The sequence below is a fragment of the Salmo salar genome, chromosome ssa22 (assembly GCF_905237065.1).
Source record: "Salmo salar chromosome ssa22, Ssal_v3.1, whole genome shotgun sequence".
NCBI lineage: Eukaryota > Metazoa > Chordata > Actinopteri > Salmoniformes > Salmonidae > Salmo > Salmo salar.
The window spans coordinates 16,390,222-16,462,310 of record NC_059463.1 but is presented as its reverse complement, the minus strand read 5'-3'; the positions used below and the strand labels follow the sequence as shown (position 1 = coordinate 16,462,310).

At 42.8% G+C, this 72,089-nt stretch overlaps 3 protein-coding genes across 5 annotated transcripts; 2 read left to right on the top strand and 1 right to left on the bottom strand.

Moving 5' to 3' along the window:
- The first annotated feature begins 14,033 nt into the window (after positions 1–14,033).
- Positions 14,034–30,912, top strand: top1a (DNA topoisomerase Ia). The gene is made up of 21 exons (XM_014166480.2): positions 14,034–14,348; positions 14,819–14,843; positions 19,098–19,194; positions 19,486–19,594; positions 19,755–19,792; positions 19,897–19,977; positions 20,206–20,284; positions 20,374–20,468; positions 20,657–20,772; positions 20,878–20,999; positions 21,119–21,241; positions 21,401–21,588; positions 21,770–21,914; positions 27,525–27,668; positions 27,754–27,939; positions 28,092–28,160; positions 28,332–28,446; positions 28,657–28,784; positions 29,043–29,137; positions 29,229–29,378; positions 29,601–30,912. The coding sequence occupies exons 1-21, from the start codon at positions 14,316–14,318 to the stop codon at positions 29,701–29,703; spliced, it is 2,241 nt and encodes a 746-aa protein (XP_014021955.1). The 5' UTR covers positions 14,034–14,315; the 3' UTR covers positions 29,704–30,912.
- A 1,413-nt stretch (positions 30,913–32,325) lies between these two features.
- On the bottom strand, positions 32,326–49,415 carry zhx3a (zinc fingers and homeoboxes 3a). Of its 2 annotated transcripts, none has more exons than XM_014166476.2 (3): positions 49,027–49,415; positions 37,603–40,559; positions 32,326–33,946 (listed from the first exon to the last, which is right to left on the bottom strand). In XM_014166476.2, exons 2-3 carry the CDS (start codon positions 40,353–40,355, stop codon positions 33,913–33,915), a joined length of 2,787 nt encoding a protein of 928 aa, XP_014021951.1. In that variant the 5' UTR covers positions 40,356–40,559; positions 49,027–49,415; the 3' UTR covers positions 32,326–33,912. The 2 variants fall into 2 exon arrangements, with proteins under 2 accessions (XP_014021951.1, XP_014021954.1); XM_014166479.2 differs by lacking the exon at positions 49,027–49,415 and adding an exon at positions 42,830–42,933.
- A 7,845-nt stretch (positions 49,416–57,260) lies between these two features.
- LOC106582888 (protein FAM83D) lies at positions 57,261–63,317 on the top strand. Of its 2 annotated transcripts, none has more exons than XM_014166475.2 (4): positions 57,261–57,699; positions 59,830–59,997; positions 60,258–60,382; positions 60,571–63,317. In XM_014166475.2, the coding sequence occupies exons 1-4, from the start codon at positions 57,427–57,429 to the stop codon at positions 61,586–61,588; spliced, it is 1,584 nt and encodes a 527-aa protein (XP_014021950.1). In that variant the 5' UTR covers positions 57,261–57,426; the 3' UTR covers positions 61,589–63,317. The 2 variants fall into 2 exon arrangements, with proteins under 2 accessions (XP_014021950.1, XP_014021949.1); XM_014166474.2 differs by having other exon boundaries at positions 57,262–57,909.
- Positions 63,318–72,089: the final 8,772 nt, after the last annotated feature.

Genomic DNA, 72,089 nt, shown 5'->3' with positions numbered 1-72,089 from the left:
TATCATTTTTTTCTTATTTTTTTTTACACCTTTGTTTAACGAGGCAAGTCAGTTAAGAACACATTCTTATTTTCAATGACGGCCTAGGAACGGTGGGTTAACTGCCTTGTTCAGGGGCAGAACGATGATTTTTACCTTGTCAGCTCGGGGATTCAATCTTGCAACCTTACGGTTAACTACTCCAACGCTCTAACCACCTGCTTTACATTGCACTCCACGAGGAGCCTCCCTGAAATTAAAAATTCATTTCCAGCAATAATGCCCCTGTATGTCTGTGCAGTGAGCACGTTTGTATATCATTCATTCACTTTGTGTAGCCAGTTAGCGATTATGGCTGCAGTCCAAATTCAAAGTAGACATCCCTCGGCTCTAAACCCTCAGCCCTGGACTGACGTTTTACATCGTCACATACGAGTGTACCTTAAATGTCCCTTGCCCAAGCTAGGAAGAAATTGAACATTTCTTGAACTTGAGCTTTGGCAGCGATTACAGACTCAAGTCTTCTTGGATATGACGCTACAAGCTTGACACACTTGTATTTGGGGGGTTTCTCACATTCTTCTCTACAGATCCTCTCAAGCCCTGTCAGGTTGGATGGGGACCGTCGCTGCACTGCTATTTTCAGGTCTCTCCAGAGATGTTAGATCGGGTTCAAGTCCGGGCTATGGCTGGGCCACTCAAGGACATTCAGAGACTTGTCCCGAAGCCACTCCTGCGTTGTCTTGGCTGTGTGCTTAGGGTTGTTGTCCTGTTGGAAGGTGAACATTCGCCCCAGTCTGAGATCCTGAGCTCTCTGGAGCAGGTATTCATCAAGGATCTCTCTGTACCTTGCTCCATTCATCTTTCCCTCGGTCCTGACTAGTCTCCCAGTCCCTGACGCTGAAAAACATCCCCACAGAATGATGCTGCCACCACCATGCTTCACCGTAGGGATGGTGCAAGGTTTCCTCCAGATGTGATGCTTGGCATTCAGGCCAAAGAGTTCAATCTTGGTTTCATCAGACCAGAGAATCTTGTTTCTCATGGTCTGAGAGTCTTTAGGTGCCTTTGGCAAAATCAAGCAGGCTGTCATGTGCCTTTTAATGAGGAGTGGCTTCCGTCTGGCCACTCTACCATAAAGGCCTGATTGGTGGAGTGCTGCAGAGATGGTTGTCCTTCTGGAAAGTTCTCCCATCTCCACAGAGGAACTCGGGTTCTTGGTCACCTTGCCCTTCTCCCCCGATTGCTCAGTTTGGCCGGGCGGCCAGCTCTAGGAATAGTTTTGGTGGTTCCAAACATCTTCCATTTAAGAATGATGGAGACCATTGTGTTCTTGGGGACCTTCAATGCTGCAGAAATGTTTTGGTACCCTTCCCCAGATCTGTTCCGCCGAACAATCCTGTCTCTGAGCTCTACGGACAATTCCTTCGACCTCATGGATTGGTTTTTGCTCTGAGATGCACTGTCAACTGTGGGACCTTATATAGACATGTGTGCCTTTCCAAGTCATGTCCAATCAATTGAATTTACCACAGATGGACTCCAATCAAGTTGTAGAAACATCAAGGATGATCAATGGAAACAGGGTGCAGCTGAGCTCATTTCGACTCTCATTGCAAAGGGTCTGAATACTTATGTAAATAAGGTATTTCTGTTTTTATTTTTAATACATTTGCAAAAGTTTCTAAAACTTGTTTTCACTTTGTCATTAGTGGGTATTGTGTATAGATTGATGAAAAAGAAATGTATTTAATCAATTTTAGAATAAGGCTGTAACGTAACAAAATGTGGAAAAAGTAAAGGGGTCAGAGTACTTTCCGAATGCACTATAAGTGTGATGTCAGGGAAGAATTTGAAATATTTTGGAAGCTAATATTTCCAAAAACTAACCAAACAAAACCATCATTACTTTTACGAGATGTATTTGAGATATGTGCATTAATATGTTGGCTTCTCCATATTAATGTTGCTTTTAAGTTTTGGAAGATTTTTGTTAGCGGATGTACAATCATCGCAAATTGAATTATGGGGAGTTTCAGGCACCGGAGTGAACATAATTGTACACTCGCAAACTCGATCAAAAACGAGGGCTGAGGGGCTTATGTTGTCAATTTCCCTTGCTTGGCTAATCATTTGGACCAACGACGAAGATGGCTGCGGGCATAATGCAAGGGTAAGTGGAGGAGGGTGTGTCTTTTATGTGTTTGAAACGCAGCCATAGTTCTTCACTCGCTCCCTTGAGCTAAATCGAGGGCCAAGGGGGTAACGTTACTGAATTGGAACTCCCTAAGGGAAAGTGGCTAAAGCGAGGGCTGACGGGGTAAACAATGTTTTTGAACTGCAGCCAATGATAACCATCTTCTGTGTAGACAAAGACATTCCCCAAAACATTCTCAATTAAAAGTTAATTGCAAAGTAGGCTTACCTGGCAGAATTACAGTATATCATGATTATTTACAGTGATGTAAAGTACTTAACGAAAAATACTTTTTAAAGTACTTATATTTCTGACAACTTTTACATTTAGTCTACTATATTCCTGGCAACTCACATTACACACACCTGGCAACCATCATTATGCACACCTGCTCTCCATCGTTATGCACACCTGGACATCATCATCATTACCTTGATTACTTCCCCTTTATTTAGCCCTCAATAGTCTGTCTTCAGGCAGTATTGGTTTTGTTTACGTTCAGTACGCTACTCCTGTTTTGTTTATCTTCATGTTTCTTCTTATTAAACTCACTCTGCACCTGCTTCCTGACTCCCTGCATATACGTTACATAATTCTGCCTCTAGTTAAATGGAAGCAGCAGAAGATAACACCATCTTCCGGACGTTCGAGGAACAGGGTCATTTACTCCACCAACAGCACAACCAGCTGGCTCTACTAGGTACGACCATGAAGGAGGTCATCCATGTTCTCCACCACCAGCGACGTTCTCCATACATCTGACGTTAGGCCTCCTACTACGGGTCGTCACATTGAGCTAGTGCCCCAGCCTACCCAGCCGTCCTCCCAGATCAGCGATGCCCGATTGTCCGTTCCAGAGAAGTATGACGGTACTCCATCGAAATGCCGTGGCTTTCTAATCCAGTGCTCCCTCTATTCCACCTATCAGATGGGCGCCTCCACCACTGAGAGGTTCAAGGTTGCCACAGTCATTTCCCTGCTGACCGGACGGGCGTTGGAGTGGGCTATGGCAGTCTAAGAGGGGAGGAGCCAGGTTCCTATGAGAGGTTCAGGGAGAACTTTGACCATCCTCCTGAGGGCAGAGAGGGAGGTGAGCAACTTTTCCAACTCCAGCAGGGTGCCCGGACCGCTGCGGAGTACGCCCTCACCTTTAGGACTTTGGCAGCCTCCAGTGGATGGAATGAGCCGGAGCTCCGCACTCTATTTCACAGTGGACTGCGCGAGGAGGTCCAGACGGAGTTCGCATGTCGGGATGACAACATATCCTTGGATGCACTCATCGTGATGGATGACCTTCTTCGGGAGCACAGGTGTCCACCTCACCTCCCTCCTTTGGCTGTCCTGAGGCAGAGCCTGAACCCATGGAGGTAAAGGCCACACACCTCTCAAAGCGGCATCCCTGGAGACAGCTGGGGCTCTGTCCCTATTGCGGCAAAGAGGGGCTTCAGGGGTGTCCAGTACGTCCCAACCCGGGGGCCACTAGAGCAGAGGGGTGGCCCCGTGACCTTCAGTCTCTCAGGGTATGCGTGAGTATTCCATTAGCATCGTTTTCCGCCAAACCCTTTCTGGTTCCCATTTCACTGGCTGGTTGTCCCTCAAGTGTGGTCTCTACAGCTCTAGTGAACTCCGGTGCCTCTGGGAACTTGATCGACCAGGCCCTTGCCTCCTCCCTGAACTTAACGTAATACCCGCTCTCCTCTCCTTTTCCTGTCCAAGCCCTGGATACGTGACCATTGGAATCAGGGACAATTATGCACATCACAGCACCATTCACCCTCTCCATGGGACCCAAGCACCAGGAAAGCCTTCCCTTCCTCATCTCCACTGCACCTGTACACAAAGTCATCCTTAACCTCCCGTGGCTCCAACTTCATAACCCCACCATCTCCTGGTCAAGGATGAGAATCACCGCCTTGGGACCAGGATGCCGGAGGAGCTACTTTCCCGCACCCTGTGGTTCCACATTGGTGGAGGGTCCTGTGAGTGCCCTACAGCCAGAGCACATCTATGTCCCCACAAGGGTGCGGGATCAGCTGTTGACCTGGGCACACACACACGTCGCTCGCCGCTGGACACCAGGTATCACCCGGCACCATCCAATCCCTCGCCGATTAATACTGGTGGCCCACCTTGGCGCAAGACGTGTCAACTCATGCACCATATTTATCCAATCCAAATCTCCCCATGCACACCCCAGCAGGGAAATTACTTCCCCTTCCCGTGCCTCAGTGGCCTTGGCCACATCTGTCCGTAGACTTTGTAACTGATCTCGCCCTTTCTGATGGTTTTACCACTATTCTGGTTGTTGTTGACAGGTTCCCTCAATCCTGCCATTTTATTCCTCTCTCTGGTCTACCTACCGCTCTCCAGGTTGCTGAGGCACTATTCCAGCAGGTCTTCCAGCACTATGGCCTTCCAAAAGACATCGTTTCCGACCATGGTCACCAATTCACATTGCAGGTCTGGAAAGCCTTTATGGAGAAGCTGGGGGCCACGGTCAGCCTCACATCTGGGTACCAGCCTCAGTCCAATGGACAGGACCAACCAGGAGCTGGGGAGGTTCCTAAGGAGACACTGCCAGGACCGGCAGGGGGAGTGTGCCTGGTTCCTTCCCTGGGCAGAATACGCCCAGAACTCATTACGTGACTCATCTACCAGGCTGACTCCCTTAGAGTGCATCCTGGGATAACAGCCGGCCCTGATTCCGTGGACTCCGAGACAGACCGAGGCCCCTGCAGTGGGCGAGTGGTTCCGACGTACAGAGGTGTGAAATGCCGCCCACGTGAGGCTCCAGTGCGCTGTGCGCCATTAGAAGGATCACACGGACAGCGCACTGGAGCCAGCCCGGTGAAGGAGTGGCGAAGTGAGTTCTGGGCGCAGTGAGGCTCCCGTGTTCCATTCTGGTGAATTTGTCTGGCTCTCCACCAGGAACCTCCTACCCTGCCGGAAGCTGAGCCCCAGGTTTGTGGGGCCCTTCAAAGTCCTCCGGAGGGTTAATGAGGTAACTTACTGTTTACAACTCCCCACCAATTACCGGAGCTCACCCTATTTTTATGTTTCCCTCCTCAGGCCGGTGGTTCCTGGTCCCCTTGCTGATGCCTTCCCCCACGACACCCCTCCGCCTCCCTTGGACATTGATGGGTCCCCTGCCTATGCTGTCAGATCCCTACTCAACCCCCAACGTCGTGGGGGTTGGCTTCAGTAGCTAGTGGACTGTGAGGGGTACGGCCCAGAGGAGCGCTGTTGGGTTCCGGTGGCCAACATCCTAGACCCCAACATTGGCCCGAGATTTCCATCTCCGCCGTCCAGACCGGCCTCGGGGCCGTCCTCCTGGCCGGCATCATCCTGCGGCTGGAGCCGCGCGTCGTGGTGGGGTACTGTCACACCTACTCCCGTTCCCTTTCTCCAGCGCTCAACATCGCCATTCTACTAACCGCCGGTCCTGGCAACCCACATTAAGCACAGCTGGCAACAATCATTACGCACACTTGCTCCCCATCATTATGCACACCTGGACTTCATCTTTTCTTTGATTACCTCCCCTCAATTTAGCCCGCAGTAGCCTCGGTCTTCAGGCAGTATTGGTTTAATTTAAGTTCAGTACGCTATTCCTGTTTTGCTTATCTTCATATTATTAAACTCACCTGCTTCCTGACTCCCTGCATATACGTCACAAATGCGTTGCCATCCCTACTGCTTCTAATCTGGCAGACTCACTAAACACAAATATTGTGTTTGTAAATGATGTCCGAGTGTTGGAGTGTGCCCCAGTCTGTCCATAAAAATAAAAGGAAATCGTGCCATCTGGTTTGCTTAATAAGGAATTTGATGTATAGCATTTTAGGTTTTTATTTAGTCACATGCACAGGGTTGCAGGTGTAGTTGCAGTGTACATTTAAATATGTGAGCTCCAACAGTGGTGTTTACTTTTAATTAGTGGTGGAAAACATACTCAATTGTCAAACTTGAGTGTAAGTTAAGTACATTTAAAACCAGATACTTTTCATCAAATAGCATTTTACTGTGACTTTTACCACCACTGTTTATTTCTATCAAATCGGGTGGGCTTTTGTTTTGCAAACTCTGTCATGATATATGCAGCTGCCAAAACATTACCAGACCAACACATTCCTCTCTCGCAAAATGCTCTATTAAAAGGGGTATTACACTCATCTAAATGTGTTTCGGTTTTTTTGCCCTAAAAAAAAGGTATTCTGCTGTGATTTAGTCATTGAAATGTGCTCGGAACATCCAGTTGAATTGTTTATCTATGAATAAATGTAATGTTGATAGTGACATTCTTTTTGAAGTGCCCGTACTCAGCTCCTTGTCAAGTCGAGCACTGGTTATGCTTGAATTCTGGCATGGCATAGCTAGTGATGAGGCCAGGGAAGTTGAAAGGGCTGAGGTGCCCTCTTGTGGAGAAAATGTATATCAAGAGAATTCAACTTCTCACACAGTAAAAAAAGTAGTTATGCATGGCAGTGATTGTTCTTTCAAATGTACAATCTTTGGACAGGTAACTTCCAATCTTGATCTTAAGGTTTGTGTTTCTTGATGTTTGTGTGTTGCTTTTTAAATAATTCCATACTACCGAAACGGAATTAATTAAAACATGAGGGGCTAGTAACCAAAAGGTTGCCAGATCGAATCCCCGAGCTGACAAGGTACAAATCTGTCGTTCTGCCCCTGAACAAAGCAGTTAACCCACTGTTCCTAGGCCATCATTGAAAATAAGAATTTGTTCTTAACTGACTTGCCTAGTTAAAAAATAATAATAATTAAAAAAGAGAGTAAACTATTCAGCATTTTAATTTTCACCTGGTACAGCATGTCTGAAGATTTGAACAAGAATGTCCTCTCTAATGAGAGGAAAAGTTGCTGGTACCTCATGTTCCTCCATCAACCAATATAAGCCCCCACCTCATAATTATTATTATCATCATCATCATCATCATCAATAATCCTCTTAATGACATTTAGCCACACTGAACTGAGTGTAAAATGATCCACACACAGAGCAGAATGCTCTACTGGTCACTCTGAGAACTGAGGGGAAATATAGCAGAAACACCTATGTTTCACCCAAGTGTGAATGATCCGCTGATGACTGGTCTCCACAAAAGTGTGTATGATCCATATTATATGCACATGCACCACTAAAATGCCTCTTTTCACAATGTGCTCCAGTGCAGTATTGCCTCGACCAAAGTGCAAATACAGTAATACACTCCAATGTCCCACATTCATTTGGCCTTATCTTACAAGACATCCTCAACTTTGCAAGCCAAAACTATGAGCCCTGGGAGAGGACTAAGTGGGATGCAAGCAGGGAGTTGGGCCTACTGCAATATTCCTGATGGACAATAGAGTGCAGTATATCAACACACTATGAAATGTTCAATAAAAAGAGGCTTATATTATTGACAAACTAACTCAGTTGTGCACTTTGGATATGTGTTTTAGATGTACTACAGTTTCCAGCAGACCTACCAGTTTAATACAATTTGATTGCTCCTGGTAACTGCAGGCTCAAGTTTAGTGCACGCTGTCATGACAGTTAAATCCTATGGACATTTTCTCAGATAGAGGTTGACTGCAGTATTTCCACTGGGGCCAGAACATAGAGAATGACAGAGGCCTCTACTGTCTAAAAGGCTGTTTGAGGGCTTCCACCATTTTAATATAGTCAATTGGGTGGGACTTCCAACTTCATTGGCTGATCCCTCCTGATGACCCGGTTGGATTCATGTTCCACTGGGTCATCAGGAGGGATCAGCTAATCAGGAAGAAGAAAATGGACTACTTTAAAATGGAGATAGCCTCAATGGCACTGCCCATGCTGTCACAGATGCTATAATGGCACGGATACAAAGATGAGTCCTCTATATATCTCTATGGGCCAGAAGCTCATCATGGAACAGCATCAAATGATTAATCAAATCACCATCCCATCTCCTATGAGCTCTACACAGTTGCTCCTGCATCTCAAATTGGCACTCCTAAAGAAAAAGATGTTACAGCTATTTTATATACACAACCGTTCAAAAGTTTGGGGTCACTTAGAAATGTCCTTGTTTTTGAACGAAAAGCTAATTTTTTGTCCATTAAAATAACATAAAATGTATCAGAAATACAGTGTAGACATTGTAAATGTTGTAAATGACTATTATAGCTGGAGAAGGCAGATTTTTTGTGGAATATCTACATAGGTGTACAGAGGCCCATTATCAGCAACCATTACTCCTGTGTTCCAATGGCACGTTGTGTTAGCTAATCCAAGTTGACCATTTTAAAAGGCTAATTGATCATTAGAAAACCCTTTTGCAATTATGTTAGCACAGCTGAAAACTGTTGTCCTTATTAAAGAAGCAATAAAACTGGCCTTCTTGAGACTAGTTGAGTATCTGGAGCGTCAGCATTTGTGGGTTTGAATCCAGGCTCAAAATGGCCAGTCTCAACGTCAACCGAGAAGAGGCGACTCCGGGATGCTGTTCTTCTATGCAGAGTTCCTCTGTCCAGTGTGTGTTCTTTTGCCCATCTAAATCTTATTTTTATTGTCCAGTCTGAGATATGGCTTTTTCTTTGCAACTCTGCCTAGAAGGCCAGCATTCTGGAGTCGCCTCTTCACTTTTGACGTTGAGACTGGTGTTTTGCGGGTACGATTTGATGAAGCTGCCAGTTGAGGACTTGTAAGGCGTCTGTTTCTCAAACTAGACACTCTAATGTACTTGTCCTCTTGCTCAGTTGTGCACCGGGGCCTCCCACTCCTCTCTCTATTCTGGTTAGAGCCAGTTTGCGCTGTTCTGTGAAGGGAGTAGTACACAGCATTGTAGAAGATCTTCAATTTCTTAGCAATTTCTCGCATGGAATAGCCTTCATTTCTCAGAACAAGAATAGACTGACAAGTTTCAGAAGAAAGGTCTTTGTTTCTGGCCATTTTGAGCCTGTAATCGAACCCACAAATGCTGACGCTCCAGATACTCAACTAGTCTAAAGAAGGACAGTTTTATTGCTTCTTTAAATCAGGACAACAGTTTTCAGCTGTGCTAACATAATTGCAAAAGGGTTTTCTAATGGTCAATTAGCCTTTTAAAATGATCAACTTGGATTAGCTAACACAACGTGCCATTGGAACACAGGCGAAATGGTTGCTGATTATGGGACTCTGTACGTCGATGTAGATATTCCATTAAAAAATCTACCATTTCCAGCTACAATAGTCATTTACAACATTAACAATGTCTACACTGTATTTCTGATCAATTTCTTGTTATTTTAATGGACCAAAAAATGTTTGCTTTTCTTTCAAAAACAAGGACATTTCTAAGTGACCCCAAACTTTTGAACGGTAGTGTAGGTAATGCATTGATCTACCATAAAACTTCAATTAACTCTCAAATAGGCACCTGTCCCTTTTAATAGCTGGGCAAAGGCATATATTTCAGCTAATAACCACTTGTTTCAAATAAATTAATTGTTTACAAGGTTAACATGGACACAGCTCTGATATTCCCACAGTCATGTGCATGCAAAATATATTTTTATTCTGTCATCGTTGCTATCCATGGCACCACCAAAAAGAAAACAGGACATCACCGACCGGTACCACTCTCCATGGTGCTGAAGTGCAAAATCTGAGGTAATTTGTACATGTAGGTAGGGGTAAAGTGACTATACATTGATAATAAACAGCGAGTAGCAGCAGTGTCAAAACAAAGGGAGGGGGTGGTCAATGAAAATAGTCCGGGTGGCCATTTGATTCATTGTTCAGCAGTCTTATGGCTTGGGGATAGAAGCTGTTAAGGAGACTTTTCGGCGAAAACTTGGCGCTCCGGGTACCGTTTGTCGTGCGGTAGGAAAGAGAACAGTCTATGACTTGGGTGATTGGAGGCTTTGGCCATTTTTTGTGCCTTCCTCTGACACCGCCTAGTATATAGGTCCTGGAAGGCAGGAAGCTCGGCCCCAGTGATGTACTGGGCCGTACGCACTACCCTCTGTAGCGCCTTACGGTCAGATGCCGAGCAGTTGCCATACCAGGTGGTGATGCAACCGGTCAGGATGCTCTCAATGGTGCAGCTGTAGAACTTTTTGAGGATCTGGGGACCCATGCCAACTCTTTTTATTCTCCTGAGTGGTAAAAGGTGTTGTCGTGCTCTCTTCACGATTGCCTTGATGTTTTTGGACCATGATAGCTTGTTGGTGATGTGGACACCAAGGAACTTGAAACTCTCGACCCGCTCCACTACAGCCCCGGCCCTCCTTTTCCTGTAGTCCACGATCAGATCTTTTGTCTTGCTCACATTGAGGGAGAGGTTGTTGTCCTGGCACCACACTGCCAGGTCTCTGACCTCCTCCCTATGGTCTCTCATTGTTGTCAGTGATCAGGCTACCACTGTTGTGTCAGCAAACTTAATGATGGTGTTGGAGTTGTGCTTGGCCATGCAGTCATGGGTGAACAGGGAGTACAGGAGGGGACTAAGCACGCACTCCTGAGGGGCCCCCGTGTTGAGGATAAGTGTGGCAGATGTGTTGTTACCTACCCTTACCACCTGGGGGCGTCCCTTAAGGATGTCCAGGATCCAGTTGCAGAGGGAGGTGTTTAGTCCCAGTGTCCTTAGCTTAGTCATGAGCTTTGTGGGCACTTTGGTGTTGAACGCTGAGCTGTAGTCAATGAACAGCCTTCTCACATAGGTGTTCCTTTTGTCCACGTGGGAAAGGGCAGTGTGAGTGCGATTGAGATTGCGTCATCTGTGGATTTGTTGGGGCGGTATGCGAATTGCAGTGGGTCTAGGCTTTCAGGGATGATGGAGTTGATGTGAGCCATGACCTAATGATAGAGGCCTCTAGTGGCTAAAAGGCCAGAGCATTCAAAATGTAACATGTACTTTTTGGTGTCAGGGAAAATGTATGGGAGTAAAAAGTACATACGTTCTATAGGAATGTAGTGGAGTAAAAGTAAAAAGTTGTCAAAAATATAAATACTAAGTTAATTAAAGTACAGATACCCCAAAAAACGACTTTAGTAGTTTACACCACTGGATATTCTGTTTTAATGCACAAAGGAACCTGTATCTGATAACATGGCCCTTTGGTGTGTGCAGTGGCAATTTTAGCATGTAAATCTTGGTGAGGCAAACTCAACAACAAAAAATGTAGATGCATTCCATTAAAGACTGGGCTCCCGAGTGGCGCAGCGTTCTAAGGCACTGCATCTCAGTGCTAGGGGCGTCACTACAGACCCTGGTTTGATTCCAGGCTGTACCACAACCGGCTGTTATTGGGAGTCCCATAGGGCGGCGCACAATTGGCCCAGCATCATCTGGGTTAGAGTTTGGCCGGGGTAAGCCGTCATTGTAAATAAGAATTTGTTCTTAACTGACTTGCCTGGTTAAATAAAGGTTAAATAAAAAATACACAAAAAAAGACAACACTAAACAATACATTAATTGCACTATAATGGCGACAAGTGGTGCCCACAAACTGTTAGGGCCTACATAAAGCTGTCCCAACAGCAGAGTTCTCTTTTCAGCACCATGGAGGGAATCCTTACCACCACTACACCTGGCTATCAGCAGAGCCTAGTCTGGCAGCTAAACAATTAATTCAGCCTCGTTTACTGCCTTTTAAAAAAACATAGCTGATATGGCTGACTTGCTTAAACAAATGTGGTTTCTACTGACAATTGAGATGTACAAACTATGGCATAAGGGAACAATGAGCAGATAAGAGGCATTCCGTAATTTCAATTAAGACATTAATGAGCGAGCGACGACGGACAAAGTCAATATAACTATGTGTTCAGCACTTTTGAAATGTACAGTGACAGAATGCAGAACATGGGCCGTTCTTACAGTATTTTCCCTGTATACCAAGTCAGATAAAGGGGGCATATAAGCAGACAATGAAACCTCTTACAATACTCGATTATGATATTTCTCAAAAACAGGTTATAGGCTACATGTGCAGCACCACCGAGTCAGAACAGTAACGTTAGGTGAAATTAAGAGGTGAAAATAGACCCAATTATCAGGGTGAGGCACATGGGCGACTAACAGTTTACTACACAACATACACTTAGTTTTACTTTCTTAGCTACAGTATACATATCTCCCTTGCATATTATGTCATTTATGCAGCAGCATACAATACATTTTTGACTCACCTTGGCTTGTGATGTGCTCACAAACATGAAGGTGGCGCGGCGGTTTGTCATCAAACTCTAGCATTCTCTGGATTTATGGTGGGAACTAGAGAAGAAAAAAAATACACAGCCACTCCATTGAATAGCAGGCTACTGTTACTGATTGCTTTGCACTGCTTGCAGTTAGACACTGATTCCTTCCAAACGACTCATTGTTGAATTTTCCATTTCCAACTTGTGTAATCTTTATGTCCAATGGCTGATGAGCACCAATGTTTCATCTATAATTTCTCTTCATTATTTATCTTCAAATGACAAGGATTAAAAAGGATTTGACAGTAGATTGTCGACTTGATTTATGATGATGACTGCTGGCTAAGACTTTGAAAGTAAGATGTTGACATGATCAGTCCAATCAAAGCAACTGTAGATATAATGTGATTTGATGTCATTCCATCTGTGGCCAATGACCTTGGGCCTTCTTGGATGGGCACTTCTAATATAACTCCATGGCAGAAACCAAGGGGCAAGATTTTTCGAGCTCTAACCTAAGACTAAGACTTGGGGGTGACATACTGTCCCACGAGTGACAGAAAACTGAGCCAATCATGACACAAAATTGAGCCAATCATGACACAAAACTCAGCCAATCATGACACAAAACTCAGCCAATCATGACACAAAACTCTGTATTTTCTGCTGGCTTGCCCCACCACCACAGAAAGCACTGAGCTAGGCTGAAACACCTACATTTTGGAGCTGCCTTACTCAAGAAAGCAAAACAAAGACCATGGTTGCATGCGGCTTTATTAACTCAATCAATTTTTTCTTGTTATATTGTTTGCGAACTTATATGTGACACGTATTAATTCCAAAATAACAAGCAAAACAGGCAAGCCACCAAAATATATATACACTGCTCAAAAAAATAAAGGGAACACTTAAACAACACAATGTAACTCCAAGTCAATCACACTTCTGTGAAATCAAACTGTCCACTTAGGAAGCAACACTGATTGACAATACATTTCACATGCTGTTGTGCAAATGGAATAGACAACAGGTGGAAATTATAGGCAATTAGCAAGACACCCCCAATAAAGGACTGGTTCTGCAGGTGGTGACCACAGACCACTTCTCAGTTCCTATGCTTCCTGGCTGATGTTTTGGTCACTTTTGAATGCTGGCGATGATTTCACTCTAGTGGTAGCATGAGACGGAGTCTACAACCCACACAAGTGGCTCAGGTAGTGCAGCTCAACCAGGATGGCACATCAATGCGAGCTGTGGCAAGAAGGTTTGCTGTGTCTGCCAGCGTAGTGTCCAGAGCATGGAGGCGCTACCAGGAGACAGGCCAGTACATCAGGAGACGTGGAGGAGGCCGTAGGAGGGCAACAACCCAGCAGCAGGACCGCTACCTCCACCTTTGTGCAAGGAGGAACAGGAGAAGCACTGCCAGAGCCCTGCAAAATGACCTCCAGCAGGCCACAAATGTGCATGTGTCTGCTCAAACAGTCAGAAACAGACTCCATGGGGGTGGTATGAGGGCCCGACGTCCACAGGTGGGGGTTGTGCTTACAGCCCAACACCGTGCAGGACGTTTGGCATTTGCCAGCGAACACCAAGATTGGCGCATATATATATATATATATATATAATTTTATTTACCTAAAAATGTGAGGCTCAAAACACCTGCCCTGAATGCCACTGGGTGTGTGCTGTGTGGTACCTGGTTTACAGTAGTATGCCTACCGGTATGCATGTTCTGTGGAAACCAGAGGAAACGACATGGACCGATGAACACTGTTAGAGGGAGGGGCTACAATTGCCCAACGCGTTTCCCCTCCCATTTAAAGGACATGAGCATGCGCACTTTCAAGAACTCAGACAAATCTTTTGCCCAACTGTTCCTTTCTTCATACTGCCCGTATCAATTCGCCGGCGTTTTCTTCCTGTAGGTTTCACACATTGTTTTTAACAGATCAAGAATTGGAAATGAGTGGAGATCATTCTCACAACGATAGCCAGGTAACAGTTGAAATATTTTGCAGTGTCAGTTGTGTAGGACATTAAAACAGCAAGCGGTTTTATTTGCCTCAGCTACACTAACTTAGCTAGCTAACGTTAGCAAGCGACCTAGCTAGATAACTTGGCTAGCTAAGTGCTGTGTACTGTATATAATTGGCTGCAACAAATGGGACAGTAACATTTACGTGTTGTACTTTTTAGTCCTGTTATGTGATTTTCACAATGTTAACGTTATGTCCACACAATTGTAAACTAACTTTCGCTAACTAGGCTAAGGCACTGTGCGCTAGCTCAGCTAATTGCTGTTCAAAGCCATTTAAGACCAGTCACTGGCCAGCCATCACATCAGGGTTGCTAGATAGCTGACGTTACGCTAGCTAGCTGTTAGACAAAGTTCAAAGTTAAATATCTAACTACCTAACAAGCCATCAACTAAGATACCTAATCAATCTTTGTTTTAAAATTTGCAGATCGACTCCGGCTCTCGGGTCAATGGTAAGTGTGATGTGTCAAACTGAAATGTCACAATGATTTTTCTCCTTCGAATTCTGACCTGTTCGCAGACACCGCATAGTTAGCTAGCGATCCGTTTTGCATTTTAATGTGATCTTGCCTGTATGTACTTTGACTATTGCAAAATTAATGGCATCTTGAGGACATTAAAGTTGTCTGAATTTATTTACTTGCTAGCATATGCTAGTTCGCTAGCCAGACAGATAGTTTAGCAAAGGACAGAAATGGCGTCCAGAGACTAAGTCCTCACCCTCACTCACAAGCGCCTATTGTTCAAATGGGTGGCTCTTTAATAGTTTATAGACATTTTATAATCGCGACCTGAACATAGATTCATAAAGAACTGGATGTGTTTTATTGGTATATCAAATTAGATTGTGTTGTTGGCCTTCGTAAAATGCCACATTCCGGGTCTGAAAGTAAGGGTTTGGGGGTTGAGGACTTAGTCTCTGCGCCATTTTCTTTTTCTGACTGTAGAAAACATAGCTGAAGTGCAGATGGCGGTGATATGGAGGCGAAACACGCAGGAGCGTTTGGATCAGACATGATTCACAGTGTTGAAAGTACAATCATCTGATGGCCCAATTTAGCTTAAACAGCATTCTGGTACAGTCTTACCTGAATGTATTATGGATGGCTACTGTTTCTTCATAAAAAGGAACATTTACTTTAGCTAGTTGTAAACCTATGAAGCATTTAAGTAACACCCTTGCCACACTTCTGGTACAAGATAGTGGCAATACATATGCTACTACCATATGTAATTTTTTTAGGACTGAATTCATTGATTTGATAGCTTTGTTGCCATGGCCTGACCCACATGGCTACTGAGATCTAACTAAAACAAGTAAAAACCCAGCAGTGGTATTTAACAAGTATGAATGACCTTTTGGGGGTTTCACAAGCTACACTTCCCCTTGCCACTAAGTAAAAAATGTTTTTTCTGAAAGGTTCTTTACCTGAACAATATCAAACAAGTCATGTCAATATAGGAGAATGTGTTTTCTCATATGACAATGTATTTCCTATGAACAAGAAGGGCTCCACTACTAGGCCTTGGGACATCATGGTTGGCTGCCACAACATCCTACAGCTTTTGACAGACCAATAATATTTCCCAAGGAGTCTTAAGTGTAAGCTTCTATGTCCAGATAGAGGGTGGGGTTTGACATGCAAAGAAGCCATCGCTCTCAATTCGGATATGAAGTTGTTAGAACAGTGCATTGACCCCATTTTCTAATGTGTCATGTCTCATAACAGCCTTTCCTGTTACAGCCTTTTTTTTTTAAATTGAGGATAATTATTATTATTATTTTTTATCTACACACTACCCAATAATGACAAAGCGAAAACAGCTTTTTAGAAATATTAGCAAAGAGAAATTCAATAGATTAGACATGATTTGGAAAGGCACGCCTGTCTATGTAAGGTCCCAGAGTTGACAGTGCATGTCAGAGCAAAAACAATCCATGAGGTCGAAGGAATTGTACATAGAGCTCCGAGACAGGATTGGGTCGAGTCACAGATCTTGAAAAGGCTACCAAAAAATGTAGGCAACATTGAAGGTCCCCAAGAACACAATGGCCTCCATCATTCTTAAATGGAAGGAGATTGGAACCACCAATACTCTTCCTAGAGCTTTCCGCCTGGCCAAACTTAGCAATCGGGGGAGAAAGGCCTTGGCCATGGAGGTGACCAAGAATCCGATGGTCAATCTGAAAGAGGTCCATAGTTCCTCTGTGGAGATGGTTGTCCTTCTGGAAGGTTGTCCCATCTCTGCAGCACCCCACCAATCAGGCCTTTATGGTAGTGGCCAGATGGAAGCCACTCCTCAGTAAAAAGGCACATGACAGCCCGCTTTGAGTTTGCCAAAAGGCACCTAAAGACTCAGACCATGAGACAAGATTCTCTGGCACCATCCCTACGGTGAAGCATGGTGGTGGCAGCATCATGCTGTGGGTTTTTTTTTTTTTTTTTGGCAGGGACTAGGAGACTAGTCAGGATTGTGGCAAAGATGAACAGCGCAAAGTACAGAGATCAATGATGAATACCTGCTCAAGACCTCAGACTTGGGCAAAGGTTCACCTTCCAACAGGACAACAGCCCTAAGCACACAGCCAAGACAACACAGGAGTGGCTTCGGGACAAGTCTCTGAATGTCCTTGAGTGGCCCAGCCAGAGCCCGGACTTGAACCCGATCGAATATCTCTGGAGAGACCCGAAATGAGCTGTGCAGCAACGCTCCCCATCCAACCTGACAGAGCTTAAGAGGATCTGCAGCGAAGAATGGGAGAAACTCCCCAAATACAGGTGTACCACACTTGTGGCATCATACCCAGGAAGACTCGAGGCTATAATCGCTGCCAAAGGTGCTTCAACTAAGTACTGGGTAAAAGGTCTGACTACTTGCGTGATTGTAAATTTTTTCAAAAACGAATATCAAACATTTCTAAACCTGTTTTTGCTTTGTTTATTATGGGGTATTGTGTGTAGATTTGAGGGGGTCATTAAATCAGTTTTAGGATAAGGCTGTAATGTAACAAAATGTGGAATAAGTCCAGGTCTAAGTACTTTCCAAATGCACGGTACAAGATGGATTCATTCCTTGATTTGCACTGATATATTGCATTTAAGCTGTAATGTACCCTCATCCTATTACTAGATATTTGTAAACATCAGTGCAAGCCCTGCAAGTGCATGTCACAATACTGTGATAGAATTTAATTATTTCATAGCTCGTAAGAACTATAGCCTACATTCATACTGCAATCCCTAACTATTTTTGCCTCTGTAGGGTAACTTTGTATCCTATTTGGTTGTAAAAAAAATATTAATCTCATGATCTGACAATCAGAAATGTTTCGTTTATTGGTGTCTGAACCAGTAGCTTGCTGTGGGGTATAGAACCTTGTTACTGAGTCACTTATTTTTAAGCCTCACCTTTTCAAGACGTGCCTTGATGGCAATACATAAAAGTAATTTAACGTATTAAGTTTCTTTGGCTGTCAACTAGAGAAGATTGGAAATTATTGGATTAAGGATAAAATGTGGATGAGCAATGTCAGAGCGGCATAGACTAAGAGAACAGAATACAGTATATACATATGAGATGAGTATTGAAGCTAGACGAGGCCTGTTAACTTGTCTTGCTCCCCCCTTTTCTTCCGTGTTGATACTGTGTCCCAGTAAAAATGTACCTTAGCTGTCACTGCGCACTAGGAGGAGCTGTTTTACCATGTAAGGCATGTCCTCTCCCACGGCACAAATTCATAACTTCATCTGCCCACAGTACTCCCAATCCTCAGTCTGACCTGAATTTGTGAAGGATGTTCTATTGATAGTGTTTGGTCTGTCATAAACAAGGGCCCCAAAATGCAAATATACCTCAAGTTGACTGGATAAGATGGCCCTAATCCAAATGCTACCAGTACCAACCAGTCATTTATTCCAGTTGACACATGCCCACAATCTGAATGGCAGTATTCAAATTCACACCTGGGTGGTGGATGAGGGCTCTGGCCTGAGCTTAGAGCGGGATCGTGCCCATCTTGTCATGCATTCAGACATTACAACACTAGTATCTTCCCATGTCTTTATGCACTTGCGTATTTATTTTCTCATTCAGCCTGTTGGGGACTTTATTTTGAACTACCTGTTTAGTTTTCACCATGGGAATCTTGTCTGAACTTGTTTTGAGTGGTATCGCTTACTCGTTGTTCCTGGTGCGGTAGATGTCTTTTGTTCTTTAGTATTGGCCTGTTTTTGCCTGCCGGGTTTAGAGATGGGTTGGAGAAGGTGGATATTTTTCCTATTCCTTTGGCAATAGAGCTCACCAGCTCGTAGTCCTGAAACCCGGATATTAGTTACCTCTGGTTTGTTCAGCCATTCCTTTGGGGAAAATTCATGGGGGAAGGATATGGTTTGGGATAACCTCTGATCTTATTTCAGGGTTTAACATGGGCTTGGGAGACCTTACACATTTTGTTCTGAGATAGTCAGTTGATGGCCTTTGTGCTTTTTAATTATACAAATGCTTCAAAATTCAGTGACATTTGAGGATTCTCATAGAACAAAGCTAAGGTTTCCTAAGCCTGTGTGGCTTTTATCCCATAACTCCATTTATTTCCCCATATGCTTTATCCAATGAACCATGGTGGAGTTGGTGCCTACAAAAAGACACCATTACTATTGCTCTATGGTCATCATTATTTAGCTGTATTTAATTTTATTTTGCAGATTCTCACAAGCATAAAGATAAGTACAAGGATAAAGAACACAAACACAAGGACCACAAGAAGGACAAGGAGCGTGAGAATTCAAAATATGACAACAGGTATGAGTCGCCACTCTTAAGCAGGGTTGCATAGGTACATGAGTCTGTCTAGTAATGGAAGGGGAAACCTAGTGCGCCACTGGGGCAGTAATTTGACTCAAACATTTGCTTTGACGAGCTCTTTAACGTTGGTGTTTGTAAGGTCATGTGTCTGATGCGCATAGGACAAGAGTCACTTTTTGTTGCTCTAGTCTAGTAAATCCTAAACATTCTCCAGTTAGACCTAAATACCAATAGGGAAATCAACTAACTGATCCTGATGGAATGTTTTTGTAATCTGTCAAATTCCAGTGACCATAAGGACTTCTCTGAAAAGAAGCACAGAGAAAAGGAAAAGGAGAGAATTAAGCACAAAGATGGCAGCACAGACAGACATAGGGAAAAAGACAAGAGGAAGGAGGTGAGGGTGCTAATTGTCCAATAGAGATGGATGCATTGCTACCATTTGTTTAGATGTGCCAATCAGTATGTCAAATTTTTGTCCAGTCTCACCTTCAGTGCAAAACGGAATTTATAGCTCTTAACAATATGCATGTTAACTCTTCGTTGTCATCTTGCAGATCAAGCCGAAGAAGGAAAAAGAGAATGGCTTTTCCAGGTAAGTTTAGTGTATGTATTGTACATTTATGCTGTGTACAATTGCTGGTTACATATCTGATTTCAAATGCATAATAAATCTAAATGTTTGATTTCTATCACCAGCCCTCCTCGCATTAAGTCTGAGCCGGACAATGATGTCTACCACTCTCCCAAGTCCCTGAAGAGAGAGCGTGACCATGATGAGTAAGTAGATCTGTAGATCTTTGGCCCTGTTGTATTTGTACAATGAAGAGTTTTAGTTGCCATGTTTAGACCAACCCCATCTGGTTTGTCCTAATTCTGTTCGGAAATCTAATGTTTGGTCATTGTTGACTTTGCAAGAACTCCCCAGCTTCCTTTTGGTGTAGAGAAGACCAAGATCGTTGAATCTACCATTGCATTCCGGCCTCATAAGGTGTTTTGTTTTTTCAGAACTGAATTCAAACCCAAAAAAATTAAACTTGAAAATGACAAATTGGACAAGAAGGCAAAGAAGAGGAAACAAGACGAGGTATGGGAAATCTTCAGATTAATATTGGCTCTATTTCAATGATCCCTTGAGAGAAAGACTCATGCGTTTCTTCTGTGTTTCTTGTAAAGGACATCAAGCCCAAAAAGACACAAAAAAACAAGAAAGGGGAAGTTGCTGACGGGAAAAAGAAAGCAAAGAAGGAGCCTGAGGAGAAGTGGAAATGGTGCGTTTCATAGTTGCCCGCCAGCTGTGTTACTACAGTCTTGTCGTGAAGGCACACTGACTGAGTTGTGCTTTGTTATGGGATGCACAAATATGGATGTTCTGTGTATCTTTGTTGGACAAAGTAATTTGCACAATCAATCATTTCCTTCTCACCAATCTACATTCTTGTACCCTGTTGGACTACAGGTGGGAAGAGGAGAGGGCAACAGATGGTTCCAAATGGAGTTTTCTGGAACATAAAGGCCCAGTCATGGCAGCACCTTATGAACCTCTTCCCAGCAATGTCAGATTTTTCTATGATGGTAAGATTAATACTCAAGTGCTGCTAATTTTATGACACTTGGTCTATGTGTGTAAATTGCTCAGTGGGATTGGCTGATTTTTAAGAAGTCCGTTAATCTATGTAGGAAAGCAGATGAAGCTCAGCCCAGAAGCTGAGGAGGTGGCCACCTTCTTTGCCAAAATGCTGGACCATGAGTACACTACCAAGGACACCTTCCGGAAAAACTTCTTCAAAGACTGGAGAAAGGTAGGGAATGTTCAAGGCTGTATACTTAGGGTTTGCAAGTTACCTGCTTATTAAAAATCTCATTGGTTTTAATTGTATAGTAATTCATGACTTGTCTAACTTTGTCCCCTCTCCTACAGGAAATGACCTCTGAGGAGAAGTCTAAGATTACAGACCTGAAGAAGTGTAACTTCAATGAGATGGGGGAATACTTCAAGGCTCAGTCTGAGGCCAGAAAGGCCATGACTAAAGATGATAAACTGGTGAGCTAGAACAATACTTTATTTTTTAAACACGACTGTCCAATAGTTCTACCCGAGGCGGCAGAGAATGGTAATGCGTAGTATCTTCAGGCTGGTCCTGGGTGCTACCAACTGTACCCAGATCTAACTGGTTTGACTCTGGTTCTCTGCTTATTGTAGAAAATCAAAGTGGAGAACGAGCGCCTCCTCCAGGAGTATGGCTTCTGCATCATGGATAACCACAAGGAGCGCATCGCTAACTTTCGCATTGAGCCTCCGGGTCTATTCCGTGGCCGAGGAGACCACCCCAAGATGGGCATGCTGAAGCGCCGCATCCGCCCTGAGGACATCATCATCAACTGCAGCAAGTGAGTTAGAGGGTCTTGGTTGCAGGTGGCAATATGAACATAATGAACGAAAAGGCTTTGTTTTCTACAAGCACTTTCCTGTTTTTCTTGATTACTTTGACACATGGACTGCTTGTTTGGACCTGATTTGTACATCTTAAGACTTGCTCTCACTCACCCACTTTGCCTGTCTCTTCCACAGGGGCTCCAAGCACCCCAAGCCTCCCCCTGGCACCAAATGGAAGGAGGTGCGTCATGACAACAAGGTGACCTGGCTGGTGTCGTGGACAGAGAACATCCAAGGTGCTATTAAGTACATCATGCTGAACCCCAGCTCCAGAATCAAGGTAGGTTGACTAGTAGGGGCATCTTCATTATGGCTCATAGTGGATGCAGAGATATCGGGGGTGTATTTTAGTCTTTTAATGAACTCTCACTTGAGATGCCAATGGCCAGACTGCGACCAAAACACTTGCATTTGAGTCTAGGGATGTGGCAAATGGAAACAATTTAACGTTTAACCCTTTAGATCAATATAATTTTAGAATGCTGCTGTAGATTACTGAGAATTAAGAACAAATGTTCTCACATTTCAAACAGGCATAACTTGTAAACTAGAGGTCGACCGATTAATCGGCATGGCTGATTTAATTAGGGCCAATTTAAGTGTTCATAACAATCAGCATTTTTGGATGCCGATTACATTGCAATACGAGGTGACTGTGGCAGGCTGACCACCTGTTATGCGAGTGCAGCAAGGAGCCAAAGTAGGTTGCTAGCTAGCATTAAACTTATCTTTTAAAAAACAATCGTCACTAGTTATTAACTACATGGTTGACGATATTACTAGTTTAACTAGCTTGTCCTGAGTTGCATATAATCAATGTTAATTTATCGAATCACAGCCTACTTTGCAAAAAGGGGGGCGATTTAACAAAAGCGCAATTGTAGCACCAATGTACCTAACCATAAACAAATGCCTTTCTTAAAATAATACACAAGTATATTTTTAAACCTGCATATTTAGTTAAAAGAAATTGATGTTAGCAGGCAATGACACAATTTCCCTAGTTAATCTCTTGCGTTCAGTGTAAGCCGAGTCAGGGTATATGCAGTTTGGCCCGCCTGGCTCGTTGTGAACTGTTTGACGACCATTTCTTCCTAACAAAGACCGAATTTTACATAATTATGACATTGAAGGTTGTGCAATGTAACAGCAATATTTAGACTTTGGGTTGCCACCCATTCAAATACAGAACGGTTCCGTATTTCACTGAAAGAAAACGCTTTGTTTTCGAAAATGATAATTTCCGGATTTTACCATAATGACCAAAGGCTCGTGTTTATTGTATTATAATTTGACTGAGCGGTGGTAGGCAGCAGCAGGCTCGTAAGCATTCATTCAAGCAGTACTTTCCTGCGTTTGCCAGCAGCTCGTCGCAATGCTTGGAGCATAGCGCCTATCAACTCACGAGATTAGGCTGGCAATACTATAGTACCTATAAGGACATTCAATAGTCAAAGGCATATGAAATACAAATGGTATAGAGAAAGTCCTATAAATGTATATAACTACAACCTAAAACTGGGAATATTGAAGACTCATGGTAAAAGGAACCACCAGCTTTCATATGTTCTGAGCAAGGAATGTAAACATTAGCTTTTTTACATGGCACATCTTTCACTTCTCCAACACTGCGTTTTTGCATTCTTTAAACCAAATTCAACATGTTTCATTATTTGAGAATTTATTTTATATATTAAGTTAGTGTTCATTCAGTTGTAATTGTAAATATATAAAAATCGGCCAATTCATTGTTATGGGCTTTTTTTGGTCTTCCAATCGGTATCGGCGTGAAATTATAAATCGGTCGACCTCTATTGTAAACAGTCATGTTTGAGCTAACTTTTAAAGAGTACATCTTTAATGACACCGCATTTATGTAAATAGGAATAATACATCGTCTTCCATTGTCTAGACAGAGTATTTAAATTGTAAATTTGACTAAATGACTCAAAATGTACCTAGTATATTATACTTATATATTATTTACATATAGAAATACAATTATCCAATGTGACCAAACAACAATTCAGAAAGTATTTCAAAACCCACAAAGTAGGCTGATTGACAACAATTCTTTCTTCTGTAACAATGCAAACTACTTAAATGTAGGTAATCTTTTCCAGATTTAGTACAGACCAGGCCTGACAATGTAGAAATGGTGGCCTACTTCAACAATTCAGTGAAATGTAACAAGTATTAGATGGAGGCAGATGAAGATGCAAAACTGTTCAGAGACAAGATTTTCTAGTCCCAATTTCATATCAGTCACTTTTAGTGTTTGCATTTAGCCTACATGTCATGGAACTTCTGGAAGCACAGCCCCATCCTGCAACGTGGCACAGAACACCCAAAGGAGGTTTCTACACATCTCACTCTTTGCCCTGTGTTCACTCCGGATACACACCACAAACACCCTATCTTGCGCCCTTCAAACATCACCTGCTATCAAATTGAGTTACAACTCGGTCCACACACCCTCGTGCCACACTTGGCTCTCCTTTTCCTGCCACTGTAGCCATATCAAACTGAATGCACAAGCTGCATTTAAGGCCTTCAGGGACCAGTGCCTGGGGTTTCTGGGCAGGGGCCTTTTCAGGGTCCCCCACACAATGTATGCATTTGATGGAAATGTTGAGCATCCCCAAAAACACATAATTCCACCATTTTCTGCCTGTGTGTCCAACATTTGGTCAAGATGGTCAACCCTGCCCATTTCTTGTTGTAATCCATTACAAGCTCAGGAACAGATTCCTACCACTTTTTTTAAAACTCCAAAGCCACTGTCACTTTAGGTCCATGCTGTATAGTAAAAGGGTGAATGGGGAGACTTAGGGCAGACGCATGTGTGCTGTCCCTCTCCTTCATCCTCTTGTTCCTCACTCCCTCTTCCTTGCTTCACTTCTCCCTCCTTGCGCCACATCTCTATCCCTCCAATCATCTAACTCCTCCTCCCTGCCTTTTGCTGCTGAGCCCTGACTCTCCATCACTTCCCTCACTTTCACTTAACTAGAGGAACAGAGGGAGAGGAGCAACAAATAAGATACAATTGTGGTCAGGAAAGTAATCTCTTGTCACACTCGCTCCTTCTTCCTTCCTTTTTCTCAACCATACTGTCTTCCTAATAAGGGGTTTCCATAATAACTTGTGATAGTTACTCCTCCCATTCTCACACACATCAACTCTTGCCTGACAGACTAACTACAGAGTTGACCAATGTTAGCTGATTAGTTATGAAACTGGGACCTTTCCTAATGAATTGCATCAGTAGAAACAACAGGACAGTTCTCAATCTCTTCATTCAAAGACTCAATCATGGACACTCTTACTGACAGTTGTGGCTGCTTTGCATGGTGTATTCTCTTCCTTCTTGCCCTTTGTGCTGTTGTCTTTGCCCAATGTTTGTACCATGTTTTGTGCTGCTACCATATTGTGTTGCTGCCTTGCTATGTTGTCTTAGGTCTCTCTATGTAGTGTTGTCTCGTCATGTGTCCTGTAGTTACTTTATTTTAAATCCCAGCCCCGTCCCCGCAGGAGGTCTTTTGGTAGGCCGTCATTGTAAATAAGAATTTAACTGACTTGCCTGGTTAAACTTAAAAGACAAAACAAGCAACTTGTTAGCTGGCTATGTAAACAAATAACCAACACCACGAGCTCCACTGCGCTGACATCCACTGCCCTAACATGACAGCTAAACTGTCAAATAATAGGAAAACGAGGCAAAGTACAGCCTATGAATCTGCACCAAGCAAACATGACAAATCATAACCTAAACCCAACAGAACTGACAAACCCGCCTTCATTTCGGCGGCTAGTTAGCTGGTTGTCTTTATGGCTAGCTCGTGAAAGTGACAGCTGAGGTTGATGCTTTGAGTGCAGCACTAATTTACTGCTACTCAACTTTTCTTGCCTGACAGACTAGCTAGTTAAACAACCAACTAGTTATTTGCAGTTTTTCGCTGTGTGTATAGTCAGCCATTTCCACGACAGCGCAATCATTCGAGCTCAAGGGCTGATGTGCTCGCCTGTATCAATCAAATTATCATGACATGATTTGCTAATCAGAGAGCTAATTCAAGTTTCACAGCATCAAACATCGACAACACATCTGCTTTTTTAAATATTTCACTCACCTCGACAACGCTTTTCGAAGTGCAAGGACGAGTCCGAATCCGTATCACCAACCAACATAGAGATACAGCCTCTTTCAGTGAAGTGTCCGTCTCAGCGCCGTCATTTTTGCGTAATGAATTAAAAAGTTAGTCAAATTACATTGTACCCTGTTTCTGGTTGACCATAAACACGCGAATACCACAGCAAGTTGTTAGCAATTTCATTGTGGGATATTGACAGATTACTACAAAACAAGGCTGTTCGTGGACGCTATAGTAATTTAAGGTCGACTGCCCCTCTGGGTTCTAATTATTACACGGAACCCAAACCGGCTGCGAGCGTGCGCGCCATCGTGCATACTGTAATGAAACAGGCAAGGAGCAGGTCTCGAACCCTCGACCTTCAAGCCCGAAGTCTGTAGTTCTATCGACTGTGCTGCAAAAGCATGCTCAAGCGGCAGAGTCGATATCCGCGCTTATGAACCCAGGGTCGTCACAACATATTTACTTTGTCCCCCTACACCAAACGCGAAAACGAGACGCAGGTTAAAATAGCAAAACAAACTCTGAACCAATGACATTAATTTGGGGACAGGTTTAAAAGCATTAAACATTTCTGGCAATTTAGCTAGTTAGCTTGCACTTGCTAGCTAATTTGTCCTGGGATAAAAACATTTGGTGGTTATTTTACCTGAAATGCACAAGGTCCTCTACTCTGACAATTAATCCACACATAAAGGTCAACCGAATCGTTTCTAGTCATCTCTCCTCCTTCCAGGCTTTTTCATCTTTGAACTTCTATGGTGACTGGCATCTAAACTTTCATAGTATTACCATGACCAGCAAAACAGTTCTTCTTTCAATCACCCATGTAGGTATAACCAATGAGGAGATGGCACGTGGGTACCTGCTTCTATAAACCAATGAGGAGATGGGAGAGGCAGGACTTGCAGTGTGGGTGCAATAATTGAATAACATATATTCCTACATTTATTTTGCGATGTGGTCAGCCTATTAGACTACCATTTCGTTTATCGGTTTTCATTAACTCCCTAACATGCTGACCAGACCGGACACTTCGCGTGTGCCGCAAAATACATTTTGAAATCCATGTTATTCAATTATTGTGCCATGGGCAAAAATGCAGATCGCACTGCAAGTCCTGCCTCTCCCATCTCATTGGTTTATAGAAGCAGGTACCCACGTGCCATCTCCTCATTAGTTATACCCACGTGGGTGATTGAAAGATGGACTGTTTTGCGGTTGTTGTGGTAATACTATGAAAGTGTAGATGGATCACCATAAGTTCAAAGATGAAAAGGCCTGGAAAGAGGAGAGATGACTAGAAACGATTCGGTTGACCTTTTTTTATGTGTGGATTAATTGTCAGAGTAGAGGACTTTGCATTTCAGGTAAAATAACAACTCAATGTTTATATCCCAGGACAAATTAGCTAGCAAGTGCAAGGACCCTGTCTTTCAAAGATAATTTGTAAAAATCCAAATTAAACTCAGTTGACAGTGAGGACTTTGCTTTTTTTGCTGAGTTTAATATATAGTTCTGGTGCGTCCACGGAGCGGAGTGTGCCATTTGCGGTGAATAGATCTACAACAAGTAGCCTGTATTGGCCTAGCGCTGGAATGTTTTTGTAGGACATTGCATTTACTGATAGCCATGTAGGCCAATTGATGAATCAATCTAGCAACAATTCTGTATATAGTTCCTCATTGTGCCCCATCTCTTCCTCGTTCGTGCTGTAATGGTGGTTTGTTGGTTCGCAGGGAGAAAAGGACTGGCAGAAGTATGAGACGGCCCGAAATCTGAAGAAGTGTGTGGAACGGCTGAGGAACCAGTACCGTGAGGACTGGAAGTCCAAGGAGATGAGAATCCGACAGAGAGCCGTGGCACTTTACTTCATCGACAAGGTTAGACTGCTGCTCTTATCTCTCTCTCACACACACAGAGTTCCAAGTTTGGTTGTAACATGCTCCCTGTGGTGCTGTGCCCCAGTTGGCTCTGAGAGCAGGTAACGAGAAGGAGGAAGGGGAGTCGGCGGACACAGTGGGCTGCTGCTCCCTCAGGGTGGAACACATCAACCTGTACCCCGAGAAGGATGGCCAGGATTTTGTGGTAGAGTTTGACTTCCTGGGTAAAGACTCCATCCGCTACTACAACAAAGTCCCAGTGGAGAAGCGGGTAAGGACTTCAAGAAGTTGCTTTTAGTTCAGAACATTTTCTGTCTTTTTTTTCACTGTAGTTGAACTACAATGGTTTCCAGATTCCTGTCCAGAGAATGCTTGCTCCCTGTTATTGTTACGAGTTGTAAATATTCTGTCCATTTTTACTAGGTTTTCAAGAACCTGCAGCTGTTCATGGAGAACAAGCAGCCAGAGGACGACCTCTTTGACCGGCTCAATGTAAGAACGAAACAAGAATTCCGTGAGGAAGGACTTTTAATACACATTATTTGATGTCGCTGGAGTGTGAATGCACTAAGATGCGTGTGGGAATTGGATGTTGTCTCGTAATCCTGCCCCTCTTGTAATCGGTCATATTTTCTCATGGTGGCGTTCTCTCCATCTCTCTAGACCTCCATTCTGAACAAGCACCTCCAGGAGCTGATGGACGGCCTGACGGCTAAAGTGTTCCGTACCTACAACGCCTCCATCACCCTTCAGCAGCAGCTGAAGGAGCTCACCAGCCGTAAGTCATCAAGTCCGTGCGCATACCCGTGGCAGTGGGTCTGAGAATGCACAACCTGCCCAAAACACACTTTTGAATTGGTATGACCCGAGGTGGGAGACATGAGAGCTCCGGAATGTTGTAGATATGTGTGCAGCTGGTCACTTGTAATACGGTGTAAAGTTTATAGCAACTGTCGTAACAATGTCAATTTTCTTCTCCAACTTGTAGCTGATGAGAACCTTCCAGCCAAGATCCTGTCATACAACAGGGCCAACAGAGCCGTGGCCATTCTGTGTAACCATCAGAGGGCCCAACCCAAGACCTTTGAGAAGTCTATGCAGAACCTCCAGACTAAAGTGAGGCACTGGGCGGGCCACACGGCTAGTCTAATGGCGCTTTGCTGATGGCACAAAAAGGAAACCAAAGACTGTTGCTTTTGTTTAGGATGTTTGTGATTTGTTTGTAGGTGTTTGTCAGCTGGATGCATACTTTTCCCTTGGTTATTTTGGGAATACTTGTCTCTGGAATATCAGTCTTTATAGGCACATAATAAGAATCCAGCTGTACATGGCGTTTAGTTTCAAGATTATTAACGTTGATAATAATTCTATCAGATTGATGCAAAGAAGGACCAGCTCTCGGACGCAAAGAGAGACGTGAAGAGCGCCAAGGCTGACCTCAAAGTACGGCGAGATGAGAAGTTCAAAAAGTAAGTATGAAGATTTGATTGGCCTCGGGCATCCACGGGTACGTTTGTGCTGGGATGTAGATGTAGCCGGTTCCCTCCCTTGCTCCCCCAGAGCTGTGGAGACCAAGAAGAAGGCTGTGGAGAGGCTAGAGGAGCAGCTGATGAAGCTAGAGGTGCAGGCGACGGACCGCGAGGAGAACAAGCAGATCGCTCTAGGCACCTCCAAACTCAACTACTTGGACCCGCGCATCTCTGTGGCCTGGTGAGACACGACCGCAACCTTGTTGACGAACATGCACAACGTCTTACGCCCGCTGTTGCTTGCCCCTTGATCCGCACCCACTGTTCTGCTAGTAAATGTTGACGCATGTGGCTGTGTCTTAGATTAGTTAAAAGTAGTGAGTGAGTTGAGGGGTTTGGTGTTGATGGAGTGAACTCCTGCAGTGTTGATCGTTCTAATATCCTTCTGCCATCTCCTTCCTAGGTGTAAGAAGTGGGGTATCCCTATCGAGAAGATCTACAACAAAACTCAGCGTGAGAAGTTTGCCTGGGCTATCGACATGGCGGAGGATGACTATGAATTTTAAATCCTGTTTGCGGTTTTAATTATGCGATTTTTATTTTATTGGATACTTGTTTTTATCTTAACTGATTACACCCGATGGCCAGCCTGACAAGGGAATAGGTGTGCACTCGACAAGCATGGTGAAGAAGGACAGAGCAGGGGTCAGGATGTATAGGCCATTACAGATAGGAGGACGGGGTGGGTTTGTCTTTGAAGGTCTGAGGTCCGATTCGATGGCTGAACTATACCCACACCCAAAGGTGAAACGGTAATCCCAATGATTGGATGAGAACCAGTGGATGAGCTTTTTTGCCTTTTGGTTCTCTTCGTCTTCAGCCACATGCACGACCTGAAGATGCCTGAACTTTGAACTCTGGGGTCCTATATCTACTGTATTCAACAACAAAAAACGACTGCTTCGTGCATTTCTTATTTTATTTAATTTTTTTTACTTGGTCTGTATTTTTAGCCCTCCCATATTAATGGATTCTATATTTTAATAGAAGAGGAAAGTAAAATCATGAAATGAATTCCTTATGTACACCCATGCGCCTTTTGAGAAAATGAAATGTGAGCTCTAGGTATGAGAGTTGTGGGGGGGACCATGAAAGTGTTTGGGTGAGTGATGTTTTAAACTGGACTATGTCGATTGTGTACCATGAATGAGAATGCTTTGACAAGCAAGGGGGAAAATGCTAAACCCATGTCAATATTTACCTAAGCAAGCAGAATGTGAATCACTTGTTTTACAGTATCTATCAGGGACTTATTTTCAATGTGAACCAATCTTATTTTTCTCCCCTTGCGCTGCCAGCATTCTCTGAATCTTTCTGCATAGCCCTGTCTCGCTCTAGTTTTAATTTAATAATTTCTGATTGTTTCCGAGAGGGGGAACAAAACTCCCTTATCTGTTACTTGAAAAAAATTTTAGTGATTTTAATGTATTTTAAGTTCATGGAAAATGTATTTTATTTTGTTAGAAGGGTGTGAGGGATATCAACTTTGCCAAAAATGTTGTTACAATTTTAGGCAGTCATTGTTTTGTTTGTTTTAAAGATTGAGAACGAAAGAAAGTTAACAGGAGTTTCAATGTGAATTATCCATTCATTTTATTCCACTCTTGTCTCAGAGGAAAGTTGGTGTTTGTAGCAGTTAACTTCCTTTTCTGTCATAGCCTCCAATCATGTTTTATGCTCATTGTATGTTGAAAATGAATAAAACTCCAACTCTACACACTGGGTCTATTTTGTGTTATTGTGACACTTGTTGTTATTATTGTGGCCTTGCACCAAAGGGCTTTTTTGAGGGGGGGGGTTGTTTGTCTCAAACTTCCTTGACTTAAGTTGGGTTCGTCACTATGTTCACCCTGCTGACAGTCACTTTTCAACATACATTTCTCATTTAGGTGTACTGTGGTAATGTTTCAAGAGGCTTCCTGTGTTCCCAGAACCCAGTGTAATAACAAGCTCTGTCTACCCTGAGAACAGGAGGCCCCAGGAAGCATCCCCACTGCCTGTTGATTTTGGACAAGTCGTTATAGGAGGGATCAGGCAGGGTTTGGCACTGGCCTGGCTCATGTTTGGACATTAATGCCGTGAATATCTTTATCAATCCTTGACATCTTTTATTGTTAATGAAAAGATTTAGCTTTCAAATTGAGCCTCTGAGAGACTGTGCAGTGACCATGGCTATATTGTGAGACCAGTTAAGTGCAGATGTCAAGCACTGTACAAGTGCTGTACATAAGATTTAGTATAGCATAACTTGAGTGCAGGTGTCCAAGCTGGTCCATTTCCGATTGAGAGTGCTTCCCAGCTGGGATCCATTCAACATGAGCAGTAACTGGCTGACTGGACTGACAATGAACTTGGAAATCCTTTGTAGCCATTCTGACGCATGCTGTTCTTTGCATTATTCAATAAATGTCAAATCAGTAAGGCAAAACTCTGCAGATATTAGGATTGTTATTAATCACAACATAAAGGTATCTAAATGTGTCAATCTTTAAACACACTATTATACATTATTTCACGTCCCTAGCCTTGAGTATGGAAAATCATTCAAAGGACAAGTGAAATGCCATATCGAGTAAGCTAGTGATTATCATTAGATCAAGCTGTTCATATTGACATGGGCATACACAAGCATTTTTGTACATAATGGCTCTGATTACAACTTGCCAATACAGTAAACTGGCAAGAATGATTAGAAAAGAAATCTCCTGCCATCGAAGCAAGAGCTCAGTTTCTGACACCAATTGATCATTCTTGTAGGGCGTTGGTATAGTTAGAACTTTGAGAAAGTGTATCAACTGTCCTCTACCAGTAGATGACACTGTTTAAAAGGAAAACTTGCTAATTCTTACGTGATCTAGATTAATGCGCCCCTACAAATATCGAGTAAACTCTTTAATTCAATCCCACTTCTGACACCAGTGTAATGAAACCGGCAGGGAGCGCGTCTCAAACCCTCAACCTGGCCCGTAGCCCAGCACGCCATTGACTGTGCCACAAAAGCATGCTCGAGTGGCAGAGTTGATATCCGCGCTTATAAACACGGGGTCGCTACAAACATATGTCATGTTCTATAATCAATCTATTGGTGTGATAGCTTTTCATGTGGCAGTAAAAACATGTAAACAATCTTCCTCAGTGAGTATTTATTCTGGAAAGTGTAGAAAGGATGATACAACAGTGCTTTATGATCAAACTATTTCATAAAAGTTAAAGTGATCATAACACCGTAAGTCCAGATTTCTTTTCATCTTTATTTTTCAAACCAAAATAAATTGGTAACATTCAACACAAGTGCATACACTGCTGGTAGGAGATCACCTCCAATTTCACTTTGGATGGTATAGCACCGTTCTTAGCTATTTAGCAGCTTATCAGAGATGCATGTAGTGACTATGTTTGTTAATATGAAAAATTCAGAAGAATGAAAAGATCTCCTCATTTGGCTCTCTAGCTAGCACAAGATCTACCTCTGTGTCCTCCAAGGCATTTGATCAAATTGACATTTATTTTATAGCATTTGCCAGTATATTTCATATTACAGCTGAATGTTAAGCTTTTACAAGAATACAGAAGCAGCATCTTTTTTTTTTAATTATTCACAGATATAAACTAGCACAGCAGTAACTTTAATGCACTGGCACCTTTTTATGATCTCAACATCACAGTAACTGGAAAGCTATAGGTGATGGTCGGACCGGTCATATCAATGCATTGGGACAGACTTAGTAAGGCAACGTTCGCGTGACAGGCTTCTCTTATGATTGGGTTTGTAGATTCAGCCAGGGCAGTATTGATTTTGACAGAGCCCTGTCAATATCTTTATTCTGGGGCAGTGTGGGTTTAGCATTGCTGTCTGCTAGTGCATTGTATTGTCTCTTGCGTGTAGCTCAGGGTTTCTCAAACTCGGTGCTCAGGTCCCCAAGGGGTGCACGTTTTTTTTTTCTCCTAGCACTACACAGCTGATTCAAATAATCAACTAATCATCAAGCTTTGATCATTTGAATCAGCTGTGTAGTGTTCGGGCAAAAAACTAAAAGTGCACCCGTTGGGGTCCCAAGGACCAAGTTTGGGAAACGCTGCTGTATCTGAACTGTTGAGTGATCACCAACATTTATACAGAGATAAATAAAACTAGAGGCTCAATTATTTCTGGACTTACAGTGACTATAGAAGAAGAGTAAGTAAAATTGAAAAACCAATTAACGGAGGAAAGTAAAATTCAAGGCAGTGCTGAAGTACTGGTTGCTAAAATGTTTTTTTTTACAAATATCAAAGCCAACAATAACATCTCCTAGACACTGCTCATTTTGTCCAGTCAACAAAACCCCTCTTTAGTGCAGTTTCAATCATATACATCTCCCTTTCCCTAAACAGTATCTCTTTATCCCTCTCCCATCTTCCCTCATTCAAGTCAGTTGTCCAGTCAGTGTTAGTCTTCTCTCTGTCTCATCCGGCTTACCACCCTCTATGTGCACCATCCCATTCCCCACACGACCACAAAGAAGAATGAAGAAAGACTTGAACATCACAGGACTCAAAAGGTGAGAAGTTCTTTCTTTAGAGGATGGCAGGAAGTGATGGGGGTATTCACAGTTACAGTCCAACGGTCCAGCTACAATCACATCTGCTGTCATAATGAACACACCAGACCATGGCCATCTGTAAAGCCAGCCAGCCGACCCATCCTTTACCCCGGGTAGGTTTGGGCCACTCCGTCACACTTCAAGCAGCTCTATTATCAGACGGTCCCTGAAAACACACACAGGACTCGCATTAGTACAATATTGTTCTGATGAAATTACATTTTCTATAAATAAATGTTATATTATGTATTTTTTGAATAAGCGCTGTTAAAAGATACGAGGAAATCACAGACTAACTTCTGTAACAGCCAACTCACAAAAGACAATAGACATGATTTATTCACATATATTAGCACACTCTCTTAATCTATAATTCAATGGCCCAGAATCCAACTCTTCCAAAAATAGCTTCTTAAAACACAGACCTTTGATTGTCTGAACAAGCCACTCTGTATGAATACCCACACTCTCCCCCCGGTTCATTCCTTTATTCTTCACACAATAACAACTACAAACACATAACTGACATTTTTTCTTTAACTTCAATTTTACAGTTCACAAAGCCATAAATAAATCATATCCAATATCAGAGCAATATATAGCTACTGTAGAAATCAACAGTATAGTTTTTGACATTCTGTGATGACCAAGGAGCAATTTTCTTCATCATCGAGGCTGGCAGGTAAACAACTGACTTAACACATAGAAATTCCATGAAGGTATGCATATGCAGGGTAGAGACAACAATAATGCCACCCGCAAAACTAGAATAGTCCCTGTAAGCAAAATGACGTTGAAAAGATGTCGAAAATACGTTGAAGTTAGGTTCGATTTAGGTTCTGAATGAAAGGTGAAAATATACATTTTTCGGACGTTAAAAAGATGAAAACAGGCTGTTACATTGGCGTTATTAGTCCCGATTCCTGTGACTAATCATTTTGGCTATTTAAGCTCTGAATTATTTTTATTTAACTAGGCAAGAACAAATTCTTATTTACAATGACGGCCTACCCTGGCCAAACCTGGACGACACTGGGCCAATTGTGCGCCGCCCTATGGGACTCCCAATTACAGCCGGATGTGATGCAGCCTGTATACCCAACTTCATCAGGAGGAGTTATCCTGAGCATATTTGCAATGTGTTAACACAGCGGGAAATGCAGAAGTATTTTATTTTTTCGCTATGATCAGCTCGTCAAATTTACGGATACAGACTTGAAACCACTGATCATGACACGTGGTGAAACTCCTGGACAGCAGCTGTGAGTAGCCAGATTATCCATTCCATATTGTCCATTTTACTTTGACCTGTCCTGTTTTAGGTCAGAAGTCAGCTTTTATTTCTTTCATCACATTCCCAGTGGGTCAGAAATGTACTCAATTAGTATTTAGTAGCATTGCCTTTAAATTGTTTAACTTGGGTCAGACGTTTCAGGTAGCCTTCCACAAGCTTCCCATAAGTTGGTTGAATTTTGGCCCATTCCTCCTGACAGAGCTGGTGTAACTGAGTCAGGTTTGTAGGCCTCCTTGCTCGCACACGCTTTTTCAGTTCCGCGCACAAATTTTCTATAGGATTGAGGTCAGGGCTTTGTGATGGCCACTCCAATACCTTGACTTTGTTGTCCTTAAGCCATTTTGCCACAACTTTGGAAGTACGCTTGGGGTCATTGTCTATTTGGAAGGCCCATTTGCGACCAAGCTTTAACTTCCTGGCTGATGTCTTGAGATGTTGCTTCAACATATCCACATAATTTTCCTTCCTCATGTAGCCATCTATTTTGTGAAGTGCGCCAGTCCCTCCTGCAGCAAAGCACCCCCACAACATGATGCTGTCACCCCGTGCTTCACAGTTGGGATGGTGTTCTTCGGCTTGCAAGCCTCCCTCTTTTTCCTCCAAACATAACAATGGTCATTATGGCCAAACAGTTCTATTTTCGTTTCATCAGACCAGAGGACATTTCTCCAAAAAGTACGAGCTTTGTTCCCATGTGCAGTTGCAAACCGTAGTCTGACTTTTTTTATGGCGGTTTTGGAGTAGTGGCTTCTTCCTTGCTGAGCAGCCTTTCAGGTTATGTCGATATAGGACTCGATTTACTGTGGATATAGATACTTTTGTACCTGTTTTATCCAGCATCTTCACAAGAACCTTTGCTGTATTTATGGGATTGATTTGCACTTTTCACACCAAAGTACATTCATCTCTTGGAGACAGAACGCATCTCCTTCCTGAGCGGTATGAAGGCTGCGTGGTTCCATGGTGTTGTACTTGCGTACTATTGTTTGTACAGATGAACGTGGTACCTTCAGGCATTTGGAAATTGCTCCCAAGGATGAACCAGACTTGTGGAGGTCTACAATGTTTTTTCTGAGGTCTTGGCTGATTTCCCCATGATGTCAAGCAAAGAGGCACTGAGTTTGAAGGTAGGCCTTGAAATACATCCACATGTACACCTCCAATTGACTCAAATTATGTCAATTAGCTTATCAGAAGCTTCTAAAGCCATGATATCATTTTCTGGAATTTTCCTAACTGTTTAAAGGCACAGTCAACTTAGTGTATGTAAACTTCTGACCCACTGGAAATGTGATACGGTGAATTATAAGTGAAATATAATCTGTCTGTCAACAATTGTTGGAAAAATTACTTGTGTCGTGCACAAAGTAGATGTGCTAACCAACTTGCCAAAACCATAGTTTGTTAGCAAGAAATTTGTGGAGTGGTTGAAAAACGAGTTTTAATGACTCCAACATAAGTGTATGTAAACTTCAGACTTCAACTGTATATTGTTTCTTAACATGTCAGCACATTTTGTATTTGATTGGGTGCCATTTAGAATCGGCTATTTGTTCAGAGAAACCTACATGATGTAAAAAGTGTCTGTCTCATTACATTGTCATCCATTTTATCTTCAGCCTGAAGGCTACAGAAAAGGCCACCGTATACTATGTCTGCTACATGATTTATGTTGGATGATTTTTTGGGGGCGGAGCGTTGGTGGAGAGCAGCAGCGATGCGTCTCTCCAACAGCACTCTGGAGAGGCGCGCTGGGAAAGGACAAAGGAAATATTTTGCACCCCTGCATTTTGACAAAGTGGGCACTGATTCTCACAGGGTGGCATCAGCGCTCACCTAAAAAGCACATATGCCACTGGTTGAGAGAAATAGTTATTGTTTTTGGGCAGAAATATATGAGGTTTGGCCTCCCGAGTGGTCCAGCGGTCTAAGGCACTGCATTGCAGTGCTAGAGGCGTCACTATAGACCCCGGTTCAATCCCATGGTGTGTCGCAGCTGGCCGCGACCGGGAGACCCATGAGGTGGCGCACATTGGCCGTCTGGGTTAGGGGAGGATTTGGCCGGCCCAGGATATCCTTGTCCCATTGCGCTCTAGCGACTCCTTGTGGCGTTCTGGGAACACATTGGTGCGGCTGGCTTCTGGGTTAAGTGAGCATTGTGTCAAGAAGCAGTGTTGCTTGGCGGGGTCATGTTTCAGAGGACGCCTTGCTCTTGACCTTCGCCTCTCCCGAGTCTGTAGGGGAGTTGCAGCGATGGGACAAAACTAGCTACAAATTGGATATCATGACAAAGGGGGTACATGTTTTTTGAAATATATATCTTTTTTTTTTAACATCAAAATAATTATGTAAGGTTTTATGTGTTGTTGGAGGTGCATCTTGGCCAGATTAGCTCAAATGCCGCCCTCTTCAATCTGCCGCAATAGGCGGCGGCCTAATCCTGCCTAATGAGTGGGCCGGCCTTGGGTACATGAGGTGATCACAGATTCAGTACTTTTCATTAGACAACGGTAACTGATAGAACTCACCTGGGCTCTGTCTGCTGCTCACCAAAGGCCTGGCTGGTAACAGGCTGCTGGTGGTCATCCTTCCTCTCTGCCCAGTGACCATGTAGTCCTTCGGCCTTCCCTGTCTCCACAGCTCTTTCTCTCTCCCCAGTCTCCACTGGCCCTGCTGGACTCAACAGCGGCCTCTGTGTGTCTGCACCCCACCAGAATCCCTGCTGCCCTGAGCTCAGCCCCTCAGGTCCTCCATCAAGCTGCTTGTTCACCTCCTGCTCCACCAGTTTCCTATGAACCTCCTGAGGGTTGATCAGTGCCCCTGCGTTGTGGTCTCTGTGGCCCTTTCCTTCCTCCCCCTCTGCTGGTAGGCACTGGTAGCCCTCCAGCCATTTCAGCTGGCTGTTCTTGTGGATATAGCGGCTGTCACTGAACCAGCGGACCACCTCTGGCTTGGATAGACCCGTCATGATACTCAGCTCCTCAGACTGCTGGCTGCTGGGCCAGCGTGTGCTGGTGAATGCCTGCCTCAGAAGGTGCACCTGCCTGGGTGTTTTCTTGCCCCAGGGGGCAGAGAAGGACGGGTGTGACAGGTCTGAGATGTGTGTCTCAGACTTGAGCTCTGGAGGGAAGGCCTCTGAACCAGGTTTTGAAGCTGGATCGCTCACCATGGACCTCTGCAGGTTGATCTTTATGGGGTCAACTTTTAGTTCAGGGCAGGTCCTGTCTTCCCCAAAATGGTTTTCCTCCTTGATAAGCTGCCGCAGGACTGACATAGCTTTCATAGGAACCTCCGTGGTGCATTTGCCATCCTCTACAATAGATATGCCACTACCGCTGCTTTTGGTAATGACACTGCTGCTGGTGTTTTCGTTTTGGGCTTTGCTGGCATGGTTCAGGTTGTTGACATGATCATTATTGCTAGTGCTGGAGTAGCCACTACTAAAACTGCTGTTGTTGGACTTGTGGATATTGTTGTTGTTACGGTCATCATCACCCATTGTTGATGGGTAATGATCCTGATTAGCTGTGTTGCCGTTGCTATGGATGTTATAGGTGACAACATTAGATTTTCCAGTATTACTCATGACCACTTTACTTTTGTTGCTGCTGCTGAAGCCTTCCAAGACAGATGGTATGCTATAATGTCTGCTGCTTTGATTGTTTGGTTTGTCATGGCTGTCAGTGAGACAATCATCATTATTGCCAATGTTGGAGGTGCAACTGATGATGCTGATTGGTTTCCTAGTGCCATGGTCCCCGGCGTCATTACTAATGGAGGAGTAACTACTGATGCTGCTGCTGCTACTGCAACTACTACTGCTACTGCTGCTTCTGCTGATGGTGCTAATGACACAACCGTTGTTTCCCGCCAAGCCCAACCTCTGCGCAACACTCTTGTCAGACTCCAGGCTGGGCACAGTAGTGGGTATAGTGTTCCTGGCTACTACCTGCGTTGTTCCGCTGACTACTGTCTGATATTTCGGAGGGATCATGGTTGGGGCGACACAAGAGACCCTAGTGGTGACCGGGTGACCAGAGGCTGAAATGCTAGCCGAAGTGCCTATGACTCCAGCATGCCTGCTCACTACACTGCCATGGGACACCCTGGCAGCCTGGTGGCTGGGGCCCACTGGAGCAGGCTGGGCATGGACAGTGTGTTGGTTTACAACATGAGTGTTGTGCCGTTGCTTAGGGGGCTGTTTTGGGGGCGCTGTTCCTTGGAAGACCGTGCTGAACATCTTCCTCCTGGCCTCCTCTATCTCCTCGGGGGACCAGCTGATACCCTGTTTGAGTCTATGGGCGGTAAACCAGAGTTTGATCAGCTCCTCTGGCCAATCAGAAACCACGGTCAGGTAGCAAAGCTCTGCTTTGGTCGGGTAGGGGAACTTTCCAAAGGAAGTCTTGAGAAAACTGCTGGTGTCCATGGCGGCATCATAGGTGGGGATGCTGCTCAGGGGAATCATCACCTTTGGGAGGTTTTTGCTGGAATCAGAGGACGAGGAGGAGAATGAGAAGGTGGGAGGGCTGTGCTGGTGATAGGCTTGATTGGGCACCGTTGTCGTTATCACATGAGTGGGAGGTTTCCTCAACATAGCAGGGCCACTGGTCCCACTGAGAAACCCATTCTGTAGTTTAGGCACATTCGTCAACATGGTGGGGTCTGTCTGTTTCATCTCCTTCCCAGTGTCTATCCTCCGCACCTCTACTGTGTGGGAGACTACAATCTTCTTGTGCTGTCCCTTGGTCTTCATCATCCTCACTATAGGTGTTTTAGTGAAGGAGATTGCAGGATCGTTAGAGTCCTCCCCATTTGTAGTGAACAGGTTCTGCTCCACGATAGTCGCCCCATCGCTCTTCCTGACATGCAGGGACACGGTGACAGAGCCCCTCGACACCCCAGGGTGGGCTTTAGAGTTGTGCAGGGCCAGGGCCTCAAACCTGACCACTGACACACCACAGATCAGGCAGTAGAAACTGGGCTGGGCCCTGAAGTCTATGTGGCAGCTGTGCAGGTGGTCCAAAAAGTAGTTCAGATCTCTGGACTCAAAGCGGCAAGGTGGGCAGCTGTATGTGCCCACTTTCTGCCATCTGTCACCTCCTTCAGGTCTGGAGGAATCATGGAAGAAATGGCGTCCGTCTTCCCCAGATATGCTGAGGATGCTGTCCTCTGGGATTGTGGGTAGGAGCTCAGGGAGGCAGCCAAGTATGATCTCCTCGCGCATGTGTTTGCTTTTGGATGGGATCATGCATGGCACTGTTGACTTCCTCTTGCTGGCCATTGTATTGTAGTGGTGTGTAGATGATGGGTGACTGACTGGTTGTCCCGTATGGTAACGGAGGGCGAGTGGTTTGTGGAGAGAACTGATGGAGTTTAAGTGTCATGGGCCAGCCGCGATGACATCACAGTGTTGCTTCATGTTTGTCCTCAGCTTCTGGGACTCCTCTCACACGACAGCAGGCTGTTTTGGCAGCTCACTGGAAACCTATGGGAGAGAAAACAGAAAAAGATGTGATAAGTTCAATAATTCCTAAAACGAATGCATCCACACACAATCAGGAAAACTCCCAGTCATTTTTACATTGTCATGTGCCTCACTCTTCTGCCAACCTTGGATAAGAGCCACTGTCCACATTTTACAGGCAATAATGTTCCAACCCTTTACATTGTGGTGTAAACAACTTTTGGGAGCTATCTGGTGACATCAGTGCTACCCGATGTGCTCTCAACAATGATTTTGATGACACATGCAACATTACGTTATGTTAAGCAATCAAATCGACAGACTGCATCAAAGGGCCTCCAACTATTTGTCACCCTTTATTTAGGATGACGTACGCTATTCGTTTTGGTAAACACACACATCCATGAATACACACACACACACATCCACTCTCTGTAAATATACCCCCGTTGTACTCTAACACACTCACACATGGAGGTTCCTCACAATTGCTTCAAATTTCACATATGCATGCACACACACACTTGCACACACCAGTGTTTCCCTTATATTCATTTAGCTGCTAAATCATTGCCACCACTCCAAAATATATGATACAAAAATATATATATCATTTGGAAAATCATTTCTGGGATGGTAAAAACGTTTTCAGTGTAAACCAAATATAAATAAGATCATCTTTGAGAACTAACAATCATCAAAATAAAAACTAGACAGAGAATCTAAAACTGTTATAATGTTTGCGTCACTCAGGTAGCATAAGAACAATGGCATTAGCCATATCAAAACAAAAATCTCTCAACCCCATGACAAAATGTGTAGAATTGCAGGAAACTAGCTTTAAAACAGATTTTTTTTTCTCTCAACCTCATGAGAAAATGTGTAGGATTGCACGACACTAGGCAAAATGTGTAGGATTGAAGAAAATTAGCTTTAGGACAGCAAAATTACATTTCTACGGCCAAGGGGACGGTTTAAGACTGCATCATTAGCCACGCCCACTCCCCCCAACGCTAACTTTGACGCCGCTGCTGAAAAAAACCCTAGGGGAAACACTACACACACCACTTAACTCAGTTTGAAGCCTTTTCAGGACAAAGGCCAACTCTGGTCAGTGTTTTCGGCTTATTCTGTTTTTACAGTTATGTAGCTAAATATATAGATAACAACATTCTTAGTACAACAGCATAGAGTATGAAGTGAGGACACAAATCTGCTTAAATTCCTCGCTGCCCTCTCATTAAACACAACCCTCCCCACACATATTCTCTCTCTCCCTCCGCCTCTCTTGCTGTGAATTTGTTGACGTGCGACAGGGTGTTGAAAACCGCTCTTGATCTTATCTAGTTCTCACAGAGATGTCGTGATGATTCGGCAGATAGCTGAGATATGTCTCTCTTTGGCAGACGTTCATCATCATCTTCATCATCAGTCCATATCTCAGTGTCCTTCTCAGTACTTAAAACTATTTATTACAAGGTGTGTCAACACAGCACGCAGAATGAGCACACTATTACATTCTTGAAATATCTATAGCCAAATTCTTAAGAGTCGGGTCATTATCCTCTTGAACATGGCCATACTCCTGAAAAACGTGTATGTCTTCAGCCAGTCCAACTGAATGAAGATATGTGTCTGCATTCACCATGGTCTGCTGGTTGGTAAATAAAAGATGAACCTGTTCCGGAATTAAAAATCCCAAATGACTGCCCACAGTACATGCTGATCCCGGACAGGCCGTGATGTCCTTTTTGAAACTGCCTCTTTTATTTCTAATGACGGCTCCCTTCGGACTAAAAACAAAACACCCAAAAAACTAGGTCACCAGCATCTTATGTAGTAATCCCGGTTCGCTGCATCCAGACGTGGGCATTTGCTGTATGTTTAGCTGGCGGGGAGGTCCTGATACTTTCTGACGGCACACAGTTAACCCCTGATGAGGACAGTGGGTTTAGTGAGTGCATTCCAGTGAGACGTTGGCTACAGCTCTCATGCCAGAGAGTCTGGTCTACTCATGCTCAACGAATAAAATGTGAAGGTATGGTTTTAGTACTGTGTGGACAGGGGAAAGGCAGAGGTCTTACTAGTTAGTTCCCAGTTACAGTACATTCGGAAAGATTTCAGACCCCTTGACTTTTTCCACATTTTGTTACGTTACAGCCTTATTAAAAAAAATTGATTCAATTAAATGTTTTCCCTCATCAATCTACACACAATACCAAATAATGACAAAGTGAAAACAGGTTTTTAGATTTTTTTGCACATTTATTAAAAATAAAAAACAGAAATACCTTATTGACATGGGTATTCAGACCCTTTGCTATGAGACTCAAAATTCAGCTCAGGTGCATCCTGTTCCCATTGATCATCCGTGAGATGTTTCCACAACTTGATTGGAGTCCACCTGTGGTAAATTCAATTGATTGGAAAATGATTTGGAAAGGCACACACCTGTCTATATAAGGTCCCACAGTTGACAGTGCATGTCAGAGCAAAAACCAAGCCATGAGGTCAAAGGAATTGTCCGTAGAGCTCTGAGACAGGATTGTGTCGAAGCACAGATTTGGGGAAGGGTACCAAAACATTTCTTCAGCATTGAAGGTCCCCAAGAACAAGTTGAGTAAAAGCAGTAAAAGGCACATGACAGCCCGCTTGGAGTTTGCCAAAAGGCACCTAAAGGACTCTCAGACCATGAGAAACAAGATTCTCTGGTCTGATGAAACCAAGATTTAACTCTTTGGCCTGAATGCCAAGTGTCACATCTGAAGGAAATCTGGCACCATCCCTACGGTGATGCATGGTGGTGGCAGCATCATGCCGTGGGGATGTTTTTCAGCGGCAGGGAGTGGGAGACTAGTCAGGGGTGAAGGAAAGATGAACGATGCAAAGTACAGAGAGATCCTTGATGAAAACCTGCTCAGGACCTCAGACTGGGGCGAAGGTTCAGCTACCAACAGGACAACGACCCTAAGCACACAGCAAAGACAACACAGGAGTGGCTTTGGGACAAGTCTTTGAGTGGCCCAGCCAGAGCCCGATTGAACATCTCTGGGGAGGCCTGAAAATAGCTGTGCAGCGACGCTCTGCATCCAACCTGACAGCGCTTGAGCGGATCTGCAGAGAAGAATGGGAAAAACTCCCAAAATACAGGTGTGTCAAGCTTGTAGCGTCATACCCAAGAAGACTTGAGGCTGTTATCGCTGTCAAAGGTTCTTCAACAAAGTACTGAGGAAAATTCGAGCTTACGTAAACTTACGTAAATGTGATATTACATTTTTTTTTATTTTATTTTTTGCAAAAATGTCTAAACCTGTTTTTGCTTTGTCATTATGGGGTACTGTGTGTAGATTGATGATAAGATGTTTTTTTAATCAGTTTTAGAATAAGGCTGTAACAAAATGTGGGAAAAGTCAAGGGGTCTGAAAACTTTCCGAATGCACTGCATGCAGTTAATTGTAATGTAGAACTATAATCATTACTGCCTCATCCTAACTGATAGTCTTTCACAAATGTGGCTCGAATTTTGTTTCCTGGTCTCAGACCTCCTCAATCACCATACACATGTTGAAATACTAATGCATCAAGGAGATTACAAAAAATGTGGCCTACAAAATGTGCATGTAAAATGTTTTTATCTGTCTTCATCACAATGATACAAAGGCCATGCCATTTAAAAAATACCATGTGATGGAAAATAATGTCATCTGAGCACTAATAGGTTGAAGTTATTTGTGTCCAGAGTACTGCGCTGAGATATAGCAGTGCCGTTGCCATTGTACCTCTCCCCCTAAAACATCCAATTCCATGCATGACAAACCCAAGACAGGCACAAAGTTGAGCAAGGGTACATGAAGAACCAGGTCACCATTCTAAAGAATGGGGTGCATTATCTCACAAGCGAGATGTGCAATCAGACAAGACTAGGGCTTCTCAGACAGGGAGCCATTGAATGGTGCACTTTGAAAAGAGGGGCCTCGTGTTTCAGCGCTAAAGTAGACGACTCAGACGGGAACTGTCTCCCGGTGTGTCGTATGTCCCGATACTGGCACTGGCTCTATGGCTGAGATGAAAAGAGTTTAATCTCCATAGACCTGGAGAGTACTGATCTGAACTGAGGCAAAGTAACAGAGCTTTCAGACAAGCTCTCAGAACACCCCCCGCTCACTCTTCATAAGCAAAGTCCTCATGTTACCTTGTGTGCTCAACTCAGTCAGAATGATTTCATTTCAACTAACTATTTAATATTTGGCTTATAAGAATAAAACACTTACAAAAAAAAGGTGGTTTCATAGCTGAAGGGGTATAAAGTGGTACACCTTCAATAAAATAGCCCACAGGCACGTGTAAATTGTAGGGTCACCAACAGTTGATATTTGCAAACAGAGATTGGCGTTTGCAATGCCATGTTGCTGGTCACATGACTGAGGAGTAAGAGGACAGAGAAGAAGGAATGACATAGGGAGAGCAGACCCAGACAGACAGCTGGGGTAAGAGGAGAACATGGGTGAAGATGACAGAGAAAGCAATGAAGTACACATCCACATCGTTTTACACCAAAGCTTTCAGAAATATTTATCTTTTAACTCAACTGCCAGTAAACAGTTGGTGATGCTGCAGTCACACAAGGGCTGAGGAGATCTTGGCTGTTTTATGACAACATTTGTTTTCCAAATATTAGCGTGTCAGTGATCCACAGCTGTCTTGAAAGCCTGCTTAGCTGGTATTGAGTTGAAGATCAACAGAAACAGCTCCTGGCATAAGTGGGTGTGGGACAGACAGAACAACTCCTGACAGACACATCTAAACGATAGGAAAAATCTGTTTAAGAGTACATCTTCCGCCAAATGTCCATTAAATAGATTCAAGTCATGTGAGTGGATCAGCTGGAAACCCAAATATAAGTCAGAGACGGATAGCAATTACTGCCCTGAACAGGGAAGACGTTGAGAACAATGCCGCCTCATTTATAAGAGAAACGTGATCCAGCGCTGGGAGCCTTATTCAGAAGACTGACCGTCGACTTGTCATTGTTCCATTTCCTACATGTCTGGATGTCTCCTGTGTCTATTATGCTTTCTGTGTCTGTTATTGACTGAATGGCTAGAATTTAGTGGGCACGTAATAATTTAAGTGTATAGCTATGTAATGGATTAGTGATTGCATTCATAAAATCCACATTTACTGTAATGAAAAACACACCTGTATCCAAGGATGTGAGTGGTTAACCTAGTGTTAATATAGTGGGATCTGTCTTCAGTATGTTCCCAATTGTATGCCCGTAAATTCTGTATCTGAGTGTGTCTTCAGGGTGTGTGTGTGTTATGTATTTCTACGTGTACCAGGATATGTGTAAGTGTGTGTGAACGTATGCATGTCTGCTGAGACGCAGGTGTTGTCAGACGTCAACCCCCCCCCCCCCCCCCCACTACATCCGTGACTGCAGCCGGTCCGCTGAGAGACCAGTCGGCGATGCCACTCATGTGTTAACATTGTCATGGCAACCCCTCACTTCTCCTTGCCCACCACACCCCACACAGAGGAGTCAATCGTTTACACCCACCACGCAACCAGACAGACGTGCAGACACACACACACACACACACACACACACACACACACACACACACACACACACACACACACACACACACACACACACACACACACACACACAAAACAACCTTATATGGCAGGCAAAGGACAATGTTAATCCTCCTGCAGTGCCATCTCTGAAAATGCCAGCCTTGGCTTAGCTGTTCCGGAATATTGGGGTGGGGTCAGTTGTAAAGACACCTTCCCACAATGACAATACCAAAATACCTGCTCAACTGCACAGTCCACCCTACTAATTAAGTGTTTGTGGCACCATCTAATAAAAAACAAATGAGTTCCACATACATTGCAAAGGGTTAGGGTTAGGGCTACTGCCAAAGCATCTCTTGTTCTGTTCAAATACATTTTCATGTCCTCCATCGAAATCTTATATTTTTCACTAGAGCCTTCCTCAATGGCCTGGCTGAATGACGGACAAAATTTGTGTGAAGAAATCCTGAGTCACGGGAGCCTATTTCTGCGTTATTGATGAATAACTCCTTCAGTTCTGTATCTGGGACTCCAGGCCATTGATTTGGCAACTTAAAAAGAAAAAGGAAGAAAAATGGCGGCGTATTGCGCATTGTACTGTCCAACCTAAAATGGCTGACATCACAGCCTCTTGTAACTGCCAGAGTTTGGCAAATGCCAGCTCCTGCTGACCAAACCTTTCTTGCACGAGACAGAGAAAGTGGCAGGGGCTCTCTCCTCTCCAGACCCTAGTTTTTGTGCAGAGAAGTTTATTTTGGTTGGAACTGAGCAAACATGCTGTCTCAAGGAGGCTTTCGATCGCATTGTACCTCGATACGCCTAAGAAAAAAGCGATACCATACGATGAAAAGGAGAGAATAAGAGTGAACCCATACAGAGTGGTGTAGACTTTCAGACTAACAAAACAAAGCTCTCTAAGTAGTATGCTTATGGGACTGTTTTTGTGAGGAGGGGGAAGTATGCTGTTATCATGAATATGGTTGTTTGTACAGAACTGCTGGGAAATAGATCTGGTTGGCATTAGATAGCTGATTTTCCTCTCTGAACTTGAGGAATGTTATACACTCGATGTCAGCTAAAACTGCAAATCATGACCATATGACCTGCTTGAGTGTGCTCTGGCAATCGCTACACAGCACAGTGAAACCTAGGGCACAGAAATGAAAATATTGTTTGACTGGTGTCGATAGACATCAGAACATATAATCCGCAAAGCAGTATATTTGTACAGTAACTAAGGAGTGTCATCCGAGGACGTTTCTTTTTTAGAGTGGGGTGGGCACTCTCGGTCCATTACGCTGTGTCTGTGTATACAAACACTCTCTGTTATGGCCATAGCCAAAACTGTGAGCCGTCCCTAATTGCAGGGAATAAGGATAAAAGGCAATATGCCTGGCCTCATTAGAACAGTTCCGAGAAGGAGAGATGGAAGAACGTTCCCAGGGATCCACAATGGGAATTGACATTCCCCCAGTGTAACCTCCTAGAAGAGTGCAACCCTCTACACATACACACTCACTGGACCAGGTTGAATCTAGCCAGGCTGTGGGAGCTAGCGTGTCTAGCTTTGTATTAGTCTGTAATGAGAGACGTCTGCCAAGCATTGGAGCAAGGGAATAATCCTATTTTACGTATGTCATGCATCTACGAATTTTGAAGGGGCGCTAATGGTAAAATTAGGTGTCTGCATAATTATTCTAATTGAATAACCTTACATTATATTTCATATACCCTGGTAGCATGACATGCTTCTTCAGTTCCAATTGGTATGATGCCTCTGACTCATTGCATGTGCATGAATCACTCACACATTTCCCTGATTACAGGGTTGAATATTTAACCGATAGTTGCCGGATGAATATTTTCTGCTGCTCATTCAAGAGGTAGGATACCATCTTATGGTCCTATATAATGTGTATTAACATCAGACATACATAGAGCAGTGGATAAGGTAATATTAGTCAGCACTGGGATCCATGCTGAATGCCTGCTGTGTCACAGGCATGTTGGACAGCTAACACAAAACGCATTGATTATACAGGGTCACTTCATTGGCTAGACACCTAAAGAAATGTGGGTGTCCTGTCTGTTTTAGAGATGGGAGTCATGAGGAAGATCTTACAGCGTGCAATATTCTGACAGTTTGACACACATGAAAAAAAGGCAGATCAAAAGATGACAGCTCCCAAAATGCAGTTGATTGCTGAGCTATAAGCATCAGCAAGTCAGTATCGAGGACTGAGGGAAATGAAACGAAAACAATTGTGCAATACATATAACCAATAATGTGTTCAATGAAACATTACTTAAGAGTTGAAAGGAACGATTAATGTCGCCATAAAATTCATAGATTAAAAAGGAATACATTTTTTGCAGAAAATACAGCTGGACGTGTGGGTCCTCCAAGTTAGGCTACCAGTCATCAAATCCAATACGATTATGTATTCGTTACATAAAAAGTCCTTAAAACTTAAATACGAGAATAGTCAACACTGACTCACTCAAAAAAGAAGAGGGAAATATTCAGCGTTGTGCAATAAATTCATCAGAAACGTCACATTGTAACGTGCGAGAGAGGGCAAGTAAACGTTGTAGGCTACATTCTTGAAACTAACAAACTGGCAAGTTAACTCGTTCACTCCAGTAGCCTGTTGGGAAACATTGGCTCTCTTCTTACTTGCGATAATCTTCAACTCATTCTGTAGAATTAAACATATTCCCCAAAATCCTAACTCGACACCCCCCACCTACTGTCGCCATTTTATAAATTTGCGACTTCATATAAACTGCCTAGACTAGACTACAGCGCCAGATAAAATTCTATAGCCAAAATTTGAGTAAACAATCTGGAATTATAACTCTAATAATACGAGCTATTCTATTGTACAAGGAAAAGTGGCATTACCTTGATAGTTGGTCCGGAGTAAAATGGAATCCGACATTAATATAGAAATGAATTATATTAGATTAGCTCCGTTCGTTGCGCTTTGAGAGGAGGGGGTGGGTCCTCGCCTCAGATGAACCCGGTGAACTGGCGTGAACCCGTCAGTCAGTGAACACAGCAAGGTAGGCTACATTACCTCTCCTCGCACACTGTATGGACAGAAAACAACTATGGTCGGCGGCTGGACGACGCAGACAAAAAATTATACGTAGTGTAGCCTATTTCCTATGAACACGTGATTCAAAGCGTCACCCAAAATCCTAAACCCTTTCATCTAAATGTTGGAGAGGGGCGGGGGTCGGACGGTGAATGTATACGCGAGAGATGCGCTCGGAACAAAGCAAAAGTATTGGAGACGAACAACGATCGGTCAGTTTTGAACAGTAGCCTACTGAAAATGTAAGAGTGTATTTGAGCATTTGCCAAATGTGTAGCTTAATCATTTTGACATCATTTCCAATCTGAAACTGTCTTACCTGCCACGTAAGCCTAGTAAAAACAGTCATAGCCGAATGAATATACATAATAATTAGGTCACACCGTTTTGCCAATTTAACCCGTGTTACGGTGTCTGTCTAACCATATAGGTACTTTGGAGAGTGGTTCATACAAGGGAAAAGTATTGGATAATTATTATACCTCAATGAATGAGACATTAGGCCTGCATATCAACAAGGCCAATTCAGCCTAATGAAAAGCGCGCGTAAAGGGGTAAACAGCTAATTTCACAAATATGTCGCGGCGATGCGCCATATCCTATTTCTATTTGCATTTTCCAGTTATACCGACTCCAGGTTCACAGCGCGACAATAAACTAACTTCACAGGTCCGTTAAATAAGGTACCTATATAACAAGGACTAGGCTCTTATAGTCTTTGGTTATACTAGTGCGTAAAAAAAGGCACATGGTGTGGCAATATGGGGACATTGCGTCCCTCATTTGCATTTCGAGGTGATTGCCAAAAATACTATTTCACATTTTGAATTAAATTCAGGAATACATAGACCTTGTCAATCACTTTAAAACATAAATGCTGGGTGTTATTTTGAATATTAAGAATCAATGTCATGATAAGTAAGCCAATTAGACTTGTTCTTGTCGTTTTATCATCATATAGCGTAGCCTGGCCATGTCTATACCTAAAGGCCTACCATGAACCTTCATCGTGTCTGTCCAAATGTAGGCCTACAGTGTCACTCATAGGCCACTTGTGTGTGTAAAAACAAAAAAGAAGGCTCCAGTATGTGGCATTGAGAGGCATATGAGGCACATTGCGTCCATCATTTGAATTTCCAGGTGAATTATTATTTTTACTGTCAACAACACTATAGTTTCATCTTTTGAATTTTCAGGCATATCCTATACTAATCTCGGTTAACCCATTTGTTCCCAAATTTTTCCCAGACATGCCACTGCAAATCTTATGCCATTAGTAACCCTAACATGTCTTTTCTTATATATATATATATATATTGAAAAGTGTGTTTTATTCTCGATGGGAACATAAAAAAAGAAGGCAGGTAGCCTAGTGATTAGAGCGTTGGACTAGTAACCGAAAGGTTGCAAAATCGAATCCCCGAGCTGTCAAGGTAAAAATCTGTCGTTCTGCCCCTGAACAAGGCAGTTAACCCACTGTTCCTAGGCCGTCATTGAAAATAAGAATTTGTTCTTAACTGACTTTCCTAGTTAAATAAAGGTAAAGTTAAGTGATCTGTCTATAATACCATTTACAGACTTGTTTTCCTATTCCTCAGCCCCAATATCTATATACCTCAGCCCACTTACCCACACACCTAAACCCAATTAATTACCTACACACCCCAGCCCTGTTACCCCCATGCCCTAACACCCACATTCCAATACCCTAATATTGATACAATCAAGTAGCCTACCGATACACCCATCGCCTAGTCCTAAATGTAGCGTGTCCACCCGGTGACAACGCGCTTTGGTGATGACATTTAATTTCCATTTGTTATAAAATACATTTTACCAAGACAAATATGATTATTAATGTTCTGAATCGTTCAGTGGGGTCTTTCTCTGACATATCATTAACATTATATCCAAAAAGTCGGATTTCGTAACCTAATACATCTGATAATAGCCAAAGCACCAAACTTTGTTGACAGCGCTTAGCAGCTTTATCACAGCAACTTTTGAGGATTTTACATTTTGTGATTGTCGCCTTCCAAGTTGTGTCTGGGGGTCGCAAATAGCAAAATGAGCGTGGCATGAGCTGAATTAAATGTAAAAGGCTTTGAAAATAAAAGGCTTGAGGTAAGCTCAGTGCTCCGTTGACATTTCACTGAGATACACTTGTTTTGGTGAGAAGTCGTCGAAAAAGAACAGGAACTTAGCATTAATATGAACAACGTATACTAAAATATGAAAATGCTACATGTCATGTCTCAAAATCAATATCTATCTTACCTCTAAATTGTTATATGTCCTCAGGATTTGAGAAGAAAAATTACGAGTTCAATAGTAAGTCTGTCAGGAAGCCTTAATTCTCGCTCAGCATCCAGCCTAGCTGAGACGATGCTATTTTCCTGATTTATGACCACTTTTTTTCCTCTGGCCTCCATTGAGTTAGTCGCCCTGATTTTGAATATGCTACACGGGTAAAAATTCAAATAAATTTGGAACGTATTATGATACAGACATGAGATTTTACCCATTGGTCAAAATATGCTTTTTTTATTGGACAACCTACTAAATGCCCTATTTGTTACTCATAGACCCCAGTTCCTTTGCCAACATACCTCATCCCTGTTACTTACCTATCTCAGCCACTTTCCTTATGGCTGTATTCCCCAAGTCACCGACAGTAGCTTATATCCAGCTATACACTGCACACCCCAACCCTGTTATTTGCATATCTTAGTCTTGCGACCTCTGACTTGTATACAATAATACTTTCATAGATAAACTCATAGTACAGTGCTATAACACATGTGCCCCTGCCCCATTCACTTTTTTAGTACCAGGGATTTGAATGGGCAATAGAGGTTCATCCAGACCCATTACCCGTATGAGCCTTGTGTATCCCTACACCCCATTACTCATACAAACCAGGAAAATCCATGGGCATACTCACATAAAACAGGTCTACCCCAGTGTCCAAGTCTCAACATTCATACAAACCAGGTCTACTCTTGTGACTATTCTGCAAAACTCACTTAAACCAGGTCTATCATTGTGCAACAAACAAACCTATTGGCATAAAATGTTTGTTAAGTTATTACACTAATTCAGTTTATGGGTCTATACATGGCCGATTCCCCCTGAAATAACAAAATATGACGTTTAACAGTCAAAATCACTGATTTAAACATATGTAAAGACTAATGGATAATGGTAAAATCCTCTGTAAGATGATATTGATCAAGTATATTCATAACCCAACTCAACTTCAATCTACTGAAAAAATAAATAATCTACTGATGAAATATATATAATAAGTTAGAGCCAATGCATTTTCCCATTGGTCACAAATGTGACCGCTAGGATATGTTAAAAAACCATCACGCGCTGTGATGAAACTGGCTCTCATGTGGACCACCACAGGAAAGGAAGACCCAGAGTTACCTCTGCTGCAGAGGATAAGTTCATCAGAGTTACCAGCCTCAGAAATTGCAGCCCAAAGTTAAAGTAACAGAGTTAAAGTAACAGACACATCTCAACATCAACTGTTCAGAGACTGCGTGAATCAGGCCTTCATGGTTGAATTGCTGCAAAGAAACCACTACTAAAGGACACCAATAATAAGAAGAGACTTGCTTGGGCCAAGAAACACGAGCAATGGACATTAGACCGGTGGAAATCTGTCCTTTGGTCTGATGAGTCCAAATTAGACATTTTTGGTTCTAACCACCATGTCTTTGTGAGACGCAGAGTAGGTGAACGGATGATCTCCGCATGTGTGGTTCCCACCGTGACACATGGAGGAGGAGGTGTGATGGTGTGGGTGTGCTTTACTGGTGACACTGTCTGTGATTTATTTAGAATTCTAAACACACTTAACCAGCATGGCTACCACAGCATTCTGCAGCGATATGCCATACCATGTGGTTTGCGCTTAGTGGGACTATAATTTGTTTTCAACAGGACAATGACCCTAAACACACCACCAGGCTGTGTAAGGGCTATATGACCAAGGAGAGTGATGGAGTGCTGCATTAGATGACCTGGCCTCCACAATCCCCCGACCTCAACCCAATTGAGATGGTTGGGGATGAATTGGAGTGAAGGAAAAGCAGCCAACAAGTGCTCAGCATATGTGGGAACTCCTTCAAGACTATTGGAAAATAATTCCTCATGAAGCTGGTTGAGAGAATGCCAAGACTGCAAAGCTGTCATCAAGGCAAAGGGTGGCTAATTTGAAGAATCTCAAATATAAAATATATTTGGATTTGTTTAAAACTTTTTGGGTTACTACATGATTCCATATGTGTTATTTCATAGTTTTGATGTCTTCACTATTATTCTACAATGTAGAAAATTGTAAAGAAAAATTAAATAAAGAAAAACCCTTGAATGAGTTGGTGTGTCCAAACTTTTGACTGGTACTGTATGTTAACTAGACCCTTTAAACATTATATTTACAAAGAAAATATTTTAACATTTCAACAATGTATTTGTTTTTTAATCTGTTCAAAACAGACCTCTGGTGCCAAATTCGTCTGTAAAAGTACACCTTGGAGGATATGCTTGTGGCCTTGTGACCATTTTGAGAAATCATATGCAACTTCTCTGAAACATACTAGACACCTTAATAATGCATAATACATTACTTAGAAGTACAACTTAACTTCTCTAGAGCCTGTAAAGTACATCAAAAATATATATTTCACTATTGTGACCGATGGGATTAAATGGGTAAACCCAAAACTCAAGTCACACGTTGGCCTAATTTGTCAGATGCTTTACGTATAGTCTGTCCACGAGAGATTATGGCTACACAGTCATGATCAGGGTGACCACATGTCCTGGATTTTATCAACACATGTTTTTTTTAAATGGTTGATTTGTGCTGTATTTCAGTCAGACATTCCAACCTGTCTCTTGCAGTCACGTTGTGCTTATGAAAAGAAATCATAAGGATGTGGTAGCCTAAATTGACTGGTGATAAGTGTGTAGATCTGATATTCTGCGCAACGCAAGACGAGATGTAGGCCAATGTCATAGGCCTATGATCAACCAATCATATTTCTGAAATCCTTTTGGGCTAAATTCCAGCTAAACTTGGAGAGGACAGTTAGGCCCCACTACAAAATGCGTGCTTCTGACTAAGAGCTACAAAAGTAAGTAAATAATGACTGAGGCTCTCCATGCTCATTACTTGCTTATTCAACATGTTTTCTGCTACTTCACTCAATCCCATTTTAAGTCTCCCTTCCTAGCAGTGGTGTTATAAAGTAGGCTACGTAAGTAAAAAAATATGTTAAAGTAACATGCTACACTGAACAAAAATATAAATGTAACATGTAAAGTGTTGGTCCCATGTTTTATGAGTTAAAATAAAAATTCCCAGAAATGTTCCATACGCACAAGAAGCTTATTTCTCAAAAATGTTGTGCACACGAGTTTATATCCCTGTTAGTGAGAATTTCTCCTTTGCCAAGATAATCCATCCACCTGTCAGGTGTGGCATATCAAGAAGGGGATTAAACAGCATGATCATTACACAGGTGCACCTTGTGCTGGGGACAATAAAAGGCCACTTTAAAATGTGCAGTTTTGTCACACAACACAATACCACCATTTTGAGGGAGTGTGCAATTGGCATAATGACTGCAGGAATGCCCACCAGAGCTGTTGCCAGGGAATTGAATGTTAATTTCTCTACCATAAACTGCCTCCAATGTCGTTTTAGAGAATTTGGCAGTACGTCCATCCGGCATCACAACCGCAGACCACGTGTTAACACGCCAGCCCAGGACCTCCACATCTGGCTTCTTTACCTGTGGGATCCTCTGAGAGGGGAGTAGGAGTGGTGCTAAGGGGTATTTCTGTCTGTAAAAAAAAACACTTTTATGGGGAAAAACTCATTCTGATTGGCTGGGCCTGGCTCTCCAGTAGGTGGGCCTGGCTGCCAAGTGGGTGGGCTTATGCCCTCCCAACCCACCCAGCTGCATCCCTGCCCAGTCATGTGAAATCCGTAGATTAGGACCTAATTAATTAATTTCAATTGGCTGACTTCCTTATATGAACTGTAACTCAGTCAAATCTTTGAAATTGTTGCATGCTATGTTTATATTTTTGTTCAGTATATTTAATTCGTTTTGGGGGGGGGGTATCTGTACTTTACTATTTATATTTTTGATTACTTTTACTCCACTACATTCCTAAAGCGAATATGTACATTTTACTCCAAAATGCTCAGGCAGGACAGTAAATTGGTCCAATTCACACACCTAACAATATTCTGTATACATCTGGCCCTTCTTTGGACACTGTGTTAACAAACCTTCAAACGAGCTTCAATGCCATACAACACTCCTTCTGTGGCCTCCAACTGCTTTTAAATACTAGTAAAACTAAATTCATGCTCTTCAACCGATTGCTGCCCGCACCCACCTGCCCGACTAGCATCACTACTCTGGACGGTTCTGACTTAGAATATGTGGACAACTACAAATACCTAGGTGTCTGGTTAGACTGTAAACTCTCCTTCCAGACTCACATTAAGCATCTCCAATCCAAAATTAAATCTAAAATTGGCTTCCTATTTCGCAACAACGCCTCCTTCACTCATGCTGCCAAACATCCCCTCGTAAAACTGACTATCCTACCGATCCTTGACTTCGGCGATGTCATTTACAAAATAGCCTCCAACACTACTCAGCAAATTGGATGTAGTCTATCACAGTGCCATCCGTTTTGTCACCAAAGCCCCATATACTACCCACCACTGCGACCTGTATGCTCTCGTTGGCTGGCCCTCGCTTCATATCCGTCACCAAACCCACTGGCTCCAGGTCATCTAAGTCTTTTCTAGGAAAAGCCCCGCCTTATCTCAGCTCACTGGTCACCATAGCAACATCCACCCATAGCACACGCTCCAGCAGGTATATTTCACTGGTCATCCCCAAAGCCAAAACCTGCTTTGGCCGCCTTTCCTTCCAGTTCTCTGCTGCCAATGACTGGAACGAATTGCAAAAATCACTGAAGCTGGAGACTTATATTGCCCTCTCTAACTTTAAGTATCAGCTGTCAGAGCAGCTTACCAATCACTGTACCTGTACACAGCCCATCTTTAAATAGCACACACAACTACCTCATCCCCATATTGTTATTTTTGTTGTTGTTGCTCTTTTGCACACCAGTATCTCTACTTGCACATCATCATCTGCACATCTATCACTCCAGTGTTAATGCTAAATTGTAATTATTTCACCTCTATGGCCTATTTACTGCCTTACCTCCCTAATCTTACTACATTTGCACACACTGTACATAGATTTTTCTATTGTGTTATTGACTGTACGTTTGTTTATCCCATGTGTAACTCTGTTGTTGTTTTTGTCACACTGCTTTGCTTTATCTTGGCCAGGTCACAGTTGTAAATGAGAACTTGTTCTCAACTGGCCTACCTGGTTAAATAAAGGTGAAATAAAATAAATTTAAAAAGAATGCAACCTAAAACATTATTCATGTAGACTTAGATGCACTATTGTAAAGTGGTTGTTCCACTGGATATTATAAGGTGAATGCACCAATTTGTAAGTCGCTCTGGATAAGAGCGTCTGCTAAATGACTTAAATGTAAAATGTAAATGTAGACTACACTGTCCCGCCTAAATTGTTCTGTTGTCCCGCATTTAGGTATTTTAAATGTGGTCACCCTAGACATGATCAATTACTTTATAACACAACTAACATAACTTGATAACACATGGTTAACTGCGGTAATGATTACCTGGTCTAATTTTAAATACTGAAAACGTCAATGTCATGGTAAGTTCAGCCAAATAGGCTTTTGCTTATTTTTATCATCATATGATATACAGTACTTTAGGGCAGGCCTACCTATAGGCCTTTGTTGTGTCAAAATATAGACTGCAGTATACTACGGTAGTCCAGGAATTTGAAAGTGGATACAGGATACAAGGGTTTGTTTGGCTTCAAATTCAAACTGCTGGCCAATGAGCGAGCGCGTTTAGCAGAGCGCTCTAAAGCGCAGGCTTGTGGACACAAATCTGGTTGCACAACTTTCGAGTAACCAATGCCTACTACGGATGGGCTGAAACTGAGTTCAACGCAAAATACAAATGTGCTTCTTCTGGCTACATTGTTTCACACGTCAAGGAGGATCCCTTAATTTAGTGGTTACTGTATATTCTAAAAAGTAACATTATGTCTCAATCGCAATGTTTGGAAGATTCACCTGGAAGGTGGCCGTCAACAAGACAGGGAAATTATTTGAATGTACAGGAGTTGTACAACGAAAAGCACCGATTAGCGTTAGAGGAACTTATTTCAGGTGGAGTTAATTCCTTTCTGGATTTTCTAAGCAAAGAACAAATTCCGAACTTTCTATCAGATGACGAGATCAAACAGATTGGCGGTGCAGCGGTGGTCCCACGCTGTGCGTCCCTCCAGGGGGAAGACGTGATTATTGAGCAGTCGGTAAGTAGCTCCATGGACTGCTCCTCCGTGACTTACTTTCCCGAGGTCTCAGACGTGGAGCCACCGCTGTTGGAAATCGGCTGGCCCGCCTTTACATCGGGCTCTTACCGAGGAGTCACTCGTGCTGTCGCACACTTCCAACCCAGCTATGGGGAATGCATCTATAGTTGTAAGGAAGCTGCGAGAAGAATGATAAAAAGTGCCAAGGAGGTAATAAATGAACAAAATATTAAAATGGTCACCAATAGGCATACCACGTGTTGAGTTCTATGTGTGTTGTTTAGTGATACAGATGAATGTTATAGGCATATATGGAAGGACCCATTTTGTATTTGACTGAATTTGGCACACCTCGAATGTAAAATTCAAACCAGCCATGCAGGGCCGGCTCTAGCCGTTTATGGGCCCTCCTAAGCGAGATTTGGTTTAGATAACTGGCTAGTCTTATTTACTAATCTAAAAATTGTTAGTTGACATGGCTAATTGAGTGACTGCATATCAATCGAAAAATTGCTGACACACAATCAAATGTCAAACTTTCACATTGTGTGTTAAACTATTGTGACTCACAACAGTAAATTGAGACCATGAGTGGATTTCTCAGTTTTAAAGCAAGTGTTTTGCTGTTCTACACATTTTACCATAGGGCGGAGAGAACATTTTTAAATATTATAGCAAATGCCATGCAATTCTACTCATTTTGGGGTGGAGAAACATTATTTCTGTTTTAAAGCTATTGGCAATTCTACACATTTTGCCATGACTTATGCCATGTTAATGATATCTTAATAAGAGTGACTAACAAAATCAATGCTGTGCACCCTGGAGGTCAGGGCCCCTTGGCATGTGACCGGTGGTATTCGGCCATGTTTACTACAAGTTTAGATAGTAGGCTAGACTAATTTACCAATCTAAAAATTGTTAGCTGACGCCTATGTTTGGTTTGGGCTAAATCGAGTCCGGTCCAAAAAACATCTGTGGTCATTGAAATCAAGGCCAGGTCGGACGGACCAGATTTGTATGTCTTTTCAACGTCCTTGGAGTCGGACGGTGCACCCTGGGTGATTGACTGGTCTGGTATATAAATATTTGTGAGGTCTGGATTAACCTTTATACTGTTTGATGTTCAGCTTCTCAAAAGCACAGTTTTTTTTTCTTCTCCTTTATAATTCACAGATTCTTATAGAAAACTACATTACCCGTTTTGAAGAGCAGTAGATACTTACTCATAAAGGTCAGACAAAAGAAAGAACCCCATTAATGTTATTCACATGTTCAAACTCAACACATTTCTGGACATGTTGGAACTGTCAGTTTGATGCAGTTTCCTTACCATCCTAATGAGTTAACGTTCCAGAATGAGGAAACGGCTCAAAACTCCAAGTCTGTTGTTCAGAGGAGCACCTACAGTAATAGTACATCAATGAATGTGTCTGAACATGCTTTTCACAATGTTTGTGTGCTCTTTTCTTAATGCTTAGCCTTGGTTGTCGATCTGCCTATGCGTGCAGGTGCGCTGTAGGTAGGTTTACAGCTAAAGTGGAGAAATCAGGTTTGAGTTGCAGTGAACTGAATTTCTCTCTGCTTCAGGCCTTATAGTTGCTCAGCATCAGTTTGAGAATAACAATTTAGAAAATGCCCCAAAGGGCCCTTGATCTGTACACTATTGAGTTATTATCCTTGAGAGGGCACTAGAAAATACAATTTTATCAAGAAAAGCTAACATCATTGCAACACATTTCTAACCTGCTTCTGAAGAACATGAGGTCAGACATCAGCAGGAGTTCTAAAAGCACCTCACAATGAGCCTGATTGTCCCTGTCAGAGAAACTCATTTGTTTGCTGACCAAGCATTACATATGATTGCAATTGGCAACATACCACAGTTGACTGCAAGTGAGGATCATTTAAGTACACATGACAGAGAGTGTGGCCAATTGAGGAGCTGGCTCAGTGTTTTCTCCTTCTTAATGTTTGATTAAGACCTGGTTTGTGGGTACCAGCAAGTATAAGAGCCCATTCAGAGTGACCCTGCCTCACAAATAGTAAGTCAGAAGAGCAGCCTCTTTAAAATTTCAAACCTGACCTGAATGGTGCTTTGACTAACCAATGATTGATCTACCATTACAGGTGATTGCCATAGTGACAGACTCTCTGACAGACCTGGACATATTCAAGGATCTTCAGGAGGCGTGCACGCAGCACAGAGTTCCAGTCTACATCCTGCTGGAACACTCCTGTATGCCCGCATTCCTCAAAATGTGCAACAACATCAATGTGCGCCTGGACGAGCTTCGGGTATGTGGGTGTGATGACCTTTGTGTCGTATCTCCTATAAGCACCAGGATAAGCCATGATTACAGTTTCAATGCATACCTAGTTAAGTAAAGGTTCAATAAAAATAAAAGGAAACTGATGGTCATATAATGCATTGTTTTCATGATCAATGGAAACATTGCTTTTTTATGACTTAGCATGATCATGCTGTCTGCATGTTTTATAAGTGACCAGAGACTGGCTTGTATTTCAAACTGTTTTTGTTTCATTCCTCATTAAAGCAAATGCGAGTGAGGACCATAACTGGGGGTACGTACTTCATGAGATCAGGGGCCAAGATTACTGGAAAGGTTCATGAACGGTTCATGTTGATTGATGGGAACAGAGTGGCTACAGGCTCCTACAGGTAAAGACTTCCTGCTTTACTAACAAGGCATTATACAGTATAGCATTGAAAAACGTCCCGCGCAATAAGCAATAAAACATTACTGAATACTTTCCCCTTGTATGAATCATGCTACTGTAAGTGATGTAGCCATCCTTATTTGACTGAAATGGGGTATACAACTGTAAAGCATTTTGGTTAATTCTTAGGTTCAATTGGACTGATGGGAAACTAAACAGCAGCAACCTGATTGAGTTGTCTGGCCAGATCACTGAGAACTTTGATGAAGAGTTCCGCATCCTGTATGCCCAGTCCATGCCTGTTATTACCAGGGGCCCAGCCAGTGCCCGAATCAGTGGCATCTACGACCACCTGCTCATCAAACTCCCCGTCACGTCATCCCCTCAGCCGGCCAGAGAAAGGCCCCCAGTCGAGCCTGTCTGTCTGGAAGTATTGGGAAAAATTGTCTGTCGGACCAGCACACCCAGCCGGACCCAGGCTGTGGCAGTGCTGCCACCCAGAGAGGACACTGGGGAGAGGGGCTGTAAGAGCAGCCCGGTCTCAGACTCCTCCACCATAGGGGAAGACTGGATGGAGCAGCAGCACATGCAGGAGATCCTGTCTGGAAGTGCTGCCCAGTGCCTGCCTACAGGTGACCCTGCCACTGTCACAGCAGCAGTGGATGTGCTGGTCACACCCCTCGTCACTCCTTGTCATGTCTCCACCCAGACCAGCTGCCCCACGGTGGACAGTGGAGTGCAGACCGATCTGACTCAGTACACTAACCGCCTCTCCCCCAACAAGGCTACAGCTACCCACTTTACCACCACCAATAACCAGACCGACAACATCCAGAATGAAGCTGCCTCCTCAGATTCCATCTCTACCTCCCCCAGGCAGCACCTCACCCCCCATGGGGTGGACCATTGCCCTGCAATCCGTCACTGTACCTCGCCCCCCGATGGGAACCTGAGGGAGTGTTTCCACAAGCTGACCACAGAGCGTCAGCATCACTACTCCAACATCCGCTCCAAGCTGGAGCACATGGGGACCATGCTGTCCCACCGCCGTGAGCTGGTAGACCTCACCAACATGGCCCTGAGGCCCGGGCTGCATAGAGCATGCACGTCCCAGAAAGAGTGGGAACAGAGGCAGGGGCATAACCCTGGCCTGCTGATGGACAGTGTGGGCATGGACACTTGGCCAAGGGCCAGATGTCTACAATAAAATAACTTATTGGGCTGCAGGGCCTTGGAGATGATGGGTTTTGTGGAAAGGGTTCTGTGTTTTGTAGGTATACACTACCTGAAACAAATGGGTTTAAAGGGCAATATGAAATATTTGAGGATTATTCTTCCTTAGTCTTAAGATTTTGAAAGTTCCATACATGGCCAAAAGGATGTGGACACCCCTTCAAATTGGTGGATTCGGCTATTTCAGCCACACCCGTTATTGACAGGTTAATGAAATCTAGCACACAGCCATGCAATCTCCATAGACAAACATTGGCAGTAGAATGGCCCATACTGAAGAGATCTGAAGAGATCAGTGACTTTCACCACCTTCGCCACCTGCTATAGCTGCTCCAGTCAAATGAAAATGCTGTTATTGTGAAGTGGGAAAGTCTAGGAGCAACAACGGCTCAGCCGCAAAGTGGTAGGCCACACAAGCTCACAGAACGGGACCGCAGAGTGCTGAAGCCCGTAGCATGTAAAAATTGTCTGTCCTCTGTTGCAACACTCACTACTGACTTCGAAACTACCTCTGGAAGCAACACCAGCACAAGAACTGTTCATCGGGAGCTTCATGAAATGGGTTTCCGTGGCCGAGCAGCCGCACACAAAATCACCATGCGCAATTCCAAGAATCGTCTGGAGTGGTGTAAAGCTCACAAATCTGGGTTTGGAGTACACTACCTGCACGAATGCATAGTGCCAACTGTAAAGTTTGGTGGAGGAGGAATAATGGTCTGGGGCTGTTTTTCATGGTTTGGGCTAGGCCCCTTAGTTCCAGTGAAGGGAAGTCTTACACTACAGCATACAGTGACATTCTAGATGATTCTGTGCTTCCATCTTTGTGGCAACAGTTTGGGGAAGGCCCTTTCCTGTTTCAGAAGGACAATACTCCCATGCACAAGGTGAGGTCCATACAGAAATGGTTTGTCAAGATCAGTGTGGACGAACTTGACTGGCCTGCACAGAGGCCTGACCTCAACCCCATTGAACACCTTTGTAATGAATTGGAACGCCGACTGCGAGCCAGGCCTAACTGCCCAACATCAGTGCCCGACCTCACTAATGCTCTTGTGGCTGGATGGAAGCAAGTTCCCGCAGTAATGTTCCAACATCTAGTGGAAAGCCTTGCCAGAAGAGTGGAGGCTGTTATAGCAGCAAAGGGGGGGACCAACGCCATATTAATGCTCATGATTTTGGAATGAGATAGTCTACGAGCACGTGTCCACATACTTTTGGCTATGGAGTGTATGTGTTATTGTGTCTGTATTGTGATGCAGCCTTCTTGTTATTGTCAATCTGTCCACTTTCTTTCAACCCTGTTTGAACATGACTACTTTAGAAATGTACGTTAAATGGCAAGAGATCGGCCACAGATAGACTGTCGTTTGGCCTTGACCATTTTTGCCACGAAATTGAACGTTTTTAAGCATGGACATTGTGCAATAAGACACAATCTGTATAGTTTTTATGAAAAATATTTTATTGAAACAATAAGATTGTCCAATGATTTATTTGAGAAACACTAAGGACAATTCATAAATTGATATTTTATGACAATTTTAAGTGAGCTATTTTGTCTGCTGTAACTAAACTTATTTATGCTGGATTCTAACATGCAGTCTAACTTAATCTGAGTACTGAGAAAGTATAGGTTTTATGATATCAATTAATGTACTTTATTGCTGACACAATGAAAATAAAGGAGTACTTGATTTATTTTATCTGTTTTCAGTCATCACTTTTCTTAATAAATGTACACTGTCCCATTCTCATAATGAGTACTTCAAACCAGTGACCATGTGTCTTTAAGCCCAATTCTTAATGCTGCTTTTCATGAAATTGCTGATCATTATATTATGCGACGTGATCACTATGGAAATGAACAAACAAGTGACAGTGGAATCACTTCCATTTTTATGAATAATAATGTTGAGGGCAAAAGCACTTTAAGTCTCATTCATCAGAATATTGTGTTTATATAGTTATTTTATTCATTGATTGCTATACAATATCTATTAGCCATTGTGTGGTGGTTGGGTTTATTGGAACCCTCTGCCACTGGTCTCAATTTAACAGCTGGGTATGTGTGGGCCACTTTGCAAGGGAAATCATCTCTTCACCCTGAAGCCTTTGCTTTACATGTGGTAGACATTCATCCAGCAAATATTTTCAGAGTGTATGTCAAGGGAAGCTAAGCAACAGCACAAATAAAGTAATGACACAATAGCAATACAAGTATTACACTAGTGTATGTCCAATATTACATCATATGTAAGGCCTTGTACTATACTGCTATAGTTCAGAGTGCCATTTGGGTTTGGCAAGAACATTATTTTTTTTTTCATCTGAGCACAAAGGTCCTGAGATGATCAAGCCAAGATCTTGGCTCCTTTAAAAAATGCTGCCCTCAAATGTGTTACTCAGAGTTTTTGTGTGAGTAATATTTAACTACATTCAGGATGGACACCGTGACTGGTACTATGGGTTAAACTGTGTCCCAAGATTGAAGTCTGAAGTTATAAACCAGTTTATTGTTTGGGATTTCCCATTTATTTGTAGATACTTTTGATATATAATTTATGCAATTTTACAAAAGGAATACATTGGATGGTGTAGAGTTACCTACAAGTATGATAACACCCCTTCATTATTTTGCGAACTGTAGCTAACATTATCACTGTAGGCCTATTGCCTCATAACTAGAATCTCCATAAAATATGACCATATTATTGCAGTAATAACAATAAAAAAGACATTAACAGCAACAAATCAGTTTTTATTTAGTTTATTTAGAAGCCAGCAGGCTCAATTTACTTTCCCAAAATAAGGCAGCCATTTTACCAACTCACTTTCAGGTTTGTATATTCATCCCCACAGGGCAGCATATCAGAACCCACTCTATTAATTTATGCAAATGGTCCCAACCTAAGGGATTTGATCTGTGAGTAAATACACTGGGTGTATTGTGAGAGAAATAAATGAGATTCTAATTGGGTGCTGTAAGACAACCAATGTGTTTGTAATGAAAAAAGTGGCAGGGGTTCCATAGCATAGTGCTCTTTGCCTTTTAGGTTTTTACTCATTTGTAAATAGCATCTTCATGGCAAGATGGCGCCGATAGACATGGTCGCCCTGTTCATGGCTCCTAAGCAACTTTGCAGTATTTGTTTTTGTGTGTGTGTGTTATTTCTCACATTATTAGCTCAGAAGTCTTTTCCATTAATACATACAGCCGGAAATAACATTTAACAAGCATTTCTCTACACCCTCAATAACATCTGCTAAATATGTATATGGTAGCAATAACATTTGATTTGATTTGCATATCCTGCTACACAGTGACAGTATGAATGAAATGTATATCATTTGGTCTATAATTGAATTACTTGTTTTCAATTGCAAGTATATCCTATTTTCAAAGACTGATAGGCTGCTATTATAATAATTTATTTGTTTTCAATAGGACTTTGACGGGAAAGACAGGCATTCAAAGATTGAAATTAACAGTAGGGTGTGAACTGGCTTTTGATAAGCAATTCAGGTAGTGAAAGCCAGTCTCTTCACAGTTCAAATCAAAATTGATTTGTCACATGTACCGAATACAACAGGTAGACTTTACCGTGGAATGCTAGCTTACAAGCCCTTCCCAACAATGCAGTTATAAAATAGAATAATACAAAAATAGTAACACGAGGAATAAAATTGAGCTATATACAGGGAATTCCAGTCGCAGCTCAATGTGCAGGGGTATAAGGTGTTTGAGGGAGATACAGTATGTCCATGAATGCAGTGACTAGGCATCAGGATAGATGAGAGTAAAATAGAGAACAGAGTAGCAGCAGCATATGATGAGTGTATTTGTGTGTGTGTGTGTATATAGTGTGCATATACTGTATGTGCCATTCAGAAGGTGAATGGGCAAGATAAAATATTTAAGTGACTTTGAACGAGTTATAGTAGTAGGTGCCAGGTGTACCGGTTTGTGTCAAGAACTGCAACGCTGCTGGGTTTTTCATGCTCCACAGTTTCCTGTGTGTATCAAGAATGGTCCACCACCTAAAGGACATCCAGCCAACTTGACACAACTGTGGGAAGCATTGGAGTCAACATGGGCCAGCATCTCTGTGGAATTCTCTTGACACCTAGTAGAGTCCATGCCCCAACAAATTGAGGCTGTTCTGAGGGCAAAAGGGGGTGCAACTCAATATTAGGAAGGTGTTTGTAATGTTTTGTACACTCTGTGTATAGTCTTGTGAGTGTGCATAAAGTCAGTGCAAGATAGGTTTAGTGCAGATAGTCTGGGTAACCATTTCATGAACTATTTCGCAGTCTAATGAATATTTTGCAGTCTTATGGCTTGGGGGTAGAAGTTGTGACTGTCACAAAGTTTGACCATGTTCAATCAAAGCATTCATTATGAACTACTATAATGATCTACTATCATTTCTAAGTTACTAATGACTAAAACCAAGAGTGAATGCTGTCTGAAACCAGTACCGTGTGGGGTTAAAGGGATCTTCCTGATGATTCATTTCATCAACAGTACCTCGTCTCTGCCACCAGAGAGAGCTCTAGCCTTGTTTATATCAACATTACATACTGTATGTTGTGGTCTATTGTGTCTGTCTCCAATTCCTGTAAAACTCGAGGACCGTTTCTTTTGTCTGGTTACCACAACAGTCCATTGATACATGCATTTTCAGAAGGACCAGCTACTGTAGTAATTAATTCCTATGGAGAAAAACACTGCAATTTGTACACAATCATTGGATCTTAACTTCTTTCTAAATTGACAGATTTTTTGAATCTCAGGTAAATGACAATTAGAGTCCTTTTACATGTCCTCTTTAGGTCATTTCTTTAATCCCAGGAGGGCAGAATATTTCCTGATGCATGCTGGGTAATGTCATTTTGGCTGTCATAGTGTCTGCCAGAAGGTGTAACGTTGTGTCCCGACACAAATTGAATTAAAATATAATCAGATTAGTAACTAAGAGTATACCATTGTCTATTACCTTGAATCACAATTATGTAAATGAGAATTAACCTTGTGCTTGTCTTTTTTGAAAGCAACATCTCAATCTCCTGTATAATCACTGTTTTCAATCTATAACTGAGGCAGACATGATGCATGCATGCCAGGCATACTAATGCTTTGTGAATTAACCTTTTTGTGTCTGGTAGGTCACAATTGTTCACTTCTGGTTTTATTGGTCAGATAAGGTGCACAGTGTGTGTGCGTTTGCGAGTGTGTGCTAGGGAATTCCTCTCACTCATAACATCAACAATGTAAGTTCACACACTATTTTGCAGGAATCTTTAGGAATGAGAAAAGTTTAGGGCAAGGGGCACCCTTCTTTTACTTTGTCAAGTATCTCAGTACCAAGCCCACCCTGTCCACCCCCCACTGATCTCTTATTGAACAGCAAAGATGGGGGTGAGACAGACAGTAACAGCCATCCCCATTGATTATTGGATTGGTTTCCATCTCCCTGTAGATTTATATACACTCCCTTGGTGCCTGGGTGCTGAGGTATTAGCTGCTCTTCTCTCTGTAGTCTAAGTCACACATTTGCAATGACATTCCTTAGAGGGTGATTTGAAGAGCGCACAGCAAAGTATGTACACTCATCCTCTGTGCAAATTTACTCAAATTGTTTTAATACCCATTTCAAATTTGGGGTTTATACTGCAAACATAAATTAAGGCAGTTTCTGGTCACCACAACTATCTGGTTTACCCTGCTTGCGTAATGTTTATTTAATTTGACAGACATAAATGGCTCTCCTGATGGCTAAAGTAAACCTCTCAATTACCCTGAACACTTCTGATGAGATTAGCTGTTGATGACTTGACCTCCAGTTAGTCAGACTGTGAGCTACGGTATGGACATTCCCACAGGCATCACTCTGTCTTTTGCATTTGCCACTGAATTTCATCTGTATTTTTACTGCATGTTTAACCAATTATCTCTCCCTCTCTACACACACACACTCTCTCTCTCTCTCTCTCTCTCTCTCTCTCTCTCTCTCTCTCCCTCGCTCTCTTATCTGGTATCAGCCTGAATAACTTGGTCTAAGCATTTCATTTCAGAAGGCTACTAACTGTTAAAACACCCTGACATATAAACACTGATAAAAACCTGCTCAGTTGGCTGAATCCTGCTTTGTTTAACTGTCCCCTGTCACGATTAATTCTGTTTGTAATGCCATCTCTGCTTTGTTTTCCATGAGGGAGCGCAAGGGCGAGTCATTGCACTGGAGAGGGAGTGTTCTGCCTCGGGCTCCAAAACATAGATAATAAATGTTCAAGTCATTGGAAAATAAAGTCAGCCTAAAGCATGTAGTCAGGTTTAATGTTGGCGTTCTATGGTTGTTTGGATGGGTGAGTAAGATAGAGTGGCATGTATTGTGGTTCAGATGCATGAAATTTTGTCACTTCCTGGTCTCAAATGCTGATGACACACTATAGTAACGCAGGCGGATGGTATTGTTGATAGACTCTCTGTGCTAACTGCATGCTCTGCATTTACACACTGTCCAACAACAGCATGACTGCTATTTTTAGACCAGCTGCTCCTCTGCAGCACCCTTTAATCAGCTATTCACCAATGATTTATAGTAAGAGCCTATGTGAAACAGCTGTAGTGTTGGGAAAACCATGCATAGGCTTATACTTTACATATTTTGAAGTTACTACATTTTTATTTGTAATAGGTACAGTAAGTACCAGGAGAATGCCCGCTAAAGTGGCAACCGTTGTAATGTTTCTGTTGTCCTTGCTGCCGTGGAAGTGCTGGCTCTGGTTCTGCAGATACACACTTGCTGACAGGGAACAACCATGTTTGAGACCTCTAAAACCTGGCATAGGATGTCACACAGTCAGAGTAATGGTGAGTCAACCTGGCCAACAGTACCTTGACCCAACCCGAGTCACACACTTCTGGTCATTCCATGGAATCCCACAGACAAGGCCTTGCACAAAGAGACGTGAGTCAGTTAGTTAGTACACTCACTGGGACAGCACGTTTTATTATAACAAAGAAGAACTAGAATAATATTTAAACATGCCATCTGTTTGTGTCAACCTCCACACTGTGCAAAACTAGCTGAATCAATGTTGTTTACACATCATTTAAACCCATAAATGTAATACGATGTTGAATCAACATGAAAAACTGATTGGATCTGCAAAAATTCATCAATGTAAGGGAATATCGTATTTCACCCAACTTTTAACCTAAATCCAATTAATTTCTGATTGATTTCATGTTGAATTCACGTTAGTTGACAACTCAACCTAATGTAAATCCAAACTAGACTTTGAACTGACGTCTGTGCCCAGTGGGCTCCTTCGCTCAGTGAGACCAGGATACTTGATCACATTGGTAGGCAACAAACACTAGATCATTCAGTTACTTTCACAAACACACTATACAGTACAGTCACATGCATGTACTTTCATTTTGTAATAACTCAAAGTGCAGGAAATCCAGCAAGCGTTTCAGCCAAAGCAACTAGACAGCGTATTGTGTGTGTTCTGCGTGACACCTCCTCTGGTGTCTATTTCAACAGCTCTCTATCCATGTATTGATCCAGGCATTGATTTGCCTTGCAATCCATAGCCCATCTGTTTGTTTCAGCAGGCTTTTAAATGATCAGCTATTAAGGTAAGTCCAAAGGTTGGTGATAGCTTTTATATGCATACACAGACAGAGGCATGGTGGATAGTGCAGGGATAAAGGGATTGAGATGAGAGTGGATTAAATGGACATCTCAATATAAAGGAGAAAAGGGGGGATTTCAAATAAGGTGTGTGATATGTTGTCACCAGTAATGTGAAATAACAAAGTCAGAGGTACGCAATAATTGCTTTTATATTGTCTAGTTTTCTTGGGCTGTGTTTACACAGGCAGCGCAAATCTGATATTTTGCAACTAATTGGTCTGTTGACCAATCAGATCAGATCTTTTGCCAATAATAGAGAGTCCAGTTAACAGAGGATAAACTCTGACCCTGTTACTGAGGCCAGTCAATCCACAGGGGTCAAATGGTGGATGTGCCCTGTCGGATGGATTCATGGGTAATGGGATTGCTATCATTACTCCTTAGATGGTCGTTTAATGTTTAATTAACTGATGGATCTTGGATAATTGTACTATTGTCAGGCTTTTAATAACATTTGTATTTTATAATAACGAGTAGGTGCCGATAAAGCTACATATTATGGGGTCCTATATGTGTGGTTCAAAACAGTATGGTGTTGTTTGAGAAGCGTGAGATAATACTGAAATGTGACAATTTTTTTTGAATGATCTGGTGCACTCATAATTTAATCAGGACCCAATTTTTCAGTGGTTTTATTTTCCTTGTACAGTTGAAGTCGGAAGTTTACATACACTTGGTTGGAGTCATTAAAACTTGTTTTTCAACCACTACACAAATTTCTTGTTAACAAACTATAGTTTTGCCAAGTCAGTTAGGACATATACTTTGTGCATGACACAAGTAATTTTTCCAACAATTGTTGACAGACAGATTATTTCACTTATAATTCATTGTATCACAACTCCAGTGGGTCAGAAGTTTACAAACAAAAAGTTGACTGTGCCTTTAAACAGCTTGGAAAATTCCAGAAAATGATGTCATGGCTTTAGAAGCTTCTGATAGGCTAATTGACATCATTTGAGTCAATTGGAGGTGTACCTGTGGATGTATTTCAAGGCCAACCTTCAAACTCTGTGCCTCTTTGCTTGACATCATGGGAAAATCAAAATATATAAGACCTCAGAAAAAAATTGTAGACCTCCACAAGTTTGGTTCATCCTTGGGAGCAATTTCCAAACGCCTGAAGGTACCACGTTCATCTGTACAAACATTAGTTCGCAAGTATAAACACCATGGGACCACGCAGCCATCATACCGCTCAGGAAGGAGATGCATTCTGTCTACGAGAGATGAACGTACTTTGGTGCGAAAAGGGCAAATCAATCCCAGAACAACAGCTAAGGACATTATGAAGATGCTGGAGGAAACTGGTACAAAAGTATCAATATCCACAGTAAAACGAGTCCTATATCAACATAACCCGAAAGGCCGCTCAGCAAGGAAGAAGCCACTGCTCCAAAACCGCCATAAAAAAGCCAGACTACGGTTTGCAACTGCACATGGGGACAAAGATCACACTTTTTGGAGAAATGTCCTCTGGTCTGATGAAACGAAAATAGAACAGTTTGGCCATAATGACCATTGTTATGTTTGGAGGAAAAAGGGGGAGGCTTGCAAGCTGAAGAACACCATCCCAACCGTGAAGCAGGGGGGTGGCAGCATCATGTTGTGGGGGTGCTTTGCTGCAGGAGGGACTGGTGCACTTCACAAAATAGATGGCATCATGAGGGAGGAAAATGATGTGGATATGTTGAAGCAACATCTCAAGATATCAGTCAGGAAGTTAAAGCTTGGTCGCAAATGGGTCTTCCAAATGGACAATGACCCCAAGCATACTTCCAAAGTTGTGGCAAAATGGCTTAAGGACAACAAAGTCAAGGAATTGGAGTGGCCATCACAAAGCCCTGACCTCAATCCTATAGAAAATTTGTGGGCAGAACTGAAAAAGCGTGTGCGAGCAAGGAGGCCTACACACCTAACTCAGTTACACCAGCTCTGTCAGGAGGAATGGGCCAAAATTCACCCAAACTATTGTGGGAAGCTTGTGGAAGGCTAACAGAAACGTTTGACCCAAGTTAAACAATTTAAAGGCAATGCTACCAAATACTGAGTGTATGTAAACTTCTGACCCACTGGGAATGTGATGAAAGAAATAAAAGCTGAAATCATTCTCTCTACTATTATTCTGACATTTCACATTCTTAAAATAAAGTCATCTTCCTAACTGACCTAAGACAGGGAATTTTTACTAGGATTAAATGTCAGGAATTGTGAAAAACTGAGTTTAAATGTATTTGGCTAAGGTGTATGTAAACTTCCGACTTCAACTGTATATGCTGCTACATCCCCACGTTTTATTATGTTAAAGGAGTTCCAAAAACAACAATGAAACAACCATTTCTAACCATTAATCATGTTCTGCTGGTTACATGTCTGCAGCTGTCTCAATAATTCTGACAATGCAGCCAGTTTCTGCCCAACAGCTCACTGCCTCTGTGTGTGAACTTGGATTTAGCTCAAGGGTATATCCACCCAGCTAATGTGACGTTGCTGGAAAAAGGAAAACAAATTGGGCTGACATCTCATACAGTAGCTTGTCTTGATTGTGTGATGGCTGCCGCTGCTAATGTGTTAGGATGGGTAGACCTGCGCAGGGAGAGGGGGGTGCAGGAGTGGGGGAAGGGGCACAGACTGCAAGATCAGCACAACTGGAATTGCATTGATTCAGTCAACTGCAGAGTTGGAGCTTGATGTGGAATTCTGTTTATTGGAGTGAGGTTTACACGCTGGTCTCCATTTTGTTCTCATTTCTTACACTATAGCCAT

Bases quoted from the DNA above. Each gene is read 5' to 3' on its own strand.
- zhx3a (XM_014166476.2), bottom strand. From the start codon at position 40,355: ATGGCCAGCAAGAGGAAGTCAACAGTGCCATGCATGATCCCATCCAAA. The intron at 33,947-37,602 runs GTGAGTTCTATC...GTGTGTTTTCAG, and splicing joins GAGCAGCAGACAGAGCCCAG to GGACCGTCTGATAATAGAGC.
- LOC106582888 (XM_014166474.2), top strand. From the start codon at position 57,427: ATGTCTCAATCGCAATGTTTGGAAGATTCACCTGGAAGGTGGCCGTCA. The intron at 57,910-59,829 runs GTAATAAATGAA...CTACCATTACAG, and splicing joins TGATAAAAAGTGCCAAGGAG to GTGATTGCCATAGTGACAGA. The intron at 59,998-60,257 runs GTATGTGGGTGT...TCCTCATTAAAG, and splicing joins TGCGCCTGGACGAGCTTCGG to CAAATGCGAGTGAGGACCAT.
- top1a (XM_014166480.2), top strand. From the start codon at position 14,316: ATGAGTGGAGATCATTCTCACAACGATAGCCAG. The intron at 19,195-19,485 runs GTATGAGTCGCC...GTCAAATTCCAG, and splicing joins AATTCAAAATATGACAACAG to TGACCATAAGGACTTCTCTG. The intron at 20,773-20,877 runs GTAAGATTAATA...TAATCTATGTAG, and splicing joins TGTCAGATTTTTCTATGATG to GAAAGCAGATGAAGCTCAGC.